Raw genomic sequence first — 72,089 nt, 5'->3', positions numbered from 1 at the left:
ATGAGAAATACATTGCTATTATTTATAAGTGACCTTGCCTATGGTATTCTGTTAGAGAAGCCTGAACTACGACAATGGCAAAAGATGACCTTGGGCCTATATGCTCGTCTTTCACTCCCCTAGAAAGCAGTTGACAAGAAAAAAATTATGGACCAAATATTGGCCTTTACTAGATATGCCGCTTATATTTTTCTATTTTCAAGGGTTGCTAAAAAGGAAATGTGTGCAATTTCCCCTTAGATGTCAAGAATCTTCATGCCACAGATGGAAATACTGTGTTTTCTCTTGGCCTCGTTGTAAGTCATTTGCTAATGTGTGAATCTGAAGTCCTTTGAGGGTCTCAGAAATGCTCAGTATGCCCCCGAGTGACCCATTTCTACATATGGATCTCTGTTTGAGTGAAAATGTACCAGGGATCAGGACAGAAGAAATACACTCAACTAGGGCACGTTGTAGTGATTTCACAGCTGCAGATGCTCAAGAGCACAAATTATTCCAGCTAAGGCTGGCATTAATCTAATCTCAAAATCCTTGCTTCAGTTCAGCCTATTTACAAAAGCATCACAATTCCAAGATTTGCTTTTAGCCAATTTGCCCTACTTAGTGACAAACCATGTCTCTTTTTGGGGGATCTGTTCCACCTGAAATTCAGAAGTCATGCTCATCTGAAGACCTTCTTTTCAGAAGGTTCTAAGCCTAGCTGCAGCTTTGCAAATACATGCAAAGGATTTGGGTGGCTCTTTCAACTAGGTATAAGCTGTATTTTGGAAATAAATGTAGAAGCCGTCATAAATGTGCACTGTCCCTTGATACAAACAAGTGAAAACATGATTGTTCTTTGAAGTCAAGTACTATTTTGATGTAGATTTTCACTCTGACTTGTAAGAAACAGACAGACCCTGGCAATACAAAGGAGGCTGCATTTACATACGGCTTCCAGCAAATTCCTGAGAATGAAAAATCACCACAAGAATATAAAACATGCAGACACAGACCTATCATAAGCACTGCAATCAAATGGACTGTTCAGGAATCCATATAGAAGTAAAATATACATAATGCATTTCAGAGAGAGATCTTTGGTCATGCCTCCAAAGGGCCAAATGAACCCAACTGCTTGACATTTTCCATACATACTCGACTCTGGTGTCTTTTCCAGTGCTTCTTCCTCTAGCTCAATTTTTTTTTTCTTTCCTCCATCTTCTGTAGGAGTCTACATCCCATCCATAATTTAAGGACTATCTCATATTCCACATACTTCCTCTGAGTCTCACTTAAGTGATCACATTATTAAACAACCTTACTTCTCAATAATTGTAACAATGACTGCTATGGTCTGAATGTTTATGTCCCCTAAAAATTCCTGTGTTGAAATCCAAATGACCACTGTGACAGTATTAGGAAGTGGGGCCTCTGGGAGATACTTAGGTCATAAAGTGGAGACTCCAGGAATGGGATTAATGACGTTATAAAAGGAACCCCACAGAGCTCCCTAGCACCTTTTGCCATGTGAGGATACAAGGAAAGTCTGAAACCTGGAAAAGGGATCCCCTCACCCAACCATGCTGGTGTACTGATATTGGACTTCGAGCTTCCAGAAATGTAAAAAAAATGGATTTCTGTGGTGTATAAGCTACCAAGTTTGTAAAATTTTGTTGTAGCAGCCCAAATGGACTAAGTCAATAACTAAAATGACAGCAGTAATAATAGAAGCTTCTTTGTTTTTTGTTTGTTTTTTTGAGCTTCTTGTATGTCTGAATTTTCTATGTCATTTATAGTAATCATCACAATGTATTAGAACAGAGTTTATGACCCTCATGTTTATAGGAAAGGAAAGTGAACCCATGAAAGTCTTGCCTCTGGCCACACAGCAAATATAGAGCAGAATATAGGTCTACCTGACTCCAAAGCCCATAGTCTTTCTCTGGTGCCACACTGACTCTGTATAGAAAATGTCTGAACCAGGAGGCAAGGTCTCAATCTGTACCTGGGTAGGGTCCTTATGAAGTTGGAAACATCAAGCAGGTTTGAACCCTTTAATTTTCTTTTTAAAAAGAAATATTGCAAATTGCACACATTGTTACTGCATTAACCAAATAGTTTAAATTATAACATATTACAAATATAGCTTGCAAGTAGATGCTTCAAGTTGTCCATCATTTCTCAATCATGCAGGAAATTATCTGATCAGTGTTTCAACACTGCTCTGTTCATTGTCTTCTCCAGTTCCTCTCCTAGCCCTTCTTGCCATGTGTGTATACATGTGAATACATGTTTGTGATTTTATTTCCACAATGGCTTAACATCCAATAATTTCACTTTTTATTGGAGATTTGGTTTCCTTTGTGGGATATCCTATAGTATAGAACAAGAATTCTGTTATCCTTTTCCATCAATCTCTCTTTACTGGGTTTACATACTTCCCTCTATTCTCCTACACATTTTTCTACTCATTTTTCTCTGGGAGAAAGAAAGAGGCACTTCTGCTGCTGTTTCCGTGGCTCTCAATATCTCTGATATACCCTTACACCTTCTTCTCCATCTTAAATGGTCTGTGCATGGCACTGGTTCAGCCATGACTGCCCCTCATCAGGTTTCCTCTGGCGACCACTTTTCCCAGTCCTTTTTCAATCCATTAGTTGACTTCAGGGAGCAACACTAAAAGCATTCCCTTGGAGTGCACAGTGGTTCTGAGGCTCACCTTTTAACCAACTCTCTGAACAATGTAATTTTCTATTCATTTTCCCCTCCAGAAATAAAGTTATTTTAGAGAGAAACAACCAGCTTTCTGGCAAAGGACTTCCTTGGTCATTCTCTCCAAAATGAAACAAACTCAGATTCTACTTTGTGTCCTAATGTCCTTACCTTAAAGATTATTATCCCCCACAACGGTTCCTGACTGTCCTTGAAACATGTTGATGAGTCGTTTCTGAGGATGAAACACTTGGTTTTTAATTCTCTGGCACTGAGTCATGTGTCATAGAAAGTCTTAGTAAATGACTGAACTGGTCAGGTTAGATGAACTTCAGATAAGTCACAGCAAAATAATTGTTTTCTGCATTGTGAGGAATTACAGATGCTGATCTAAATACAATGGATTGAATGTAAAGGGGAGCAAATTTTGCCACTCTAGGAATCCCTCTTTGCCATACTGATTATTTTAAGCTGGCTATTTTTAAAAACCACAAACACAGGAGAAGCTCTGAAAACCAAATAAAAACGACCCTTTTGTGAAAGTAATTTATATGGGAATCTCCACTTGTAAGGGTATCTCCCTGGCCATACCAAGAAGAGAAAGATGACTAGAAATTTCTGGAAACTACTATCAGTGAAGAAGGCATGGACTTAATCTGCCTGGACTTAATCTGCATAACAACTTTATTCTTGTTACTGTGCTTTTCTTGGTACCCTCCCATGACCTACTCCCCACTCGGAAGATCTCTTGTCTTTAGCGGTGGATGGTATGCAAGGTGATGGCTTTTGGTCATTTGGGGGAGTTATTCAGTTCTCCTGGGTCTCTCCTAAACATACATGGGCACACATGTTATTAAATTTTTATCTTTTCCCTGTTAATCTGTCTTATAGCAACTTGATTATTAGACTAAAGAAACTAGAAGGAAAGAAAGAAAATTTTTCCATCCCAACACATGTTAAATGTATTTGAAATGTATTATCCTTTAACCATCAATAAGCACCGCCTGGTTTATTATGACATAAACAATATTTTGAATGGAAAATTAGCTTATGTCTTCAGGGACTTGAAAAATAAAGCTGTGATATGATACTAAACAGAATTAAAGAGCAAACTCAATGAAATGAAAGAACATGTTTGACCTCTGATTCAGGCAGTAGATTATTCAAGTATCTGCTGTTAGAATAAACCACACAAAACAAGGTTGGAGGAGATAATAGCAGATCTTATCATTCGGATCTTGGTTAAGCACAGAGCTGCGATTATTACAGACAGATAGACCTTCCATGTTTCAGATGATTAAAAACAATTTTGAAGCTCAATGAACAATGTGAATAACTCCACAAAAGGGAATATTATTTTGAATACAATCAAAGATTCAATGAATTGTTCAATGGTTTTTGACAAAACATCATTTTTGATGATTAGTGAAGCATGAGCTGTGTGTGAAGGAGAAAAAAAACTTTACCTAATTCATCCAAAATATCATGTTCCTTAGACATTTATTGCTTCATATCACTTTAAAGCAAAGCAACTATTGTTTAGAAAACGTTTGTGCTTGAAAATTGCTATTCAACTTGTTAGGATGACCGATGTTATTACTGAGAAAACAACTTTCCTGAAAGCAAGTTCACACTGAGAAGAAAATGATGCAGAATTCTGAAATTGCTTGCTTCAACCCTGGAGATGTTAGTTGAGCAACAGTGTACAGTAAAGGGAAATTTTTTTGTCTCCACTTAGAAATTGTTAATTTTCTTAATGATGACTTAACAATCAACACCTCGTTCTGTGAGTAGCAACTGTTTAATTCAGGGCTCTGTGTGGCTCAGTTTTTCTCAACTGCACTGTATTACACCTGGGTCATTGGAATTGCGGCTGAGAAAGAAGAAATCAGTTGGTTTCCTCAATTAATTTTGCATGTGCATGGCTTCCCAAGGAAAACTAATGCTCTTCCAGCTTATCTAAATAAAGGCCAGTCAACATTGCACATTGTGCCCAACACTGCATGCTGAGAAAAATAGAACTTGTGAGTCTTAACAAATAAGAAACCCTAGCAAAGAGTCTTCTGATAGTTTCAGAGGAATGTTTTTGAGATATTCAAAGGCTCCATGACACAGTCCCACGGACCCACTCACTGTGTCATCACAACAGCGGATCCCACCTCTACTACTGCAATTGTGTGCTCTAAAATTCTTCGTTAAAAATTAGCCTTGTGTTTTAAAAACCCAAGGTCCAGAAAAAATATAAAATAAAATTTGAAAAATTCACAGAGCTGAGGAAGTTTTTTTAAACAAACATCGGGAGGATTTGCTGGAAGAAGGCAACATTTTAAATACCTGGGAAGATGTAATTAAAATTTTAAAATGTGATTAACTGAAATCTCTTGCATTTGTAAACATCAGATGCTACTGTGCAAGTTAGCTACTCTCGAACAGGAAAACTGTCACAATATCTACATCAAAGGAAAAAGCTTTAAATAAATTTTCTCAGTGAAATTACTTGGATTTCAACTTTCTTGCCACTTTTTTCCTATACGTTAAAAAACAAAACTAGCATGTTGCTAATGCTTAGAATCCCTCTACCACAAGGTATTTTTGCAATAAAAGAAAAAAACATTTTCCATTAACATAACTTGTTGAAAAAAATCATTATCTCCCTTTAAAAATAAGAATTCTGTGCAATCTAGATTTTGCATGAATTTTACAAAGTAAACAAGCAAGGTTAGAATTGATGGGAGGGAGGAGAGTTTATAAAAAAAAATATGTATTTTTTTCGGAACAGGTAACCACATTTTTGGTTTTTTGGGTTTTTTTTTTTTTTTTTAGAAAATTTGTCAAATGTTGATGTATTCACATTGTAATAAACTAGTATATAAATGCCCTGGTTCACTTAGTATTTATTTTGTCTCCCTTATTTCTATAATTATATAGTATCATTAAATGATACTAGAGTTTTTTTCTAATATGTTCTTATCTTTGTAAAACTATAAATGATTTCTAAACACAGTAACTATATCCTGTTTAAAATATAATAGTAATATGTAATTTGGTAGAAACAAATGAAGATTCTACCACCTTCTCTTTTGAAATCACAAATGAAAGAAATAGAAAACAACTATTTTTTTAAATGAAGTTTAAATTATTTCTCATGGTTGTTCATCCAGAAAAGCTATTCTTCTTAAGTGTCAAAACTCATAAAATTATCATCTGAATCAAGTAAAATTGTATAAAAACACTTAGCATAGTCCCAGAAAGAGAGCAAATATTTAAGATACTATAATTTCCTTATTCCTCATCTCCCCATGTGCATCTCCCTTTGTATGTTCCTACATCCTGACACTGCACACAGTACATTACATACAAAAAGTACTGAACAAATATTTGTGGAATGGTAACTAGACATCAGGCACTATCTAAAGTTCTAAGGATATAAACAGAGAAGAAAAACAATGTCTGCCTTTAATAAGCCTTGTTTCTTGCCATATGTTAGATGTGGAGACCGTTCAATGATGCTGCAAATCTAAGGGGCAAAGTATTAGTGGATCACATCAGAGTTCGGATCCAACCTTCATCAGTATTAGGATGTGTGTGTGTGTGTGTGTGTGTGTGTGTGTGTGTGTACTGAGGTGGAGGGAGGAGAAAAATTTATTATAAGGAATTGCCTCATGTGGTTATAGAGCTAAGAAGTTCCAAGACCTATTGTCAGCAAGCTAGAGACCCAGGAGAACCAAGGGTTCTGAGCTTTGACAAGAACAAGAACCAAGGAAACCTGATGTTTCAATGTTGAGGCATTGAGGTAGGAGGAGCTCCCTCTTACTCAGTGGAAGGTCAACCTTTTTGTTCTACTGGGGCCTTCAAAGTGACTGGCTGAAGTCACTCACATTAGGGAGGGGAATTTGCTTTACTTAGTCTAATTCAAATGTTGATCTCATCCAGAAACACCCTCACAGACACACTCAGAATAATGTCTGACCATATGTCCAGGCACCCTATTGCCCAGTCAAGTTGACATATAAATGGACCATTATAAACAATCTCTTACTCTCCTTGTCAAGTTCTATTCTTAAGTTCTCCCCCTACACTCTAACTTTTAATAAGCAATTAGGCTATTGAATTTCAAGGATGGGGTCTGAAGCTGGCAGTTTTCAGTGTGACTAGTTGAGTGCATGGGAGACATTAGGAATAGTTTTTTTAACATCATTTCTAGTCTTTGAAATAATTTCGTATGAAATGTGTTAAAATAATTGCCTTCAAGGGCGCCTAGGTGGCTCAGTAGGTTAAGCCTCTGCCTTCGGCTCAGGTCATGATCCCAGGGTCCTGGGATCGAGCCCCACATCGGGCTCTCTGCTCGGTGCAGAGCCTGCTTCCCCCTCTCTCTGCCTGCCTGTCTGCCTACTTGTGATCTCTCTTTTTCTCTGTTGAATAAATAAAGAAATCTTTAAAAAAAATAATAATTTCCCTCAGATACCAACCACTGGACTAAAATACGCTGATGATCTCTTTGCAAAGAACTCCAAGGTTTCATCAATGGATAAGAAAAAAGTTGTGGAAATTTTCAGGGAAGGTCTGGTAGTTGTATACAATGGCGCCCCACCAGTCCTAATCCATTCTCTTACACCCACCCTTCACACACATAACTGCTAAAGAGGCAGACTCGGGGCAGCCAAGGAAGGGAGAGTGAGGAGGTGGTGCAGAGGGCACACATGTGAGGGCACTCTTTCCACAGCAGGCACGAGTGGGGGACAGAGGGAGAGCTTGTGACTGGTACAGTGAAAATAAATGATTGGCTCTTATCAATCAATTGTACCAACCAAAAAGAAAAAAAAAAAGAAAAAGAAAAGGAAGAAAGAAAGAAAGAAGGAAAGAAAGAAAAAGAAAAAAGAGGCAGACCTGCGTACTTGGGTACCCATCTATATTCCACATGAATATTTGTAACTATCCTTTCCCCTGTACTTATGCAATCACATCTGATTGAAACAAGACTCAATCCAGTGGTTTAGCAGTAGCCAATCACATTCTTTCTTGAGAATTTTAACTAAGACAAGGAGAATATAGAAAAGTGCGGTTTTTGAAAAGGAAAAAGACTGGAAACCAAGTGGTTTTTCATGATCAATAGCAAAGGAATGGCAATGTGCCTCCAGGAAAAAGCTAAACCCCTTAACTTGGCTTATAGGACCTTCTAAGGTCTGTTTTCTACCCACCTAATTCTGGTAACCCAGACTAGCACTAATTCCCTATCTATGTGTTCATCTAGTTTATGTGCATATAAATATGTGTAACCTCTTTAGTGAATTAGTGAATCATTTAATATTTTTATTCTTTCTTATTCATAACTTACTCCCCATCTAGTACCCAACTGAGAGCAATAGTGGTGGTCTACAAATATTTAGTAGATAGACAAGTGAATGAATGAGTAAATAATAAATACTCAGCTGACTGACAGATATGAAAAAAGCAGAAATGAGATAAAATGTGGACACATAAGCATCAGTCTTGATTCTTAAGCTTCCTGGTTCTCTGGGCACCAGTTTCTAATAAGCCTAGATGCATCTTATTGAGGTATTATTCTCTATTCATTAAACAACAAAACTTCACTAGTTTGTGTTTGTTTCTATCCTTAAACTAACACACTGTGGCTGAAAGAGTAGGCTATCCAGGAGGCAGGGTTTACAGAAAGTGACCAATTACTACAGATCTTTCATTTTTTCCTTTAGAAGAAATAAATAAGCATTTGGAAAGGACCAAAGGTCAGCTGGCAAATATTTGTCTTTCCACTAGGAAAATGTGATATGTGTCAAAGATTTTTTTTTCCTGCCCCTCAAGTATGAATACTATCTGGATAGTAAAATCTAAACAAATTAAAAAAAGAGAGAGAAGCTCCATCAAATTTATTTATGAACTTCTAATTCAACGGTTGCAAGGCAGCCATGAAACACTCTCTAAATGAGAATCCAGACACAGTGAAGGTTTATTTTAGAAAATTTTAATGCCAAAAATATTCTTTCCTAGATATGGATTTACCCAAAGTGGTCATTTATACAGCTAAATCTCTCCTATTTTATTATGCAGTACATTTTCGTGGAGTCAGAGCCTACAAACATAGAAGGAAAAGCACTGGCATGAGATCAGAACAACTGTAGATTTTTATAAAAACAGGAAAATATGGTCAAACATCAGAATTAAAGGAAGAGGCAAAAAAAAAAAAAAAAAGAAAAAAAGAAAAAACAAGAAAACCCTTCCATACTCTGCTTCTGCATATAGACCTTCAGATGTGATGTAAGAAGGGTGAAAATACCCCACATCAAGGCTTCCTGGAAGCGGATTAAAAATTCCCCAAGACAGGGGCGCCTGGTGGCTCAGTGGGTTAAAGCCTCTGCCTTCGGCTCAGGTCACAATCCCAGGGTCCTGGGATGGAGCCCCACATCGGGCTCTCTGCCTGCCTCTCAGCCTACTTGTGATCACTGTCTGTCAAATAAAAAAAAAAAAAAATCTTAAAAAAAAATTCCCTAAGACTACTCTAATTCAACAGCATATAAGAAAAGCTATAATCCATTGAGAAAATCAGATTTAGTTCAATTTTTCAAATTACTTTAATGAATAGGTTTTTGTTTTTACTTTCAAAGGAAGACAAATATATTTTCTGCTAGCATATGGATACCCTTTTTTTATACAAAAAATTAACTAATTTATTCTTGGAGATCTCTACAAGAAACAAACTATAAAACACCTATTCAAAGAATATCCACTCTCACACCGAACCAAAGATAACAACAATATTTGGCAAAGATAAGCTATGTTTTGCTGGAGTATAATACTAAATATTTTACAGAAAAGTGTGTATTGTGTGTGTATTTATGTGTGTTTACTGTGCTCTATTAGTCTGCATTATGTTGCCTGTAATACTTCAGCATCTTAAAAGCCCATTAAGTAAGTGCCTTAATGCATCAAGCCCATTATTAATTATTTTCATACTTACAAGAAGCATATATGTTTTGTAAAATATTTAGGCTAGCTTCACATAATTTCATTAAAATTAGTTCCCAATAAAACACAGTATATTGAGTTTTAAAAGCTGCTAGAAAAATATTCATAGGCACTAGAGACATTAGATTATTTCTTTCCTTTAGTATTATCCTATATGTAGTTATGAGGAAGAGATATTAGAATTGCTACTCTACCACAGTGTATTAGGTTGAAGTGTTACAGAGAAAATCTGAGGTCTAACACATTCTGGGAAATCCATAAATCCTGCTCTAACAGTAAGGTGGTACATTAGGGAACTATAAATGCATCATTCTATACTATGTGGAATATTCAAATGAGAAATATATCAACCTTAGATAGGTCTATCCTTTGTGAGAAACTCAGCAGACACAGAAATATTTGGAGTTATATTCTCCCAGTGTCTAATATATTCACCAAAGGCCAATAAAGACTTTATAAATTTCATTATCAGTGTGGAATCACTACTATGGCATTCAGTACACTGCAACCATAATATTCCAAGAGGATACTATGAAACAGCACACCTTTCAAAGGTACTTTTGTTTCTGTTTGTTTGTTTTCTTTAAACTAGAAGATATTTTATAAAACAGCAGAATCTGAATAGCTCCTTATCCAAATAACTTTTCCATTATCCAAAGCCACTTCTTGAGTCATTATTAACAACATTCATTTTCTTGTTTCATATTCTTTATTCATTAATTCATTATTTTTTCAATTTCACTTTAACTTTGTCATCACTTTTAGTCTATCACGATGAGTGTTCAACGATTCAGATACGCAGTCCCTATTTTTCTTTGTCTCTAAAATAATGTTAAGACTTAGGACATATCTCTTAAAGCAGTATCATTAAATATTATGCACCCCATACATTAGTGCCTAATTTTAGAAGTCATAGTTAACAGACATACAGTTCTGTAGAATCTGCTTTTTTCTTTAGTACATTTGTAATGAGGAATTTATTTGCCAGCAATGGCATTGGCAGAAGTAAAAATACGAAACTGGGTCTGGCCTACAGTATAACTTAGTGAACGATTCAAGGCTGAAAACCTAATCGAACTAATCAAAATCCCTAAGCTACATAAAGAATAATGGTTAGAGACATTATTCTTGACATTAATGTGGTATTTATTTTTCCCTTGAGAATCTGGTCAGGGATTTTGGTTTTTAGTCAAATTCAACAACAACTGTATGGGCATGACTTTAGATATATTCCAAAAGAGAAAAGCCTTTCTACTGTAATGACTCAATATGTGTGTACACTCACAACTGTCCTCACTTATTAGAAATTGTCAGACTGGATAACAGGTCAATTGAATTTCGCAATGCTTTTCTTTCTACCATGCTCAGGCTTTTTTAGTTGAAGCAACTGGGATTTGAAAAAGAAGCATTTTTGTGGAAATTATAATGAGAAGATAATTTCTAGAGAAAATGTATAAACAGACACAGGTAAACTTTATAAGCACCTCAAAACTCATGAAAATGTTTCTCTTTGCTCTTGGGCATTTTGGAAAGCATTCACTACTCTAATACTAAATTTGATACATAAGATATATTTATCTCAGTTCATTACTGCTTATTGCTGAAAGTCTAATAGAAGATACTAGCAAATTTGCTCTTAACATCTAAAAATGTATTTTAAATTATTTTAAAATTGCATTTTACAAAACAGATTTTGTTTTCTGCAAAGCAGCCTTGAACCTTTATCCAAAGCTTATTTTGCAGCAGTTAAAGACGCAGATTTCATTTCTTAGTTATACACCAAAAATAATGTAGTTAACTTTTTTCCATTTAATGAAGTATAGATTTCTAAGCCAAATATAACATTCAGAAATACATTCTTTCACTAATTTTCATAATTTTTGGAAATCCAGAAAACTTTTACCAAGCTTGGTCTTATGAAACAATAATGACAAAGTTTTAGAGCTGGAAAATTCTAATAGTCTCAGTTCACATATTTTATATTGATTTTTAAAAATGCTCAAGCTCAGAAAGAATCCATACCCATACTTGATTAATCACATGGGTTGTAGCAAACTTGAGAGTAGATGTCAGATCATCAACTCATTTACCTATCAAATGTGACCATTCATGAATCAGACCCTGTTACAGATGTTTGAGATGTACAAGAATATTGGTCTTATGAACTGTATATTCTTACAAGAGACAGAAAATAAAGAAAAGACAAAATTAAAACAAATTATATCCTATGTTAAGTGGTCATAAGTACTATGGAAAAGAGAAGAAAAAGTGAAACACATTAAAAAGTTCAAAGAATAATAAAGAGATTTGCAATAGAGATTGCAAAAAGAAGATTGCAAAGATTGCCAAAAGAAGATTGCAAAAGAAGAGATTTGCAAATGTTGATCAGTATAGATACCATACTGAAAAAGTGACACTGAGGCAAAGAGTAGAAGGAAATGAGCAGGAGAGTGACGGGATAGGAATTTCATTTTAACAGGATCACTCTGGCAGATCGGTTGAGAAAGGCCTAAAGAGAGGCAAGGGAAGAGGCAGTAAGACCAGTTAAGAGTCAATTGCTGTGGTCCAGGTCAAACCTAATGGCAATTTGAACCACAGCGGTAGCCATGGTGGAGATGGTTAGAAGTGGTTGGGTTCTTCCTGAAGTGGGTGGAGCCAGTACGAACAGAGAAGGTTCAAAATAGCATTTGGGCCATATTCAGATTGATGAGCCTGTTGAATATGTGGCTGCTGGACACAGAGGAAATCTGAGTTGGAGATACAAACCTGGGAGTTGTTAGTGGAGGGGTGGTACTGAAACCCATGAGAGTGGTTAAGTTTCATCAAGAAGTGGTTAAGTTTCATCATATAAAAAAGAGAGAAAACCCAAGGACCAGCTCCATTGCATTTGTTGAAAATACTGAGTGCCCTGAGTCACATTCTCGGCCTGCCTTTTTCCCCAGTCATTGCTGCTCCTGTACAGGGCAGCCCACTCTGAGAGACCTACTCTCAGCAGCACTGTGTGTCTTCTGCTTCTTTCCCTGCCGTATCTTTGTGGCCACTGCCTGAGGGTCTGGGATAGCTCGCTCGGCCCTTTCCACAAGAAAGTTCTGAGGTTCAGTTCAGAGCTGGGAGAAACCCTGACCAGTGGGAGATGTAAATACTGTCTTCATTAGTATGCTGGTTGGACTCTTACTAGGTTCATTTTAGTTTCTCAGAAAGCCCACAAAAAGATCAAGTTTCAGCTGTTCACCACAGTGATGACCAGCTTCATAAATCACCCACCCTTTGACTTCCCCTCCTTCTCTGAGCCCACCTTTCCCTTCTCTTTGGAATCACTTGATAAAAATAACTACTTGCAGCCCAGTCCTTGTTTCAGGCTTTGCTTTGTGGGGGGAGGGACCTAAGTTAAGGCAGCACTCTAACATTAAAGACCTGCATAAAAGAGAAGAAAGGACACAGGAGAGGCAACAAGAGAGGAAGAAGAAAAACCAGCAGAGTGTGTGTCCAGAAAGCAACCTGAGAAGAGGGCTAGGAGGGGGACGAATCATCAAACACTGTCAAATACTACTTCAAGTTCAAGTAAGATGAGAAATGAAGATGGACCACTGGATTTAGCAACACAGAAGACACTGGACTTGCTGACACATGCAATTCTGGTGAAAAAAAATGGAGGCAAAATCCTGAATAGTGAGGGCTAAGAGAAGTGCAGAGGGCGGGTGACATCAGCTCACACAGGGAGCAAGGGATGGGAAGGGAGCTGGCAGGTTCAGTGGATTTGAGATTTGTTTCTTTGTTTGTTTAAAGAGAGAAGAAATAAGAGCAGGTTCATGTGCTGTTAGGAATGATCCAGAGTGAAAAGCTGATGATGGAGGAGGGAGAGGGGCAAGCAAGCGGGCTACAGTGGGATTATCTGATTTCCAGGATGATAATTGATGAGAGAGGAGAGGGTGTGGGCCAGATGTCATTTAGTGGGGAGATGTGATGGTGGACAATCACGGAAGTTTTCTTTTGACTGACTTCATTTCCTCAGTGAATTAAGAGGAAACATGGTCAGCTGAAAATGAAAGCAGTATGGAGGAGAGTTTGAGATATGAGAAAGAAGATATTTGAGAAATAAGATATAAAATGGACAGCAATGAGAAAAAGAGATGGTGAATAGGCTGTTCTTTTAATTTATAGTGAGGGATTTCTTTGCATCAAGCCAGGTGTCTCCCAGATGGAGAGATTCCATGTTTTCACTGATGAGTAAAATTCTCTCCAACATCATTGCTAACATTACACACTAATAGAATAGTGCAACGGTAAATGTAATAAGGCATCTTAGAATTTAAACTGGACAATACATGAAATGTTGTTTAGACATTAAGACTACTTTTTAAAGTAAGTAACTCTAGGAACATCATCAGAAAATCTCTGATAGTCATTTGTTTCAAAAGTCCTCTGCCTGTTTCTCTGATATGCCCAACTGAATATACTCTGTAGATGAAGATAGCAGTCCTGGGTTAGAATATTTCACATGCAGGTCCAGGCAGGCCACCTAAAAAGGTGGAGTTTGCCTCCAGTACCCTTCACTGCTGACCCTCAGCCTTTCTTCCTTCTTTAAGAGGAGTGTTTCCATCCTTATAGTGAGCTCCATGTCGGCATGTCTACACATGATTATAGAAATGTCTGCATGATTATAGAAATGCCTACACATCATTATAGAAATTCATTTTGCTCCTTTATCCACACTGCAGTATGAATGACTAATAAAACTTATGCCACCATTTACAGGTTTATCAGCTTTATAATCAAATGATGGTAGAACAACTGAGGCTTTTCTGGATCTCTAAATATTACACTATGCAAAGAATCATTCAGTTGGATCACCGGCCTAAGGGAAATGCCTAAGGGAAATGAAATTCATTCATCCTTAAACAGAATCAGTCATCCATTATATTTATATTCAATGTCTATGATCTGTAGATTTTTCCTCCTGAGATATACATCTCCTCATTGCTAAAGTCCCTTTAAGAAATATGTATATTGGTATCAGAATCCAGATGTGGTCTATGACAGCAACCCAGTTCTTGAGGTATATATGTTGTTACACTGATGAGGAACTCTTGCTTTTGGAAAGAAAACCATTTTCACAATGTGGTTAACTATGACATTAGTTAAAGTGACTGCAGGTGAGCCATTAAGACTCTGATGTGAAACAGGTGGTTTCGGTTCTTTGCCTTTCATAGACACAATCAGGTTGGCATGGGAAACAGAAAAGGAGATCATTTCTTTCCTGTAAATGTTTATGGAATTAGAATCCTTTATGCAGTTTTAAAATAATGTTAGTTATAAGCTTCTGGTTTAATATGGAAAACTGGGCATAAAAGTTTAATTCTCAAATTTTTGAAGACCTTCTGAAATAAAAGAAAAAAATAAGTTCATGCATCAATATATAAATACTTAGGGAAATTCACCTGTAACTGCTAAGAAAACAGAAGGGGTATGATCACTAATTAAGGAGAGATTTCTATAAATTTCCACATATTTGGGGGAAATGTGGGCAGATGAAAATGATAAAAAATACTGTAGCCCTTAATATAGCAAGACCACCACCAAGAATATGGGCATAAACCTTGTTAGCCAGAATCCTGCTGGTGGGAAATTAAGCTCAGGGTCAACAGGTAAGGTTAAGTTCTGAAGTAACAAATGGAGCCTAAAAGAGTGGTTGGGCAGGGGTTCACTGAAAGTCTGTATATGGTACATACGGCACAGCTATATCAATTAGCACCCTCAGTCTCCTTTCCCTTACCAGCCCACAGAACAAAGATGGCCTTTATTTATTCTCTCATATCAGAGGTTCACTCTAATGCAATGGAATTGAAAGTAATATCTGAAGAAACTTAAGGCATACAATTTGAGTTCTGGAGCTTCAGAAAGCCATGACCATCTGACACTTGGAGGTTCAATGGTCTGACAGCCAACACCTATTTGTTCCCCTTAAATGGCAGTTGGCTAGTTGATACCACATCTCTCTTGTCACATGTAGCTCCAAGGCAGAATTTCTGCTCAAAAGAGCAATTTCATTGGAAAGACTATCTGCTGATGTAATAACAGAAAGAACTCTACTCATTTAAAAATATATATGGATATCCAAAGATCAGCAGGTCTTTGAGCAAAGCAAGTAGTGTAAGAAAGACCAAATGAATGGGGCAGGGCAGAAGGAAAGGGAGAGGAGACATAATCTAAAGCTAAACAGATAGATTTCAAGGAACAAAACTCAAAAAAAATGCAATTTTGTTTTCTAAAGAATATTTGAAAAGTTGTAACTGTAAAATAAGAATGCGATGCTATGAAAAAGGAAGAACTAGAGAAGGAGAAAGAAATCTTCGAGATTTTAGAAATTTTGCAGAAGTTTTAGAGAATTTTTGACATTTTAGAGATTTCCCAATAGGAGAGAGAAATGAAAAGTATGAGAGAAAAGCCAAGACATATTCTGACTCAATTTTTTAAAAAGATTTATTTATTTATTTTAGAGAGAGAGAAAGAGAGGGAGGGAGCAAGTAGGGGCATGGGGGCAGAGGAAGAGAATCTTCAATCAACTCCCTACTAAGTGCAAAGATTCATGTGGGGCTCGATCTCAGGACCCTGAGATCACGACCTAAGCCGAAACCAAGAGATGGAGGCTTAACTAACTGAGCCATCCAGGCACCCCTAAAGATTCATGTATTTGAGAGACAGAGAACACAAGCAAAGTGAGGAACAGAGGGGAGGGAAAGGGAAAAAATTCTAAACTGACTCTGCTCCAAGTCCAGAGCCTATGTGGGGCTCAGTCTCATGTCCCTGAGATCATGGCCTGAGAGAAAGCAAGAGCTAGTCACTTAACTGACAAGCCACCCCTGGCTCAAGTTCTAATTATGGGGTATCCTGTATGTAGAAGAGAAGAATGAGTAAGAGAAAATTCACCGAAAATGCTACAGAAGACTTTCTAGAACTAAGGGATACCAGCCTTCATACTGAAAAGCCCCTTTACATGACACAAACAATAAAACAAATATACATCTAGATACTTTTAAAAAAAAAAGATTTTATTTACTTATTTGACAGAGAGAGAGAGAGAGCACAAGTAGGCAGAGCGGCAGGCAGAGGGTGAGAGGGAAGCAGGCTCTTCACTGAGTGGGGAGCTGGATGCGGGGCAGAATCCCAGGACTCTGGGATCAAGACCTGAGCCAAAGGAGCTGCTTAACTGACTGAAGCACGAAGGTGCTCCTACATCTATATACTTCTTTATGGAAGTGAATAAACCAAGAATAGAAATAAATTCTAAAAGATAAATACATATGTTCCAATTGGGGGGAATATTCAAGAAAATTGAGACAAAGAATGTTAATCAGATGAACATCAGCATTCTCTTCACCAGCACTAGATTCTAGAAAACAATATAAAAATTCCTTTAAAATTATGAGAAGAAACTCATTTTTAACCTGTTATCTATCCAAGCAAACTATTAAGTGTTATGAGGAAAGTGGACATTTTCATTCAGATAAGGACTCAGAAAATTCACCACATTGGTAACTTTTTTAAAAGATGAAATTCAAAAGAAGAAGAAGAAGAAGAAGAAACCAAGAATATGGAAGTGTAGATGGCTCCAATGCAGGAAAACAGAAAATAAGAATGTCAATGTGACATTCTAGAGATAACTTGTCCAAATTGGCATGCACACAACACAAAAAATTAAATTAAAAAAAAAGAGAGAGAAACAAAACAAAACAAAACAAAGAAAAGAACAACAATAAAAAAGAATTCTAGGAGAAAGGCATCCAGTAAAAAAAGAAAAAGATCAGTGATTAGAAGGTATTACTGAGATACCAGTAGAAAAAAATTAAAGGAGAAATTCAAGACAAATTGTGACAATTTGCAATTGCAAAAAAATGCAATTAGAAACTAAGAGAGCTATGCAAGAAATTCATGCTGCAAATATAAAATGCAGAGCAAAATAAGATGTAACATTATTTTAAGCATCTGATGAAGTAAAAGAAAGGACAATCCAATGGAATCTTTTACTGTGGCCAGTGGTTTGGATACTAGACATGCAGAGAATGAAAGGAAATAAGGCCATGTGACAGTTTTAAAAACTATTTGTGGAGAAAGGAGTCAAGGCTGAGACTACATCAGGTTTCAGGAGATCAGCTAGATAGCTAAAGATTGCAAACACCTACAAATCCAACAGGAGATCGAAGAGAAGAGGAACAGAAATTCTAGAAACAGAAAATCAACCACTTTCTGAAAGGTAGGACTGGCGGAGAAGTGAATCCAAAGCGACGGGAAGATAGACCCCGGGGGGAGGGGCTGGCTCCAGGCAAGCAGCAGAGTAACGGAACACAAAATCAGAACTTTTAAAAGTCTGTTCCGCTGAGGGACATGCTGCAGAGGCTAAACCGGGGTGAAGCCCACCCAGGGTCAGCGTGGCCTCAGGTCCCATAGGGTCACAGAAGAATCAAGGGTGTCTGAGTGTCACAGAGCTTGCAGGTATTAGAACAGGGAAGCCAGCTACAGAGAAAGAGCTGAGGAGTGAGCTCCCAGCTCGGGGTTACCTTGAACCGGTCGCAGGCTCGGTGAGCTTGGAGCACGGAGGGAGGCCAGGGAGACTGGAGTAACTGGGCGCTGTTCTCTGAGAGCGCACTGAGGAGTGGGGCCCTGAGCTCTCCGCTCCTCCAGGCCGGAGACTGGGAGGCCACCATTTTCATTCCCGTCCTCCAGAACTCTACGGAAAGCACTCAGGGAACAAAAGCTCCCGAAAGCAAGCCTGAGTGGATTACTCAGCCCGGCCCTTGGTAAGGGCAATGCAATTCCGCCTGGGGCAAAGACACTTGAGAATCACTACAACAGGCCCCTCCCCCAGAAGATCAACAAGGAATCCAGCCAGGACCAAGTTCACCTACCAAGGAGTGCAGTTTCAATACCCAAGGAGAGCAGCGGAATTTCAGAGGAGGAGAAAGCAAATCACGGAACTCATGGCTTTCTCCCCATGATTCTTTAGTCTTGCACTTAATGTTTTTTTCAATTTTTTTTTCTTCTTCTGCTGAATTTTTTTTAACTTTTACCCTTTTCTAACATTTTTTAACTAGTGTAGCTAATATATATATATATATATATTTTCTTTTTTATATATTTTTCTTTATTCATTTTCTTTTTTTAATTGTTTCTTTTTTCTGAACCTCTTTTTATCCCCTTTCTCCCCCCCTCCCCACGATTTGGGATCTCTTCTGATTTGGTTAAAGCATATTTTCCTGGGGTCTTTGCCACCCTTTTAGTATTTTACTTGCTCCTTCATATACTCTTATCTGGACAAAATGACAAGGGGGGAAAAACTCACCACAAAAAAAAACACAAGAGGCAGTACCGAAGGCTAGGGACCCAGTCAATACAGACATTGGTAAGTAAGATCTAGAGTTCAGGGCGCCTGGGTGGCTCAGTGGGTTAAGCCTCTGCCTTCGGCTCAGGTCATGATCTCAGAGTCCTGGGAACGAGGCCCGCATCGGGCTCCCTGCTCAGCGGGGAGTCTGCTCCCTCCTCTCTTCTCTGCCTGCCTCTCTGCCTGCTTGTGATCTCTCTCTCTATTTCAATAAATAAATAAAATCTTTAAAAAAAAAAAAAAAGATCTAGAGTTCAGAATGACAATTCTCAAGGTTCTAGCCAGGCTCGAAAAAGGCATGGAAGATATTAGAGAAACACTCTTGGGAGATATAAAAGCCCTTTCTGGAGAAACAAAAGAACTAAAATCTAACCAAGTTGAAATCAAAAAAGCTATTAATGAGGTGGAATAAAAAATGGAGGCTCTCACTGCTAGGATAAATGAGGCAGAAGAAAGAATTAGCGATATAGAAGACCAAATGACAGAGAATAAAGAAGCTGAGCAAAAGAGGGACAAACAGCTACTGGACCACGAGGGGAGAATTCGAGAGATAAGTGACACCATAAGACGAAACAACATTAGAATAATTGGGATTCCAGAAGAAGAAGAAAGAGAGAGGGGAGCAGAAGGTATACTGGAGATAATTATTGGAGAGAATTTCCCTAACATGGCAAAGGAAACAAGCATCAAAATCCAGGAGGTGCAGAGAACCCCCTTCAAAATCAACAAGAATAGGTCCACACCCCGTCACCTAATAGTAAAATTTACAAGTCTTAGCAACAAAGAGAAAATCCTGGAAGCAGCCCAAGAAAAGAAGTCTGTAACATACAATGGTAAAAATATGAGATTGGCAGCAGACCTATCCACAGAGACCTGGCAGGCCAGAAAGAGCAGGCATGATATATTCAGAACACTAAATAAGGAAAAACATGCTGCCAAGAATACTATATCCAGCTAGGGTATCATTGAAAATAGAAGGAGAGATAAAAAGCTTCCAGGACAAACAAAATTGAAAGAATTTGCAAACACCAAACCAGCTCTACAGGAAATATTGAAAGGGGTCCTCTAAGCAAAGAGAGAGCCTAAAAGTAGTAGATCAGAAAGGAATAGAGACAATATACAATAACAGTCACCTTACAGGCAATACAATAGCACTAAATTCATATCTCTCAGTAGTTACCCTGAGTGTTAATGGGCTAAATGCCCCAATCAAAAGACACAGGGTATCAGAATGGATAAAAAAACAAAACCCATCTATATGTTGCCTACAAGAAACTCATTTTAGACCCAAAGACACCTCCAGATTTAAAGTGAGGGGGTGGAAAACAATTTACCATGCTAATGGACATCAGAAGAAAGCAGGAGTGGCAATCCTTATATCAGATCAATTAGATTTTAAGCCAAAGACTATAATAAGAGATGAGGAAGGACACTATATCATACTCAAAAGATCTGTCCAACAAGAAGATCTAACAATTTTAAATATCTATGCCCCTAACGTGGGAGCAACCAACTATGTAAACCAATTAATAACAAAATCAAAGAAACACATCAACAATAATAGTAGGGGACTTTAACTCTCCCCTCACTGAAATAGACTGATCATCCAAGTAAAGGATCAACAGGGAAATAAAGGCCTTAAATGACACACTGGACCAGATGGACATCACAGATATATTCAGAACATTTCATCCCAAAGCAATAGAATACACATTCTTCTCTAGTGCACATGGAGCATTCTCCACAATAGATCACATCCTGGGTCTTAAATCAGGTCTCAACTGGTATCAAAAGATTGGGATCATTCCCTGTAAGCAATGGTCCCTTCAGACCATGACACTCTGAAGCTAGAACTCAATCACAAGAGGAAATCTGGAAAGAACCCAAATACATGGAGACTAAACAGCATCCTTTTAAAGAATGAATGGGTCAACCAGGAAATTAAAGAAGAATTGAAAAAATTCATGGAAACAAATGATAATGAAAACACAATGGTTTAAAATCTGTGGGACACAGCAAAGGCAGTCCTGAGAGGAAAATATATAGTGGTACAAGCCTTTCTCAAGAAACAAGAAAGGTCTCAAGTACACAACCTAACCCTACACCTAAAGGAGCTGGAGAAAGAACAAGAAAGAAACCCTAAACTCAGCAGGAGAAGAGAAATCATAAGGATTAGAGCAGAAATCAATGAAATAGAAACCAAAAAAACAATAGAGCAAATCAACGAAACTAGGAGCTGGTTCTTTGAAAGAATTAATAAGATTGATAAACCCCTGGCTAGACTTATCAAAAAGAAAAGAGAAAGGACCCAAATAAATAAAATCATGAATGAAAGAGGAGAGATCACAACTAACACCAAAGAAATACAAACAATTATAAGAACATACTATGAACAACTCTATGCCAACAAATTTGACAATCTGTAAGAAATGGATGCATTCCTAGAGACATATAAACTACCACAACTGAACCAGGAATAAATAGAAAACCTGAACAGACCCATAACCAGTAAGGAGATTGAAACAGTCCTCAAAAATCTCCAAACAAACAAAAGCCCAGGGCCAGATGGCTTCCTAGGGGAAGTCTACCAAACATTTAAAGAAGAACTAATTCCAATTCTCCTGAAACTGTTCCAAAAAATAGAAATGGAAGGAAAATTTCCAAACTCATTTTATGAGGCCAGCATCACCTTGATCCCAAAACCAGACAAGGATCCCATCAAAAAAGAGAACTATAGACCGATGTCCTTGATGAACACAGATGCAAAAATTCTCACCAAAATACTAGCCAATAGGATTCAACAGTACATTAAAAGGATTATTCACCATGACCAAGTGAGATTTATTCCAGGGCTGCAAGGTTGGTTCAACATCTGCAAATCAATCAATGTGATACAACACATTAATAAAAGAAAGAAAAAGAACCATGTGATACTCTCAATGGATGCTGAAAAGCATTTGACAAAGTACAGCATCCCTTCCTGATCAAAACCCTTCAAAGTGTAGGGATAGAGGGCACATACCTCAATATTATCAAAGCCATCTATGAAAAACCCACCACAAATATCCTTCTCAATGGAGAAAAACTGAAAGCTTTTCCGCTAAGGTCAGGAACATGGCAGGGATGTCCATTATCACCACTGCTATTCAACATAGTACTAGAAGTCCTAGCCTCAGCAATCAGACAACAAAAGGAAATTAAAGGCATTCAAATCGGCAAAGAAGAAGTCAAACTATCACTCTTTGCAGATGATATGATACTATATGTGGAAAAGCCAAAAGACTTCACTCCAAAACTGCTAGAACTTGTATAGGAATTCAGTAAAGTGTCAGGATAAAAAAGTCAATGCACAGAAATCAGTTGCATTTCTCTACACCAACAACAAGACAGAAGAAAGAGAAATTAAGTAGTCAATCCCATTTACAATTGCACCCAAAACTGTAAGATACCTAGGAATAAACCTATGCAAAGAAGCTAAGAATCTATACTCAGAAAACTATAAAGTACTCATGAAAGAAATTGAGGAAGACACAAAGAAATGGAAAAATGTTCCATGCTCCTGGATTGGAAGAACAAATATTGTGAAAATGTCTATGCTACCTAAAGCAATCTACAGATTTAATGCAATTCCTATCAAAATACCATCCATTTTTTTCAAAGAAATGGAACAAATAATCCTAAAATTTATATGGAACAAGAAAAGACCTCAAATAGCCAGAGGAATATTGAAAAAGAAAGCCAAAGTTGGTGGCATCACAATTCCGGACTTCAAGCTCTATTACAAAGCTGTCATCATCAAGACAGCATGGTACTGGCACAAAAACAGACACATAGATCAATGGAACAGAATAGAGAGCCCAGAAATAGACCCTCAACTCTAGGGTCAACTAATCTTCGACAAAGTAGGAAAGAATGTCCAATGGAAAAAAGCCTCTTCAATAAATGGTGTTGGGAAAATTGGACGGCCACATGCAGAAAAATGAAATTGGACCATTTCCTTACACCACACATGAAAATAGACTCAAAATGGATGAAGGACCTCAATGTGAGAAAGGCATCCATCAAAATCCTTGAGGAGAACACAGGCAGCAACCTCGTTGACCTCAGCCGCAGAAACATCTTCCTAAGAACATCGCCAAAGGCAAGGGAAGCAAGGGCAAAAATGAACTGTTGGGATTTCATCAATATCAAAAGCTTTTGCACAACAAAGAAAACAGTTAACAAAACCAAAAGACAACTGACAGAATGGGAGAAGATATTTGCAAACGACATATCAGATAAAGGGCTAGTGTCCAAAATCTATAATGAACTTAGCAAAGTCAACACCCAAAGAACAAATAATCCAATCAAGAAATGGGCAGAAGACATGAACAGACATTTCTGCAAAGAAGACATTCAGATGGCCAACAGACACATGAAAAAGTGCTCCACATCACTCGGCATCAGGAAAATACAAATCAAAACCACAATGAGATATCACCTCACACCAGTCAGAATGGCTAAAATTAACAAGTCAGGAAATGGCGAGGATGTGGAGAAAGGGGAACCCTCCTACACTGTTGGTGGGAATGCAAGCTGGTGCAACCACTCTGGAAAACAGCATGGAGGTTCCTCAAAATGTTGAAAATAGAACTACCCTATGACCCAGCAATTGCACTACTGGGTAATTACCCTAAAGATACAAACGTAGTGATCTGAAGGGGCACGTGCACCCGAATGTTTATAGCAGCAATGTCCACAATAGCCAAAATATGGAAAGAACCCAGATGTCCATCAACAGATGAATGGATAAAGAAGATGTGGTATATATACACAATGGAATACTATGCAGCCATCAAAAGAAATGACATCTTGTCATTTGTGAGAACGTGGATGGCACCAGAGGGTATCATCCTTAGCGAAATAAGTCAATCGGAGAAAGACAACTATCATATGATCACCCTGATATAAGGAAGTGGAGATGCAACATGGGAGGTTAAGGGGGTAGGAGAAGAAGAAATGAAACAAGATGGGATTGGGAGGGAGACAAACCATAAGTGACTCTTTATCTCACAAAACAAACTGAGGGTTGCTGGGGGGAGGGGAGTGGGGAGAGGGTGTTTGGGTTATGGACATTGGGGAGGGTATGTGCTATGGTGAGTGCTGTGAAGTGTATAAACCTGGTGATTCACAGACCTGTACCCCTGGGGATAAAAATATATGTTTTAAAAAAATAAATTGTAAACCATTTGACATTTCTTATATCAAGAGGCAAGAACTATGTCCTTTCTCCTATCCTTGATTCTGGGTCATCCACAGTGACATCCATAGTGACTATGTAGTAACTCTGTAGTGACTTAACCAAGAGAACAAGGCAGAAGAGGCACTGAGCAATTGCCAAGACAATGGAGAAGAGGGCACACAGCTTTCTCCTCGTTCTCTTTGGACACTAACATTTGGACCCCTGAGCCATCATGTAACAAGTCCAAGTGTTCTGAAGTTGTCATTGCCCAAGCCACATGGAAAGACTATGTCCAGATGCTCTGGCTCATAGTCCAAGCGGAGGTCCCGGCACCAACTAGCATCAACCCCCAAAGATGTGCATGGTGAAGCCTTTGAAGTGACTCCAGCTTTATCCACTTTATTCCCGCAATCACCAGAGAGGGCTCAAGTAAAATCACCTACCCTACTGAGACTGTCCAGTGGTTGAGTCTTTTCACCCAGACATTGTTGGAGAAGGAACAAGTTGCCCTGTCTGAAATTCTAACAGTAGAGTCTGTGAGATTAACAAAATTATTATTTTATGCTATTGTATTTTTGGATGGTTTTTATGTAGTAATAGATAAGTGGAACACTGTCCGTGGCCCTTTGGAGAAGAAAGAATGCCTTGTGCTGATTAAGTGCACTTACAAAACCAAACCAAAGAATAATAGCAAAATGTAAAATATCACATATTGGAAAAAGGAGAGAGGAGGATACACCAGTGCAAGTGAACTGAATCCTTACTTTATATATCTGGGAATTACTAGATAAAGTTGATAAATCAATGAGTGAAGATTGAGGAGATGGGAGTTGAGGGAAGTTGGGGGGGGGGTGAACCATGAGAGACTATGGACTCTGAAAAACAATCTGAGGGTTTTGAAGGGGCGGGAGGTAGGAGGTTGGGGGAGCCAGGTGGTGGGTATTAAGGAGGGCACGGATTGCATGGAGCACTGGGTGTGGTGCAAAAACAATGAATTCTATTATGTTGAAAAGAAATTTTTTTAAAAATGTGAGCTATGGAAATGACCTAAAGAAATCTAAAACAGAAGCAATTTTAAAGAGAAGCTTCTTCTGAAGAATTATAACTAAGTTGGAATGTAAGGTAAGGTTCAAGAAATAGCTCATGTTCATCATAAAATCAATTGTATTATTTGGTCACCGGGCATATGTATTACTTGAATAAAAAGTTACTTGAAAAGTTGGAAATTCTTATTATGGTCTCTAATTTTTATTCATGATCTCCAAATGCAAAGAAAAATTAAAAGTTTAATGTAGCAAGATGATGTATGTTCCTTTATCAAATTATCAAACTAGAAAAAAGTTAGTATTGTGAAAGGAGCAATTAGGCCAATGTCCTCATGTGTTGTTGATGCAAATGTGACTTGTTAAAAAAAAAAAAAAACACTGTGTCTCAGAAATACGGGCTGAGAGAATAGCCACCATCTGTGCCAGAAGGAGAGACAGCTCTGTGGGATCCAGGATCACACATCAGCAATCAAATGTCCTAGCCCAGAAGTAACACACTTAACTTCCACTCAGAATTCATTCCCCAAACCAGTCACATAATCCCACCTAACCTATGGAAGCCAGGATGTACAACCCCTACCTTGTCTCCAGAAAGCTGAGAACTAATGGCTACCTCAGATTTTTACATTGATATGCAATAGCTTCCAAATATTACTTTATATACAGAAAATAAAAAGGAAAATTTTCATCTAAGTAAACTTTCAAGAACCTTACCATTGGATTCACTTGATACATTCATTTCCCCTCTTCTCCTCCCTTTCCTGACTTTTCTTTCCCCCCTCCCTCCCCCCTCCCATTCCTTCCCTTTCTTTTTTTCTTTCCCTCCCTCTCTCCCTCCTTCCCTTTCCTCCACTTTCTCTACTCTTATTATTACTGGTAACATAAAACCAGAAGATATTATGATAGTGCAAATTCAGAAGCTTTTGCCTTCTTAATTAATTCAATTTCATGTTGACCCTGGTTTGTGATTCTTCTCACTATTAGCTAAAGCTGACTTCTGTCATTTATCAGCAGAGAAAATGGGAAGTGAATGTCACTACTGATGGTGGAATCACATCCTCAAAGTGTAAAGTTCTCATGGTTGCTATGTGACATTTTCTTTAAAAAATGAATCTAAAAGACATATTATCAGAAATGACAAAAGTATCTCTCTCTCATGTCTTTTGTCTTTTCCATTCTACAAAGCACCATAAAATTCATCTTCTTAAGGTACAGTTCTGATCATGTCATCATTGTACTGAAAATGTTTCACACAATCCACATCCCCTGCAGAATAAATCAGATTTCTCAGTCTGACATTCACTGTCCACAATAACCTGCCCTTAACTCAGCTGTCCAGCCCACCTTTCTACCATCTGCCTGTTAACATTCCAAATTCATAATAACTGACTGCCCCAAATATGGCTGACATTTTCCCCCTCTTTCAGTGGCTCTATTTATGCAATTCTCTCTGCCCAAATTCCCTTATCTCCAAGATCATATTTATTCCTGAAGACTCAACTTGAAGTCTGCCACCCCATAAAACCTCCTGGTAACTCCAGGAAAAAAAAAATCATTTTCACCTCCCAAGACTGCACAAAAGTGCATCTATATTTAAAACTATATAATTCAAGGGGAAAAAAATTAAATCTCAGAATGTCTGTAAAAATTTATTATTTATATTACTCTCAGGTAGCCCCAGAATTTCTTTATAAGAGAGAATTAGGGAAATGAAGAATGACCATAAATGTTCTAGGAAAACTCCTAAAAATTTTACATGGTAAGAACATGTATGTTTGGATGGGAAAGCATTACAGGGAAAATAACACTTAAGTCACACAAGGTTCACCTCTGTGGCATCGTGGCCTCTATTACAGTGAGAGAAAAGGCTTTGTTTTATTTATGTCTTACATCCTCAAAGTAAGTGAATACACACATGCAACCCCATCAATACAAGCAGAAAACATATTTAACAAAAGCCAACACTCATTCATGGTGAACACTGTCATTATGCAATAAATAAATGGAAACTTTAGACGCGGTAAAGACTATCTACAAAACCCTATAGCTAACATGCTTAATGGAGAGAAACTCCAAGCTTTGCCACTAAGAGCAGAGATGATAAAAGGGTGTTCCCTCTCACTACTTCTTTCAACCTCATACTGGAAGTTCTTGCTAATAGAGTAATGCAAGAAAAGGAAATAAAAGGTATACTGACTCAGAAGAAAGACATGAAACTGGTTTTATTCATAGATGTCATAATCTTCTATGAATAAATTTCAAAGAATTGACCCAAAAAAAAGAAACCAAACAATTCCTGAAACTAATAAATGATTATAGCAATGTTTCAGGATACTACTCAAAATACAAACTGCTTTTTTATATACAAACAATGAACAAATGTAATTTGAAATTTAAAACAATACCATTTACATTAACATCCCCCAAACTGAAGTAGTTAGATCCAACAAAAAATGTACAAAATATGTATGCAGAAAATGACAAAACTAATGGATGAAATCAAAGAACAAATAGAAAGATATTCCATATTCATTGATAAGAAGACTCAATATTGTTAAGACATCAGTTCTTCCCAGTTTAATCTGTAGACTCAATGCAATCCTAACCAAAATTTCGGCAAGTTATTTTAGGGAATCACAAAATTGATCTCAAGTTTACAGAGAGAGATAAAAGTCCTAGAAAATCCAAGAAAATATTGAGGGAGAAGAACCACATTGGAGGGCTGAAACTACCTAACTTCAGGACTTATAAACCTCTAGAAATCAAGGCAGTATGCTACTGGTGAAAGAATAGACAAATAAATCAACGAAATAGAATAGATAGCCCAGAAATAGACCCTATAAATATAATCAGCTGATCCCTGATGGAGTTAAGGCAATATAGTTGAAAAAGATAGTGTCTTTAACAAATGGTGCTACCAACAACTGGACATCCATCCACTGTGCAAAAAAAGAAAACAATAATCTAAACACAGAACTTGCCTGCCTCACAAACATTAACTCAAAATTATAGACCTAAATGTAAAATGCAGAGCTGTCAATTTCTATAAGTTAGCATAGGAGAAAACCTACATGACCTTTAGAATGGTGATGACTTTTTGATACAATACCAAAGATAAGATCCATGAAAGAAATAGGGTGCCTGGGTGGCTCAGTGGGTTAAACCTCTGCTTTCGGCTCAGGTAATGATCTCAGGGTCCTGGGATTGAGGCCCACATCGGGCTCCCTGCTCTGCGGGAAGCCGGCTTCTCCCTCTCTCTCTGCCTGCCTCTCTGCCTACTTGTGACCTCTCTCGCTTTGTCAAATAAATAAATAAAATCTTTAAAAAAAAAAAGAAGAAACAATTGATAAGCTGGACATCTTTAAAATTGAAAACTTCTGTTCTGCATAAAATAATGTCAAGAGAATGAGAAGACAAGCCACAGACTGGAAGAAAATATTTGCAAAAGACATCTGATAAAGGACTATTAAAGGTTATTTGAAATATACAAAGAACACTTAGAACTCAACAGTAAGAAAATAAACTGCCCAATTAAAAAATGAGACAAAGACCAAACAGAGACCTCCCCAAAGAAGATACACAGATGGAAAGTAATCATGAAAAGAATTTCCACCTCATGTATCATCATATCAATGCATATTAAAACAACAGTGAGATACCACTACACACCTATTAGAATGAACAAAATCCTGAAAATGACAAAATCAAGTGATAGTGAGGATGTGAAGCAACAGGAACTCCCACACATTGTTGCTCTGAATACAAAATGGTATGGCCACTGGAAGTCACTTTAGCAGTTTCTCATCAAGCTAAAGGTATTTGCACCAAACAATCCAGAAAACATGTTGCTTATTATTTAAATACCCAAAGGACTTGAAAACTTTAAAACATAAAAACCTGCACAGGTTTATAGCAGCTTTACTCATAATTGCCCAAACTAAGAAGCATGTAGGTGTTCTTCAGTAGGTGAATGAATAAATAAACTGAGGAATACCCAGACAATGGAATATCCTTCAGCACTTAAAAAAATCAGCTATCAAGTCCTGAGAAAACATGCAGGAATCTTAAATGCAAATGAATAAGTGAAAGCAGTCTGAAAAGGATACATATTGTATAATTCCAACTCTGCCACATTCTAGAAAAGGCAAAAATACAAAGACAATAAATAGATTAGTGGTTGGCAGGGTTGGTGGTGGACAGACACAAACAGTCAGAACACAGAGAATTTTTAGGGTAGTGAAAATACTCTGTGATATAATAATGACAGTTATATGTTATTATGTATTTTCCCAAACCTACATAATATACAATACATAATGTACAATAATGTATAGCCCCATGTAAACTATGAACTTTGGGTGATTTTGATGTGTCAACGTAGGCTTATCCTCCATAACAAATGTACCATTCTGGTTGAGGAATGTTGACAGTGGGGGAAATTATGCATGTACAGGCAGGAGGTATAGAAGGAATTTCTGTATCTTCTTCTCAATTTTGTTGTAAACCTAAATCTTTATTATGCACACACACACATTTAAATATATAATGCTAACAGTATCTAGCATTAGTTTGTGACAAACAAAACAAAACAAAAAACCTTCAACGTAGGGGTACCTGTGTGGCTCAGCTGGTTAAGCGACCAACTCTTGATTTTGGCTAGGGTCATGATCTCAGCTCACGGTCGTGAGATCGAGGCCCATGTGGAACTCCACGGTTAGCAGGGACACTGCTTGAGAATCTCTGCCTTTCCCTTTGTCCCTCCCCCCCGCTCTTTCTAATAAATAAATAAAATCTTAAAAAAAAACACAAAACACCCTTCAATCTACTCTGGCAAAAAGCAGAAGGATGATATGGGCTCAGATATTTAGGAAACACAATGAATGTAGTGCTCAAGAAATCAAATCAAATTGTACCACTGGATTTCTATTTTTTGACATTTCTTTCCTGTATGGAGTTCTTCATTCTTTTTTTTTTTTTTTAAAGATTTTATTTATTTATTAGACAAGGGAGACACAGCGAGAGAGGGAACACAAGCAGGGAGAGTGGGAGAGGGAGAAGCAGGATCCCCACAGAACTGGGAGCCCGATGCAGGGCTCCATCCCAGGACCCTGGAATCATGACCTGAGCCAAAGGCAGATGCCTAATGACTGAGCCACCCAGGCACCCCTGGGGTTCTTCATTCTTAAAAGTAGCACCCCTTTACATGTAGCAGAGATCCTTAAATGGCGATCAGCAATCCCAAGTATGTCTCTTGTTCTCGTAGTAACTCTAGATAAAAAGAGAGATTTTTCCTTAATAGCTCTAGCAGGCAAATCTCAGGGAGGACTTTGGTCTAGGTTGGTCAGGTAAACCAGTCATTCTATTCTGGAAGACAGGGCCTCAGGGAGGACTCTGATTAACCAAGGCTGCGTCATGTCACTACCCTGGGAGTGGGAGGTAGATGGGTACAGAATGTGTAACCATGAGGAAGGAGGAATTCTGTTATCAGAGAAAAATGGGGAAGTGATTTGGGGCAAGCAAAAATGATAATTACAAAAAAATATCTATATGCTAGCATATATGTAAACTTATATGCAATATTTGTTTTATCTTGTGTGTATGCACACACGCAAGTGTGTGTGTGTGTGTGTGTCTGTGTGTGTATTTCATTTACCTTATTTTTATAAGTGCTTTAGTTTTATTTACAACCTTAGGTAGTTACCCAGAGTTAGCCAAATTACAACATCTAAGGAAATAGCCTCCACAAATCTGCTTTCATCTCTTATACCAATTACAAGTTTGAGGGTTTCTGAAAACCATCCTCAAACTTCGTGATTCACTAAAAGAACTCCCAAAAGTGATTGAAGTCTGTTTTGGTCATGATTACAGTTTATTTCAGGGAAAAAATACTAGTTGAAAACAACAAGGGAAAAGACATGTCAGACAGAGTCCTGGATGGATCCACATGAGGCCTTGTGAGCTACCCCCTTCCCAGGGAGTCAAGGACAGCATTCCTTCCTCCCAGCTGTGATGAGTGACAATACACACATGGAATACCACTGGCCAGAAAAGCCAACTCAGCCTTTGGTGTCCAGACACAATACTGATCACACACTGCCTACATGGCAGACCTTGAGTCTCCAGTTCCTCTGGACATCAGAACTGATGTGACATGGCCCAAAGCCCCCATCATAAATCACACTGTTAGTCTGTGCAGTGACCACAGTCCCCAGCCAAGAACAATTCTTCTATCAGGCAGGGCATTTCAAGAACCTGGAGATCACCTTCTAGGAGTTGAGGGAAAAGGCTCTTGGGGTCAGGTTCCTTCTTTACAGTATTTTCAGTATTTCAGTAACAGTATTTTCAGTTCTAAATCCAGGCAATGCCAATTCACTGAAATAACAGTTTCATTTAATCTCTTAAATTATTAATAAAAAATGGTATTTTAAAAACATATCTACCACAAGTCCCTGGTTATTCTACAATGAATACTTCTTTCTCCACTCCACTTTCACTGGTGTATAAAGAATTAATGAGGCACAGCTCACAGATTGATGTTCATATTTATTACTTTTTGTTCTTTTGCTAAACAGGCCCTGTGTAATCTTTGATAATCACTCAAGTTATTGAAAAGGAATTTGCACAGCCTTAATACTATTTGCTTATTAGTCTGTGACAAACCACAAAATTTGATATTTTCACCATGACTACCTCATGAAATTTGCTCACTTTGTCTCTGATTAAAGTACCAATGCACTTATAATGCCAACACCTTTAAGAAGCATTTTTTAGGAGCCAAATGAATACCCTTTGTTTTCATCTGCGATGTCCAAAAGAAACTGAGAATATTCTTCAACAACACAGTCACGTACATGAGCTTTGCCTTGAGGAACTATGTCTGAAACCTCTTCAATCTCATCCTGCTAAGTGAACCACCAACAGATCTGACACCTCCCAGTGAGAAGCTTCTTAAGATAATGTCTATGCTGGAGATCCAAATTATGTGTTCAGCTGATGCTAAAACTTCCATTAAAATTTAGAATTTAGCAATGGCTTGAGCGTGTAAAGCCCCAATTTAACCAAGTCTGGCTATACTTTGGCAACTATGAATTTGAAATAAAAGAGAGATAAGTAAGCATCTACCTAGAATATCAGACCCATAGGTGGCCTTGGAGATTATCCCCTACAGCCTTTTTTTTTTAATGATTTTTTTAAAGATTTACCTATTTATTTGAGGGGGGAGGGAGAAAGGAGAGAGTCCTAAGTAGACTCCACACTGAGTGCAGAGCCCAACGGCAGGTGGGGGGGCTTGATCTCACCACCCTGATATTATGATCCGAGCCCAAACCAACAATCAGACACTCAACCAACAGAGCCCCCAGCTGTCCCTCCATGCTTCATTTTTATAGGGAATTGCACAAGTTAGCTTTTGGCCAAACACAGAGCCAAGAAATAAGCCCAATGTTTTTGACTCAAGTTTTGTGCAGATATAAAAGCTATGGAACTCTGTTCTTTCCCTTTCCTGTATAAAAGGAAAGTAACTGACGTCTGGCAATATTTACCAACCAGATAACTTTTTTTAAAGCCCTGATGCTAAGGATGAAGTCTCAGTCTGCTTTATTCAGGGACTATACATAATGTACAGTCAGGCCTTAAAACGCCACTTTCAGAGGGTCTTTTTGCAATGCTGGAAGGAGCTGCTACAGAGAAAGATCTATCTTTGCAACACTTTCCAGTCCAGTGGTCCCACATGCTTAAGAAATGAGAGATTAAATTGCTACATCTTTATTGCATAGGAAAAGGCATTTTTCCTTCTCTTGCTTCTTTCACTAAACACAGGATTTCTCTCAGCAACGGCTGTCATAGTCTGGGTGAACACATCTGTGCTTCACAGCTTACGACACCCCAGGGTGTGTTTCTCCCCACTCTGCTTTTACGGCTCACGGCACTCCGGGGGGCCGCAAGTTCTTAATGGCTCTAGAAAGCACTGACAGTAATTTTTTACCACTTAAGACAGTTACTATCCCAGACGATGATTGCAAGTTAGGTGATATTCTGTTCTTCTTCTACCTGCCTTATCCCAAATCATTTAATAATGCGTGGAGTATTACAGTCCTGAAAGATGCACCTTCTGACCAGAGAGATGCCAATTTTCATAAAAGCGAATGTACCTAAATGTTCATATATCATATTCAAATGTCATCGTTTGCTCAGTGTAGGTCAGGAGCCAAGCTAGAAGATTATGTAAGATACAAAAGTTAATGAAAAGTAGTACTTCCCCTTAAGATCTCGGTGGACATGACAATGATGCTTAAGCATAAAAACAGAAACACATTCTTAGGAGGGAAAGAAAGCACCTGTTCGAATTACTGTTTGAGACTGACAGCACGACAAATTAGTTTTTGTATGTTTCCATTTTATTATGTAATTCTGTGGGGGCAACTTCAATGATCACTCCTTCAGAGCCGTTACATAAAATTGTATTTTTATGTGTCCAGATGCATGAATAAATGTTATTTGCATGAATATGTATGTATACCTGTGCATTTATATGTGGTACATGTTACTTAAATGCCCTGTGCGCATCTTTACTCTCATTTATAAGTATACACTGATGACCAATAAATGTAAGTTTTATGTCAATGGGCATATTTTGAAAATATTGAAACCCTCCAATTTAAAAAGCCATTGATCCTAAATGCTTAGTTATTCCAGTCACTTTCTTTTTCCTCATACCACACACTATAGTAACATGAATAGGTCTGATAGTTGTGAATCTCTACCATGACACACCGAATTTGCAGAGAATCAACTCTATGGCCAGGTTAGAATTGAATATGGTAACGTACCCATCAAATCCAGAACAATGTGGGACTTTTCTGAAATTCACTGTAGTGCCTAGTATCAGACATGTATTAATAGTAAATAAATAATTTTTAATCTGATTGGTTGAGTAATTAGTTGAATAATGTAAATTGACTGAGGATAAGGAAAGGTTGGCAAATAAAGGAACACCAACAGATAAGGAGTGAATTTAATGGTTTCAAACCATTATATTGGGATGGCTGAAAAGAAAAGTGTCTTTGGAATCCATACTATTTCTAGAGACTTGTAAAAGAAACAAAAGTAGCAAAATAAGAGAACAGTGAATTACCAAGAGAGACCAGAAATCATAATTAATTCATGTTTGGAAATATGTCATGGATGGATCCCAGAAAAATAATATCCAACCTCATACTCACCAAAGTATGTCCTTTATCTAATTCAGGAATTAAATAAGAATTAACAAAGTAAACACCTTTTCAACAACAACAACAAAAAACAAAATAAAAAAGCGGACCACTTATCTCCTTGTTGGCAATCAAATAAAACAGAAGTTCTTGAGTGTTTTTAGCCATTTCGGAATTTGAAGCAAATATTGAGATGACCTATTTAAATCCCATATACAGGTGACCAGCTCTCAGTCTGAATTTATATATAATTCTTAGTCTGTCTCCATGAGCTTTGATCCTTTTTCTCTCTCTTCTATCCCTTTTTATTCTTCTTCACTGAACTTAGATGCCAGCGCTCCCTTACTTGACATGCATTACATTTCAAGAAAAAAAAAAAAAGAAACAAACCCAACTACTGCACAGTGCTTGAACTCACAGACTAGTCCTACAAGGAAAAATGTAACAGCTATTGCTAGAAAGAAAAAAAAAATACAAATTTTGTCAGACAACTGGTAGGACTGCTCTGTTTTCCACTTCGTTGACATATAATCTTACTGGTGGTCCCATCGACCTGTGGCTTGTGCCTGGTGGGAACAGAGCCCGGGTGTGAGAGGAGGGGCTTGGCACTAGGGCTTCACGTAGATCACAGTAGCACAGGCAGACTGAGACCCCAAGCAGAGCTTAGTCCTTTCCCCTGGGGACTAATATCCCTGGGCATACAGCCAAGTGGCTATCTGCAAGTGATATAAGAATGGGTAAAGTGCTCATTAAGAATTTCTCCATACTGGTTTTTCCCAGAGAGCACACAAGAGAGTTTCTCAATAGTACCGAGCCATATACGTGCTCTCTATCAATACAGCCCTGGTCACTTAGCGGCACTTTTGCAAGAATACTTCCCCTTTATGATCAATAAATTTCATAGAACTGGGTATTTTTACTTAAGGGACTTTCCCCAGTGAGAGAAATTCTATTCTTATCAGCTCCTTTTATGTATGTACATAAAGAGAGATGTTTGTGAATCTATAAAAAGTACCCTTGATCTTGCTTGATAGACTCTATCCTCCTCAGACTGAATAGGCTTTCAAGTGGGTGACTTTGCATTTGCAAATGAATGACAATATGTGTGCCAAATCATCTCCCCAGCCACAAAAGTAATAGGATGAGAGTTTTATTTCTGGAAGAGGATTTCAAAACAGGTCAGTTCTCATTTATTCCTCAGCAGGTGCTGCTAAAAAAACCAGAAAAAGTAAGACGTGGCCATTAAACACAGCAGACAAAACAATATGTACATCAATCAAAGCCTAGAAATAGGCTTTGAAATGTTATTTATTACCCATTGTCATCAAATATGCATTACTCTAATGATCGGCATATTATGAAGACAGGCATTTTAGAGATAAATTATAAGACGGACTAAAAGATTGCTATCATCTTGGCAAAGAAAGGTAGTTTAATTTTTTAAAATCATATAATTGTTATGGAAAGAATCTGTATAAATCAAACATTTTAGAGAGATAAGGATTTTTATCAGTTATGGAAACCCTCTCCACCTTTCCACACAAAATCAGATAAAGATGCATGAGAAAGTTAAATTTTAAACTGTTAGTAGTCAAAAGCATGCTTTGTTCCCAAAGTTCTGCTCTATTTACTAGGTTGATATTGGTGTGAATAGATTAAAAGAACCAATATGAAAGAGACTCCCAAACCTGTTTTCAAAAGTATTTATAGGTTGGCACCTGGAGGTTTGTATAGCTCTTGAAAAGTCAATACAGAAATCTAGTGTATGTTCTTCTCTTCCTTCATTAGAGAAATTGACAGCTGAGAGGAGCCCTCTGGTTGTCTGACGCCAGTACAAGCCATGTTAACAAACAGTTCTCATCAGAGGCAGCCACCGGCACCACAGCCTGAAATTCTCAACACTGCTTACAAGTAATGCTACACTGTTGCTACTCCTCTGTCCATTTAAAATGTTAAATTAAACATCACAACTTGCCCAGTGCTTTCCCTTCTACATCCACCTCCGTGCTCAACATTCTGTGTGGCAAATTACATCCTTCGGCACATGCCAAGTATATGATCTTATCCAGAGTCTGAAAATTGATGTGCATTTTGTTTCCATCAGCTAATGGCTAGAACTGATAATTAATTAATTAATTAATTAATTGTTAAGAATTAACAGACTTTTTTGCCTTGGATTTCAATCTTTACATCTTGCTCGGTAATGGGGTTTCTTACCTCTGAGTGAGCGGACAGTATCCAGACGTAGGATAGGAAGATGTTTAAGAGGGGATACAATGGAGCAGTTATCAAGAGTCCCAATGGGACACTTTTGGTAAAGGAGGGAAGATGGGGGAAACTTCAAGACTGGACCAAAACCAAGAAAAGCAATTAAGGGCATCAGCACTGAAACGTCCAGTAACCAAAAAGGAACCAGAAAGAGAGAAAGAATGGGAGAAAAAAATAAATAAACAAGGGGCTCACTGAGAAGGCACTAGGCTTTAAAAATGGCCATGTTTTGCATATGTGCAATAAGGAAGAGCAGGACTTTTGCAAAAATAAAGTCAGTAGTTTTTCTTCTTGTTATCATTATTTACTACACTTGTCTTACTTTGCAGTTCTAGATACTTTGAGTCTAAGTGTCTTGCTGATCCAAGTAAGAATCAGATATTGATGAATAATCTGTAGCCTAGTCTAAAACCCATTTGCTCATTCCCCAATGTCCCCTGTGTTATATTTTCATCATAGTTTCCTTGTTACTTAATAAAGTCTTCCATGAAGCCAAATGTAAATTGGAAGGAGCGCTGAAATTGGGTCATTAAGGTAACTTCTACGTAGAAGCAGTCTGCCAGAGTTGTAAAGGAAAAGCCAAAATACAAGATAAAAATAAAAAGGAGAAGGAAATTCATGCTTACTTTTTGGGACAAGAGAGTCCCTTTCCCCTAATAGGAAAGAAAAATTGAGAAAGTAAGGTTAAGTAAGACATCTAGCTACTTAGAAGACTGAAGGAGAATTAATATAAAATCAACAGAACTATTCATAAATTAGCCACAGAGCTCAGAGTGTTCAAGGCAATTATATGAACATACATTGCCAGATTCCAGGCACCCTTATGACACATAGGATAATTGAGTATGCATCTAAGGAATGGCATGGGTAAGTTTATATTGTGATATAGTTATATTTACAGTGCAATAATTAATGAGTTATATACGAGGCAACTTGAGTAGTCAAGACTCCCATCTTACTCCCCATCCCATAAAGTCAAATGCAGACTGTAAGCAACCAGCATTATCACCCCAGGCTAAACTCCAAAGGCTACTCTAAAGGAAGCAAAATCAGTGTTGGACAAAGGTCATGTTCATGGCAAACATCATTTCCCCTATTTCTTTTCTTGCTCAACAAAATGCTACTGCTGTTGACTTTAGGTTCTGGAATGGGGTCTGTAGTCTATTTCCTAGATCATGTAGCTCTACCTACCAAAGGAACCCTACAGAGAGCTCCTTAGAGAAAATACCTACAGAATCATCTTATTCTCCTGGTAGCTTAGAAAACCTTATCTTTTTTAAGTGTGAATTTTGAAATAGGAACGAAATGCCAGGTATGTGATGAAAACCAGAAGCATACAAGAGAAAGGACAACATAAACAAAAATTTTCAGTGGCATTTTGAAAGGTTAAGAAAATGGGAAAAGCCTTTGAGAACACTGAATGTAACCACAGTGATCAGAGGAAGTATTATATTTATAAAACAAAAACATAAAGCTATGAACAAAGAACCATCTGAAATGATGATCTCAAAGATTAAACATATTATGATACAACTGGAGAGTGACTGGAAAGTAAGGATGAGGACATCTCCCAGAATATAGAGCATAAAAGGACAGTCGGGAAACATGAGAGAGATAAGGAATAAAACCATCTAGGTTTTCCATTGTGTAGAAGGAAAGAGCAAGAGAGTCCAGAGGGATATACATCAAAATAATAACAGAAAATAATTTCCTAGAGCTAAAGGAGGACACATCATCAGATTGAAGATAAATAAGAAAAATAGAGGAGAAGGGAGTTGGGGGAAATTGGAAGGGGAGGTGAACCATGAGAGACTATGGACTCTGAAAAACAATCTGAGGGGTTTGAAGCGATGGGGGCGGTGGGAGGTTGGGGTACCAGGTGGTGGGTATTATAGAGGGCACGGCTTGCATGGAGCACTGGGTGTGGTGAAAAAATAATGAATACTGTTTTTCTGAAAATAAATAAATTGGAAAAAAAATAAAAAATAAAAAAAAATAAAACAACTATCAAAAATGAAAAAAAAAATGAATACTGTTATGCTGAAAATAAATAATAAATAAATAAATAAATAAGTCACCAAACAAATCCAAAAGGAACCACAACTGGTACATGAAACTGCAAAACTCTAAGAATAAAAAAGAGATCCTAAAAGCTTCTTTATAGAATAAACTAACTGCCTTCAGAGGACAATGAGGCAATCTGACATCAGATGTTTGGTCAGTTCACTGGCCACAAAATACCACTGGTGCAGCAATGCCTGGAAAACAATATGGAGGTTCCTCAAAAAAGTAAAAATAGATCTACCACACAATCCAACAATTCCACTTTTGGGTATAAACCAAAGGAAATGAAAACAGGATATCAAAGAGAGATCTGCCCTGCGATGTTTGTGGCAGCATTATTCACAATGGCTAAAGTAAGGAACCAACCTAAGTGTCCATCAATAGATGAATGGGTGAAGAAGGTGTGATATAGATACACAATGGAATGGTATTCAGCCATGAGAAAGAAGGAAATCCAGCCATTTGCCAAAACATGGATGGACCTTGCAGACATTACACTAAATGAAATAAGTCAGATGGATATGTATGATATCACTTACATATGGAGTCTAAAAAAGCCAAACTCATAAAAACAGAGTAAAATAGTAATTACAGGGGCTCAGGAGTAGGGGAATAAGAAAGATATTTTTTAATGGTACAAACGTGTAAACAGTAGTGACTAACTTCTAGAGATCCAATGCAAAGTACAGTGATTATAGACAATACTGTATAATATTCAAACTTGCTTAAAGACTATATCTTAATTATTCCCACCTCAAAAAAGAAGTGATAATTACATGATGTGACAGAGGTGCTATCTATCTTTACAAAGGCAACCACATCATAATATATTACTATATCAAATCAACATGTGCAACTTAATTAGCATCATGTTGTATGTCAAATATATCTCCGTAAAGAGTTCAAAAGACATTAATACACAAGATGCTTGGGTCAGTTAAGTCAGCTAATTGTTTGCCTTCAGCTCAGATCATGATCCCAGGGTCCTGGGATCAAGTCCCATATCAGGCTCCCTGCTCAGCGGGGAGCTGGTTTCTCCCTCTTCCCCTCCTGCCTGCTAGTGCTCGCTCTCTCTCTCTCTTTCTCTCTCTCTGACAAATAAATAAATAAATGAAATTTTTTAAAAAGACATTAATGCAGCTCAGCAAAATAAAGAAATAAAAATGGCCTTTAAAATCTGAAATGATGCTCAATTTCATTCATAGTAATAAAAATGTATCATAACTAAAATTAGATGTCATTTTTTATATTTCAAATTGGCAGAACTGCAAAATCAGAGCAAAAAATGTTAGCAATGGTAGGAGAAAGTAGAAGTCCACATACAAATGGTATAGGGAAAAAATTTAGCAAAATTTATCAAAATTACACTTCTAGGAATACATTCTGAAGACAGCATTTTTTGTATTAGATTAATATTTGTGAAAATATGAATATTTCATTATCTTTATCCAAAATTGGTAATTTCATATATTTCAACCTTATAATAACAAAAGACTAGAAAATTTAAATGTTTATATATATGGCACTTATGAAATAGCCATTCAATAAAATACTATGCAGTTGTAATTAAGAATCTGGAAGTCCTCCAAGATACAAGTGAAAATTTAAAAATATATATATGGGGGAGGAGTCAAGATGGCGGAGAAGTAGCAGGCTGAGACTACCTCAGCTAGCAGGAGATCAGCTAGAGAGCTTATCTAAAGATTGCAAACACCTGCAAATCCATCGGCAGATCGAAGAGAAGAAGAACAGCAATTCTAGAAACCGAAAAACAACCACTTTCTGAAAGGTAGGACTGGCAGAGAAGTGAATCCAAAGCGACGGGAAGATAGACCCCGGGGGGAGGGGCCGGCTCCCGGCAAGCGGCAGAGCAACGGAGCACAAAATCAGGACTTTTAAAAGTCTGTTCTGCTGAGGGACATCGCTCCGGAGGCTAAACCGGGGCGAAGCCCACACGGGGTCGGCGTGACCTCAGGTCCCGCGGGGTCACAGAAGGATCGGGGGTGTCTGAGTGTCGCAGAGCTTGCGGATATTGGAACGGGAAAGTGGGCTGCAGAGACAGAGCCAACAGTAAGCTCGCAGCTCGGAGTTGCCTTGAACCGGCCGCAAGCTCGGTGAGCTCGGAGCGCGGCTGGAGGTTAGGGAGACGCGAGTTACTGGGAGCTGTTCACTGAGGGCGCACTGGGGAGCGGGCCCGGGCTCTCGGCTCCTCCGGGCCGGAGACCAGGAGGCCGCCATTTGTATTCCCGTCCTCCGGAACTCTACGGAAAGCGCTCAGGGAACAAAAGCTCCTGAAAGCAAAGCCGAGCAGATCACTCAGCCCCGGCCCCTGGTAAGGGCGGTGTAATTCCGCCTGGGGCAAAGACACTTGAGAATCACTACACCAGGCCCCTCCCCCAGAAGATCAACAAGAAATCCAGGCAAGACCAAGTTCACCTACCAAGGAGTGCAGTTTCAATACCAAGGAGAGAGCAGCAGAATACCAGAGGAGGAGAAAACAAACCACGGAACTCATGGCTTTCTGCCTGTGATTTTTTAGTCTTGCAGTTAATTTAATTTTTTTCTTTTTCATTTTTTTTCTCTTCTTCTGCTAAAATTTTTTATAACTTTTAGCCTTTTCTTTTTTAACGTTTTTTAACTAGATTATCTAATATATATATATTTTTCTTTTTTATACTTTTCTCTATTCATTTTCTTTTTTTTAATTCTTTTTTTTTCTTTTTTTTCTTTCTTTCTTTTTGAACCTCTTTTTATCCCCAAATAAGAAGAGATCCTAATCTCTTCAATCTTTTTTTTTTCTTAATTCTTTTTTAAATTCTTGATTGAATTTTTAATTCAATCTCTTTTTTTTAATTCTTTTTTTCTTTTTTTTTTTCTTTCTTTTTGAACCTCTTTTTATCCCCAAATCAGAAGAGATCCCAATCAGAAGAGATTGGGAGATCCCAATCAAAGGAGATCCCAATCAGAGGAGATCCCTCACCCAATCGTGAGGGGGGAGAAATCCCCCCTCACGATTTGGGATCTCTTCTGATTTGGTTAAAGCATATTTTCCTGGGATTGTTCCCACCCTTTTAGTATTTTACTTGCTCCTTCATATACTCTTAGCTGGACAAAATGACAAGGTGGAAAAATTCACAACAAAAAAAAGAACAAGAGGCAGGTACCTAATCAATACAGACATTGGTAATATGTCAGATCTAGAGTTCAAAATGACAATTCTCAAGGTTATAGCCGGGCTTGAAAAAGGCATGGAAGATATTAGAGAAACCCTCTCCAGAGATATAAAAGCCCTTTCTGGAGAAATAAAAGAACTAAAATCTAACCAAGCTGAAATCAAAAAAGCTATTAATGAAGTTCAATCAAAAATGGAGGCTCTCACTGCTAGGATAAATGAGGCAGAAGAAAGAATTAGCGATATAGAAGACCAAATGACAGCGAATAAAGAAGCTGAGCAAAAGAGGGACAAACAGCTACTGGACCATGAGGAGAGAATTCGAGAGATAAGTGACACCATAAGACGAAACAACATTAGAATAACTGGGATTCCAGAAGAAGAAGAAAGAGAGAGGGGAGCAGAAGGTATACTGGAGAGAAATTTTGGGGAGAATTTCCCCAATATGGCAAAGGGAACAAGCATCAAAATTCAGGAGGTTCAGAGAACGCCCCTCAAAATCAATAAGAATAGGCCCACACCCCGTCACCTAATAGTAAAATTTACAAGCCTTAGTGACAAAGAGAAAATCCTGAAAGCAGCCCGGGAAAAGAAGTCTGTAACATACAATGGTAAAAGTATTAGATTGGCAGCTGACTTATCCACAGAGACCTGGCAGGCCAGAAAGAGCTAGCATGATATTTTCAGAGCACTAAACGAGAAAAACATGCAGCCAAGAATACTATATCCAGCTAGGCTATCATTGAAAATAGAAGGAGAGATTAAAAGCTTCCAGGACAAACAAAAACTGAGAAAAATTTGCAAACACCAAACCAGCTCTACAGGAAATACTGAAAGGGGTCCTCTAAGCAAAGAGAGAGCCTACAAGTGGTAGATCAGAAAGGAACAGAGACAATATACAGTAACAGTCACCTTACAGGCAATACAATGGCACTAAAATCATATCTCTCAATAGTTACCCTGAATGTTAATGGGCTAAATGCCCCAATCAAAAGACACAGGGTATCAGAATGGATAAAAAAACAAAACCCATCTATATGTTGCCTCCAAGAAACTCATTTTAAACCCAAAGACACCTCCAGACTTAAAGTGAGGGGGTGGAAAACAATTTACCATGCTAATGGACATCAGAAAATAGCAGGAGTGGCAATCCTTATATCAGATCAATTAGATTTTAAGCCAAAGACTATAATAAGAGATGAAGAAGGACACTATATCATACTCAAAGGGTCTGTCCAACAAGAAGATCTAACAATTTTAAATATCTATGCCCCCAACGTGGGCGCAGCAAACTATATAAACCAATTAATAACAATATCAAAGAAACACATCAACAATAATACAATAATAGTAGGGGACTTTAACACTCCCCTCACTGAAATGGACAGATCATACAAGCAAAAGATCAACAGGGAAATAAAGGCCTTAAATGATACACTGGATGAGATGGACATCACAGATATATTCAGAATATTTCATCCCAAAGCAACAGAATACACATTCTTCTCTAGTGCACGTGGAACATTCTCCAGAATAGATCACATCCTCGGTCCTAAATCAGGACTCAACCAGTATCAAAAGATTGGGATCATTCCCTGCATATTTTCAGACCACAATGCTCTGAAGCTAGAACTCGACCACAAGAGGAAGTTTGGAAAGAACACAAGTACATGGAGACTAAACAGCATCCTTCTAAAGAATGAATGGGTCAACCGGGAAATTAAAGAAGAATTGAAAAAAATCATGGAAACAAATGATAACGAAAATACAACAGTTCAAAATCTGTGGGACACAACAAAGGCAGTCCTGAGAGGAAAATATATAGCGATACAAGCTTTTCTCAAGAAACAAGAAAGGTCTCAGGTACACAACCTAACCCTACACCTAAAGGAGCTGGAGAAAGAACAAGAAAGAAACCCTAAGCCCAGCAGGAGAAGAGAAATAAAGATCAGAGCAGAAATCAATGAAATAGAAACCAAAAAAACAACAGAACAAATCAACCAAACTAGGAGCTGGTTCTTTGAAAGAATTAATAAAATTGATAAACCCTTGGCCAGACTTATCAAAAAGAAAAGAGAAAGGACCCAAATAAATAAAATCATGAATGAAAGAGGCGAGATCACAACTAACACCAAAGAAATACAAACTATTATAAGAACATACTATGAGCAACTCTACGCCAACAAATTTGACAATCTGGAAGAAATGGATGCATTCCTAGAAACATATAAACTACCAAAATTGAACCAGGAAGAAATAGAAAGCCTGAACAGACCCATAACCAGTAAGGAGATTGAAACAGTCATTAAAAATCTCCAAACAAACAAAAGCCCAGGGCCAGACGGCTTCCTGGGGGAATTCTACCAAACATTTAAAGAAGAACTAATTCCTATTCTCCTGAAACTGTTCCAAAAAATAGAAATGGAAGGAAAACTCCCAAACTCATTTTATGAGGCCAGCATCACCTTGATCCCAAAACCAGACAAGGATCCCATCAAAAAAGAGAGCTATAGACCAATATCCTTGATGAACACAGATGCAAAAATTCTCACCAAAATACTAGCCAATAGGATTCAACAGTACATTAAAAGGATTATTCACCACGACCAAGTGGGATTTATCCCAGGGCTGCAAGGTTGGTTCAACATCTGCAAATCAATCAATGTGATACAACACATCAATAAAAGAAAGAACAAGAACCATATGATACTCTCAATAGATGCTGAAAAAGCATTTGACAAAGTACAGCATCCCTTCCTGATCAAAACCCTTCAAAGTGTAGGGATAGAGGACACATACCTCAATATCATCAAAGCCATCTATGAAAAACCCACTGCAAATATCATTCTCAATGGAGAAAAACTGAAAGCTTTTCCACTAAGGTCAGGAACACGGCAGGGATGTCCATTATCACCACTGCTATTCAACATAGTACTAGAAGTCCTAGCCTCAGCAATCAGACAACAAAAGGAAATTAAAGGCATCCAAATCGGCAAAGAAGAAGTCAAATTATCACTCTTCGCAGATGATATGATACTCTATGTGGAAAACCCAAAAGACTCCACTCCAAAACTGCTAGAACTTATACAGGAATTCAGTAAAGTGTCAGGATATAAGAGCAATGCACAGAAATCAGTTGCATTTCTCTACACCAACAACAAGACAGAAGAAAGAGAAATTAAGGAGTCAATCCCATTTACAATTGCACCCCAAACCATAAGATACCTAGGAATAAACCTAACCAAAGAGGCTAAGAATCTATACTCAGAAAACTATAAAGTACTCATGAAAGAAATTGAGGAAGACACAAAGAAATGGAAAAATGTTCCATGCTCCTGGATTGGAAGAACAAATATTATGAAAATGTCTATGCTACCTAAAGCAATCTACACATTTAATGCAATTCCTATCAAAGTACCATCCATCTTTTTCAAAGAAATGGAACAAATAATTTTAAAATTTATATGGAACCAGAAAAGACCTCGAATAGCCAAAGGGATATTGAAAAACAAAGCCAAAGTTGGTGGCATCACAATTCCGGACTTCAAGCTTTATTACAAAGCTGTCATCATCAAGACAGCATGATACTGGCACAAAAACAGACACATAGACCAATGGAACAGAATAGAGAGCCCAGAAATAGACCCTCAACTCTATGGTCAACTAATCTTCGACAAAGCAGGAAAGAATGTCCAATGGAAAAAAGACAGCCTCTTCAATAAATGGTGTTGGGAAAATTGGACAGCCACGTGCAGAAAAATGAAATTGGACCATTTCCTTACACCACACACAAAAATAGATTCAAAATGGATTAAGGACCTCAATGTGAGAAAGGAATCCATCAAAATCCTTGAGGAGAACACAGGCAGCAACCTCTTGGACCTCAGCCGCAGCAACATCTTCCTAGGAACATCGCCAAAGGCAAGGGAAACAAAGGCAAAAATGAACTTTTGGGATTTCATCAAAATCAAAAGCTTTTGCACAGCAAAGGAAACAGTTAACAAAACCAAAAGACAACTGACAGAATGGGAGAAGATATTTGCAAACGACATATCAGATAAAGGACTAGTGTCCAAAATCTATAAAGAACTTAAGAAACTCAACACCCAAAGAACAAATAATCCAATCAAGAAATGGGCAGAGGACATGAACAGACGTTTCTGCAAAGAAGACATCCAGATGGCCAACAGACACATGAAAAAGTGCTCCATATCACTCGGCATCAGGGAAATACAAATCAAAACCACAATGAGATATCACCTCACACCAGTCAGAATGGCTAAAATCAACAAGTCAGGAAACGACAGATGCTGGCGAGGATGCGGAGAAAGGGGAACCCTCCTACACTGTTGGTGGGAATGCAAGCTGGTGCAACCCCTCTGGAAAACAGCATGGAGGTTCCTCAAAATGTTGAAAATAGAACTGCCCTATGACCCAGCAATTGCAATACTGGGAATTTACCCTAAAGATACAAACGTAGTGATCCAAAGGGGCACGTGCACCCGAATGTTTATAGCAGCAATGTCCACAATAGCCAAACTATGGAAAGAACCTAGATGTCCATCAACAGATGAATGGATCAAGAAGATGTGGTATATATACACAATGGAATACTATGCAGCCATCAAAAGAAACGAAATCTTGCCATTTGCGACAACATGGATGGAACTAGAGCGTATCATGCTTAGCGAAATAAGTCAAGCGGAGAAAGACAACTATCATATGATCTCCCTGATATGAGGAAGTGGTGATGCAACATGGGGGCTTAAGTGGGTAGGAGAAGAATCCATGAAACAAGATGGGATAGGGAGGGAGACAAACCATAAGTGACTCTTAATCTCACGAAACAAACTGTGGGTTGCTGGGGGGAGGGGGGTTGGGAGAAGGGAGGTAGGGTTATGGACATTGGGGAGGGTATGTGCTTTTGGGTAAATTGGAAGGGGAGATTAACCATGAGAGACTATGGACTCTGAAAAACAATCTGAGGGGTTTGAAGTGGCGGGGGGGTGGGAGGTTGGGGTACCAGGTGGTGGGTATTATAGAGGGCACAGCTTGCATGGAGCACTGGGTGTGGTGAAAAAATAATGAATACTGTTTTTCTGAAAATAAATAAATTGGGAAAAAATATATATATATATGAATAAAACAATCTGAGTGGTTTGAAGTGGTGGGGGGGTGGGAGGTAGGGGTACCAGGTGGTGGGTATTATAGAGGGCACGGCTTGCATGGAGCACTGGGTGTGGTAAAAAAATAATACTGTTTTTCTGAAAATAAATAAATTGGAAAAAAATATGAAACAAATGAAATGTGGCAGAGTTTTAAAAATTCAAGTGTAGGAAAAATAAAACTCATTTCATGTTGACATAACACAAAAATGGTGAAGAAAAGGAGAAGAGATAATCTCTTCATGGTGCAAAATAAGATCATATTTTTAAAATTTGATGCATCAAAAAATACAGACTTAAGTCATCTTAAGTACACTTATTTGTGGAGCATAACAAATGACATGGAGGACATAGGGAGATGGAGAGGAGAAGGGAGTTGAGGAAAATTGGAAGGGAAGATGAACCATGAGAGACTATGGACTCCAAAAAACAATCTGAAGGTTTTGAAGAGATGGGGGCTAGGAGGTTGGAGAAGCCAGGTGGTGGGTATTATGGAGGGCATGTATGGCATGGAGCACTGGGTGTGGTGCATAAACAATGAATTCTGTTATGCTGAAAAGAAATTTTTAAAAAAGCACTTAAAAAGTTACAAAAAAAAACTAATAGAAAACTAAAAGTACTATAAATATGAAACCTAGAGAACGAGGAAAGAAGGCAATACAAATGATTTACATCTTTACCTTCCACATCAATGGTTACTAAATATTGTCTAGTGCTTCTAAATGAAGGGAGGAGAAAAACACACGTTTTCTTGAACTACAGAACTAAGCACCAGAAGAAGCTGCCTTTTAAGAATGGGTCTCGGAACAAAGAGGCAAGTAGAACTAGTATTTCTATTTTACCTGATTTTTACCAAATCCATGGACTACTTTGATTAAAAAAAAAAAAAAACCTTTGACCAAAGTTAATGAATGTAGGCAAAATTTCATATGACTCTTAATGTTTAAGATTCAAGCAGCAGAAACTGTACATGATCTTGTCCACCGCAGTTTCAATCAGTCAGTGTGTGGCAGGTGGTTGATGTTAATAAGTAAGACATAAAGAGCTCTTACAAATCTGTAAGAAGAGGACAGCATTCAAATAGGAAAAAAAAAAAACCAGTAAAGTAGATGAACAGATAGTTCAGAAAGTATTTACATGTAGTTAATAAATGTGTTTAATGTTTAAACTCATTAGTAGTGCAAGTTAAACCTACAGTGAATTATCACTTTTCCCATGTGAAACTAGAGATCGTTTACAATAATGCATGCATGTACAGAAGTTGTAGTAAGGCAGAACTCTCATACATAACCAACTGAAGCATAAATTAGTTAAAACAACTCTCTCAAAAACATCAAATACAAGCAAGAAATCCTTAAATATTTATACTTTTGATGGACTACCCTTATTTCTGGAAATCAATCTTAATAAAATAATCCAAGATACTATAAAACATTGATGCACGTGTTTCACAGACCTATTTAACAGAATGAAAATCGGCATCAATCTAAGTGAGCAACACTAATATTTAAATAAATGAGGTACATCCATACTAGAGGATATTATTTAATAATTAAAATGTCATTATAAAATGTATGTAATCAAACAGAAATGTCCATGATGTGATAAATGAAAAAATCAGGATACAAAGTGGTAGATATATACCAATTTTGAGTGTGTGAGTATATGGGTATGAGAAAACAGGAGAGATAAAACTATAATAATGTATTTCAAAATGTTAATAATGGTTATTTCTGGGTAAATGTATTACGAATAGTTTTTTTTCTTTTTTTCCATATTGTCCAATTTTTCTACAAGGAAAGTTTACTTTGGAATTAGAAGAAAACAACAAATATTACTTCATTAAAAGTTAATGGAGTTATGCTTCCAGGGATGAAGAGTAGCTTGTAATGGATGAAAACTGCAGATAAAATTATAAACACTGGACATAACTGAGAAAAAAAGTGGTCAAAAGCAGAAAGAAACTGGAAGGGTCAACCTCTGAAATAGGAAAATGGTAGGTTTGCATTATGCAACTTTTCATGGGAGGCATGTCCTCATGCTACACAGTGTGGGATGTCTGGACCTTGGGCAAAAGCCTGAGTCTTACTGACTTAGCTTTGGGGCTGCCATATTACGTAGATTATGTTAAACTGTGGAAAGGACAGAGTATGGGAAAGTCCAAAATTCTGCATTTTTAAAAATCTGCCCAAACCCTTGGCTGGCCCCTGATATATAAAAAGCTGACTCCTAACTGTCTAAGAGAAAGTGACAGACTATCAGAGATTTTAGCTGCTGCCAACCATAAGGGACCTAGCACACAGAGTTTGAGTCTAGCCAGATTAATTCTTGATAGGACAACCATAAACACCCTCTGGAGGATGGCAGCAGAATTTAGGAGTGGTTAAAAGAAAACACCAAAAAATCTGATTCTGAGGGAAGTACTGCGCTATCAGTCATCAGAAATCAACTGAAAAATACAGGTGTCATAATATAAAGAGGTTATTTTATTTTATTTTACTATAAATATATTCAAAACAAAAAGATGGAGAATTTCAGCAGAGAGAGAAATCTACCAAACAATGGAGACTTAACAGTACCATATTTGAAATTTTAAAAGAAAAGAGACTGGGACCAAAACTTTTATATATCTAAACATATATACATATATTTATTTATATATTTATATATACATATATGTATATATTTTTATATTTATTATTATTATTATTACATAGTTTGAAAAAATCATTATTACACAGTTTGAGAAAACTGGTAAAGCACCAGCAAAATAAATACAAAGAAAACCATACTAGGGCTTATCATAGTCAACTGCAGACATCCAAAAAAGAGATGATACATTATACACAGAATAACAATAATAGAAAGAATGGCTGACTTGCCCTCAGAAAGAACAAGGGGTATTTATTTGTACGTTCATTAAAATGTTATTGAATTGTGCACTTGAGATGTGAGCATTTCACTCTAAAACACTATAAATGGATATTGATTCTAGTTTGTAGGTTTGCTTTTTTTCAAAGTGGTATGAATTAGCAATTTTCATACTGTGTACCATATACTCTAGCTTGAGCAGAAGTGTAACTATATTGACAATATGGGAAGCTGGGTTTCTCCTAGCTTTGGAGAAGAAAGTTACAAATACGGAAAGAGGAAAGACTAGAATGCACTCTGCATGCTGGACTGGAATTAGAAATATGAGCATGAACATGTAAATATAGTTACAGAAATAAGTAAAATCTATACATATATGTTTGTGCACATACATATATATATGCGTGTTTATGCAGATATAGTTTTCTATGTTATATGTCCATGTATGTGTGAATTTGTGTGGAGGTGTGCATGTACAAATCCCCACACATATACTTCCTAGGCTACTTGATAAAAGAACCTAGAAAAAATGACCCATCAGTAGTCCTGAACATACCTAATACCCAAAGTCTAGTCTCTAAAGACCATTACCCACTAAAAGAGCAGATGTTTTTGCAGAAAAGCCTAGGATATCGTGTTCATCATAAAGAAAGGAAGAACTAAAGTAATGCTAGTGACATACCAAAAGAATACAGGTCAGTTTGAAAGAGATCCCACTGGCCAAATTTTGAACAATTTGAATGTTAAAATAAATTCTGATGGAAATGGCTTATATCCAATTGGATCAAATAAAAACCATTAGTTTATTTGATATAAATATATCAGAGTACATAAGTAGATGGGGAATGACAGGGAAGTTCTTCCTCACAGTAGAACTCATAAATATAGAAGGATGCTTAAACTAGTGGACAAAAAATTCATGGAAAGCAGTGTATTTGTATCAGTCTCAAAATATGTCCCTCTCATACTGCTCATTCATTTCAAAGGAAAAAATGGTAAACTTGGCAGAGACCACCTTAACCATGTGATAGACCCAAGAGCACACAACTGCTATGATACATTAAGAAGACACAAGACGCTTTTGGTAGTCCTACTAAACACACATCACATAGGGGTGCCTGTGTGGCTCAGTCGGTTAAGTGTCTGCGATCGGCTCAGGTCATGATCCCGGGGTCCTGGGATTGAGCCACATGTCAGGCTCCCTCCTCAGTGGGGAGCCTGCTTCTCCCTCTCCCTCTGCCTGCTGCTCTGCCTACTTGTGCTTTCTTTCTCTCTCTCTCTCTCTGCCAAGTAAATAAGTAAATAAATAAATAAAGTCTTTAAAAAATGCATCACATCAATCTCATTATAAAGAAACACCAGACAAATCCCAAACTGAGAAACATTCTACAAAATAATTTGTCAGTGCTATTTAGAAATATCAAGGTCAGAAGAGACAAGGAAACAATAAGGAACTGCTCCACATAAAGACTAGAGATACAAGAAGTGAAGGAAATGCATGATCCTGTACTGAATTCTAGACCAGCAGGAAACAGGAAATAACTATAAAGGACTTTATTGGGGAAGTTGATGAGATTTAATATGGAATATAGATTATATTACATTGCTATTGTATTTCCCAAGTTTTATCATTGTACTGTGGTTATGAAAGAGAATGTCTTTGCTCCTAGGAAAAATCATACTTATTTATGGTTAGGCAGCTACATATCCAGTTTGGAAAGTGCTGTGTTTACATATATACATGGGTCAAATATATATGCACCCAATAATCTGTATTTGTGAATTCCCCTACTCATTAAATGTATTTATAACCTTAAAATCAATACAGTGCTTTAGTGATCATTTGCAGACAGAGACAAGGCAGCACAAAATTTGAGTCTCTTGACTTGCATGTTCCCAGCTGAGGCAGAAACAGACACCCTGGGCCTTCTTCAGCTCTCATCTTGTAAACAAGTGTCCTTTCTCCGGTCTATTTTATTGGCATGGTTTTTTTGCACTTTTATGTGTTTAGTGATTTTGATATTTAAAATGAGCCTCCACTGTACAGCAGAAGTGCTGTCTAGTGTTCTTAAGCTCAAGAAAACTGTAATGTGTCTTCCAGAAAAATACATGCATTAAATAAGCTTCCTTCAGGCATGAGTGATAGAACTGTTGGTCACAGATTCAACATTAATGAATCGACATTGTCAATTACATTATCTTGTTAATAAATGAAATGTCTTAATAATATTATTTATTACTTATATGTTAAACAAGGTGTCTTTAAACAAAAGCACACATAAAACAAAGTTATCTATGATCACTTCCTAAAAAAAAAAAAGCTTGTGACCCAATATTCACAGGAACCTAATCCCATATTTCCTCTAAAAGCAATGGTTCCAGATTCACTCACTCAGTGTTCACAGTGACTTTATAGAACATAACGACTACAAATAACGGCAATTCACTATACATAAATGATAGCTGGATAGATGTAAATATAGATACATAATTGGCTATATATCTACATATAGATACAGAACAAAAAATAACAGTTGCTGCTGAATCTGGGGTAAAGGTATATGGCAATTCCTCTTAGTATTCTTGCAACTTTTCTGCAAGTGTAAAATGTTATCAAAATAAAAATTTCCCAAAATGCATAACAGATGATAAATTATTATAAGATACTTTTCCCTACAAGACACGCTAATTGGTTTCTCTCTGCCTAGAAATTTGAAATCATATGGGAATGCAGTCTTCTGTGTGGTATTTTTGGACAACCAGAGAGAGACAGAGAAAGAGAGGCTGGTTTAATAAAATACAGGCATTAGTGGATATATGTTGTTCATGCAGTAAAGATGAAGTAACTGAAAGACACACAAGAGAAGCAAGGACTTTTTTAGAAGCTCATGGAATGCGCAGTCTGCACAAGACCTAGTAGGTAGCAGCACAGAAAATGACACTGGCCTTCAAGAGACTATGGTTCTTTGAGGATCTACCAAAAAAAAAAAAAAAAAAAAAAAGTGTGTGTGGGGGGGGTAGAAAGTCACAGGAAAAAGACCCAGGTCTTCGGGATGACAGGCAGTTTGGGGTTCTCTTTAAAGTACACGTAAAATTAGCTTTTCCCTATTGAAGTAAACTGGCTAAGAATGGAAAAGTTCTGTTTTGCCAAAAGGGCCTCTCTTCACTCATTCCTCCTTTCATTCCTGGTTGGCAACCATTAAAGTACCCATCACAAAGAGTCTGCGGATTTTACTTTTAATTAAAATATGTCCCTTATATTATGGAGCCATTAGCTTCTGACATTAGATTTTAGCACTCGTTTCTAATATTAATGGATCTGGGCTCTTAGCACTTTGAGTAATAATTTTAACATTAAGACTCATCTTTTTCAAAATGAAATACCTTTCCTTAAAAAACTCAGTTTTATAGTTGCACACATACATATGTATAAAGTTTCTATAATGCCAGACATGGGACTTTAAAAAACCAAACCCAATACTTCTGTTGTTTTCAATGTTTTTATTCATTGTTTTCCCTTTAACTGATTATTTTAATATATAAAGCTCAGATAAATTTCACACATACTGATTTTCCCAACCAAGCCTTGGAGGAAACAAAATAATAAAGAAAAATAATAAAAAATTAATAAAGTCACTCAACTTATACATTTAAATGAAAAGATAACGATTTTCTTGAGACCATGGTGTTAATAATGCAATTAAATGAAAGACACAGGACTTAGGACTATTCTGTTCAACAGGTGTTTATTAACACTTACTACGTACTAGAAGGCCCCTGTCTTTAAGGAGCTCCACAACATACACACACATACACACACATACACACAATCATATATCCAATCCTGATCAATTATATCCTAGCTGGCAGAGATTTTAGTGCATATTGGGGGGAAAAACTATTTGTTGATCACCTACAATACACTAGCCTATGATAGCTCACTTCATCTTTATAAAAACCTCATGATGTCATATCTTATAGATAAGTTTTGAGATTCAGAGACGTGAAATCACCTGCTCATGGTAAGCAGCAGAGCTGAGATTCAAACCTCTTCCTACTTCCAATACCTGTTTATATCTTTGTTTTATTTTTTTAAAAAATATGCCATTAAAGTACAGATAAAGGAGTAATCCATTCTGCCTTGATGACCTAGGAAGGTTTTCAAAAAGAAGAGGCATGGAGTCCGTCTTTAAAAATTATTGTAACAAGCAGGCTCCCGGCAAGGTGAATGATTATGGGATGTCGGATCTGCATTCCTGAGGAAGACTCGACCTGCCGGTGTAATCTGGTGGACCGTGGATAATTCGAACTTGATCTGGAGGCTCTAGCTTTAGTAATATCATTCACTAGAGTATGAACCACAAACTGAAAACAAGTCTGTAGCACGATAACTCACTGACATGAGTAACTCAACCAATTACTATATCAAGACATTATCTTTACCTGACATTAAGGGTAAGTGAGATAATAATTGGGCACAAGAGAAAAATAGGAAAATTATGTTTTTATAGGCCAAAATATGTGGAAACCCTTGGGATTATTTGAAAACTCTATAATGAAATGCTTTATCTGTAAAGGTGAAAAAAAGTATTTTTCAACACGATTTTTTTAGCCAAAATTGTTTGTTCATTTATTCCTACTGCATGCTGGGAAAACTGTCAGCAATTAACTAATGTCTTTTGAAGTTGCAGTCTTTCTGAACTACAAGAAAATATAATGGGAAACATTTTGAGCCAAATAGCACATTAATGTGCCCCTAGATTTCAAACCCATGATTGTTTAAGATGCCTGAAGATGTCCCACTGGGGTGTTCAAATTCTTCTAGATGCTCCCCAAATAATCCCTTCTGACCCCAAGTTAATTGTCAATCTTCAGAGTCTGGCTCTTGCCAAGAAGAGCTGGGGGTGACATGGGCAGGCGAGAATTCTACCACTGAACCACCCATGCTGGGGGTGACATGGGAACAGAGACTCCCAACTGAGGACTAATACACCAGCGTCTGTTAAGCTGGGATCCAATCCCCCAGGTGTCTTTCCACCTCCCGTTGCTCGGACAACTTCCCATTTGATAGAGTAGAACCAAGGGGGAGAAATTTAAAAAAAAAAGAAAACATGAAACGTACTTAGGCAAAAATAGTATAAAATGACTATTCTAAATCAGTCTCATATTTTATTTAAAGTGTCATTCTTTAACGTAGAGAAGTAACAAGTAGTGTTTGGGAGTACAGGAGATATATTATTGCCTTCCCCGCAAAGAGTAATCTTACATGATTAGGTGAAGAATCCCAGATATCTCTATTCTTTCTTCCTGAAGTCTCTACAGCCTCTTGAAATAATAAATTCTGTGGCTTTTCTGTCTACAGTATAAAGCAGCACTTTCTTGTCATTCTCTAAAATTTACTCTCCTAGGTTTCAAGAGATGCCTCTTAGATTCAATATTCCAAGAACCATGAAAGCCCACATTCACCTGACACTTGGACTTCAGTTACATGATCATGTGAACTTTCAACCTACATCTATTCAGGTTTGAATCTTAATTATTTTGCTTTCAGTAATGACTCCATCATTTACCAGGTATGTGACCTTGGGCTAGCTACAATGATTTGTCCATTTCTCAGTTCCTTCATCTTTAAATACATCTTAATAGGATCTATCTTGGGATTATTACAAAAATTAAATCATTCAATGCATAGAAAGACTTTAGATTAATGCCTGATTTCTATGATAAGTTTTCAATAATTCTTAACTATTATTTTCATTGTGGACATAGGCAATGTTTAGATTTCATTGTCTGAAGTTAACGATGCCTAACTCTAGGGTGAAGAAATAGAAGAAGTGGGAGGGAATATGAGAAGAGTGAACTTGAAATTATATCTAGCTAATAATAACAATAATACCACCTTATACTTACATAGTGCTTACCATTTATTTGGGTACCGTTTAAAGAGTTTTACATATATTAAGTCATTTGGTTTTATAACTTTATCAGGATATACTGCCAGCATCATCACCATTTTACAAATGAGGAAACAGAGGCAGCAGCAATTTGTCTAATATCACACAGCTAGGAAGTGGCAGCGCTGAGATGATCCCAGGAGGTCTGGGGACAGATTCTACATCCTTACCCATCATGTAATACTGCGTCTCATAATGGTTGCTGAATAAATGTTAGTTATTATTTTATTAGTCTTATTACAAATGTTGCTACTTCCATTGTTGTTGACCCTCATCCTTTTATAGAAAAATCCAGCTCAGGATGACAACAGCTGAGAAGATGAGGCAGAGTATACCCTTTCACAGCACCATGAGCGTTGAAAAAGCAGGAAGCCGGGTCTCACCGAACAGAGTCCCGGACGTTGGGAGGGTTAGTTACAGACAGGAAATCCAACCTAGTGTAGCTCTGATCTTGATCGGGTGTATGTGTTCACACACTCACTGGCAAAACAGTCAGAGAAATCCTAACTTTTCAGTAAATGGCTCTGAACTCTCAGGTAAAACTACAGATAAATAAATAAAACTATAGACAAATAAGATGTGGCTGGGGGAGAACACGCAAAGAATATATAGATCAGGGCAGCAGAGTGGTTGAGTAGGAAGCATCAATGGGGAAAAATGACACTTCTATGAACCCCTAAGAAGGTCTAAACTATTTTAAGGTAGTGCATGAAACATACCATTTAAGTTGGATAAAGAGGTGGTGTAGTACAGGGGTCGGCAAACACAGCCTGATGCCTATTTCTGACAGTTCTAGGAGCTAAGAATGATCTTTATCTTTATGAACAGTTAAAAAAAAAAAAAGAAGGAATATAAGAATATGTTTTATAACGCATGAAAATTACATGGAATTCAATTTTCAGTTTCCATAAATAACATTTTATTGGAACACAGCCAACCCATTTGTTTATGTATTGTCTACATCTGCTTTCTCACTACCCAAGCAGAAATGAGTGGTTCCCACAGAGACCATATGGCCCACGGTCTAAATGTTTCCTATCTGGCCCTTTACAGAAAAAAAAAAGTTTGTCAACCGCTGGCATAGTACAATGGAAAATAACTTAGTTTCTGCCAAAAAATAATAATTACTGTCATATGAATAAAATATTGCTACTTTACTCTTACCTCACCTATAAAAGGAGAGAGTTGCCATTGGTCATAGTGGCAGTCAAGCTAATTAATCCCCCAGGAACACTGGAATCATCTAAGGAGCCATTATCAAAGGGCAGGAGAAAGAAGTAGGTCGACAGGGAAGACTTTTGCCCTTCCTATATTTGCCCTTCTTCAATCAGAACCATGACTCTGGGATCTGATTTTCTAAAGAGCAGTTCTGAAAAACAAACTGCAGTGCCAAAAATAAAAACCAGATTTTATCACTTCTGAAAGGGCCTCCAGGTTGTAGATAGGCCCCATTCTGCCCTCCAGCTTTCCTGTCTTGTCCCATGCCCACAACAGGGGCAACTCTCTGGGTTTTCACTTGTCAAGGCCTGTCCTAGATTAGAGAAGGCAGGTTCACTTTCTCCACTGTAAAATCTATAGGTTCATCAGTTAACATTTTTAACCTTTTAATTCACAGCTTTGGGTCTATACTACTTTGGGTAGAACCTTGTGCCTTGAAAATACTGAGAGTAAGCTGTTGTTTAGGTTACCCTAGGCTTTCAAATTTCTAAATACAACAGTAAGAAATAGTGGATAGTCCCTTGAATAGAATGAAAGAGAAGAAAAAAGGACTAGACCACTGAAGAAGTCCCTGAAATTCAACCCTCTTATGCAAAAAGAAGTGAAAGATTCCCTCAACAAAGTTGGGGCAGAGAAATGTTGCATGACATTGAATAACCATTTACCAACCCCTCCACCCCATTTTTTTTTTTTTAACCTTGCATTGATCTTTTGATAGAACCATCAGGTGACTGGTTGTTTGCTTCAATGACATAATAGCCTTTCATAAATTCCATTTGTTTCTGGAGGTTATTCAAGAATGGGGCATCTTCTGGCTCTCTGTAGATGAGTATCATCTTATTGGGTGATAAAAGATACAGTGATACACTTTCTTCCTCCTCTTAGAGATTTTCCATTTAGGAACCCTACTTATGTTATTTTTACAGACTTATTTCCACTTAGAGATGGCAAAAATGCAACTTTATGGTTCAAAGAGAAACACTTAACATGGCTTATAAAAAATGTATAGGACTTCGCCAACATCAAAAAACTCTTCAAATACTACAGCTAGGTAGGCTAAGTGTAAATGAAATGGAAACATGCTCCAAACATACCTGAATTTAAAAATTAAAAGAGAAAAAGACTCCAAGCAAAATGTACCATGATCTTGAAAAGCCCTACTCATTTAGGAATTTATTAGAAACATTTTGCTAAATATACCACAACTAGGACTTCTTGTCCCTTTGGAATTGTTCAGTGGGGGGAAAAAGTCTGAATGTGAAGATAACACACAGTATTCTTGATGCCATGGTTTTAAATTGAAATAGTCTGTTATGCTTCCTTTCTGATGCTCCCATGTGCTCTTGCTCCGAGCTGTTAAACTCTGGCCATGGCAGAAGCAGCTGCATTGCACTGGGGTGTGAAATTATCCTTAAGCATATTTGGTGGAAGAGTTAAGTTTATTCATTGTCATCACAAAAGTAATTGCAAGGACAGTGAAGCAATTGTGCAGGCCTGGTGGTGTTTGGATAAAAGAAGATTTCTTTGTTTTTCTCTCTGTAAACACATATTCTGCAACAATATTTACAAAAATTTTTTTTATTAAAACGTTTTTAGCAAAAATGCAGAGCATTAAGAGAATAAAAAATATTCTTTCTTTTCTTAAGATTTTATTTATTTATTTGAGAGACAGAGAGGAGAGCAGGGGCGGGGGGCAGAGAGACCAAGACTGACTCCCTGCTGAGCGCAGAAACATAGGGCTCCATCCCACAATCCTGAGATCATGACCTGAGCCAAAACCAAGAGTCAGGTGTTTGACCAACTGAGCCACCCAGGAGGCCCTAGAAGAGTCTTTCAATTTCAATTCCTCTCTTCCTCCATCTCCCATTCTTTATTTCTAAAAATTGACCAGGGTGCTCCCATCTCCCAAGGCTTTTCAGAAACACCTCTTTTAAGCATTCTTCAGAGAATGGCATTATAGTCATTTGAATTGTGGCATAATTTAAAAGGAAATGGAAGGAAGGCAGCATGTAGACTGTAACAAATGGTTACGGAACTACCACCATCATTATTCCACCAAGAGGTAGAATTCAGCGGTCCACTGATAGTAGTACAAGTGTGGGGTTGACCAGGAGTTTGATATAGAAATTAAAACAATGGATTAGCCTCTTGAATGAAAATTTTCCTTTTCTACAAAGCAAGAATAATTACACAGAAGTGAACTGATTTCTCTAAGAGAATTGGGAAGCCTTTTCTCTCCCCTTATCTTTCCCCTTAGTGAGAGTTTTCTATTTAATAGCATGCTTTAACAGCACAAGTAGGAGGAAGCCAAGACTGAGGGAAAGGCACCTTCATCCTGATCCAGTCTCAGGTTCCTGGTTTTCTTTTCTCACCTATGGTGACTATAACTGTCCTGGTCCTCTTGATTTTAACCTGCTTTTATTTTGTGTTAGTTTTCTCTTGACACCTTTATTTAAATGTATGTAAATTGACTATTTCAAATCTCTGGGCAAAGCCTCTATGCACCCAACTGCCCCCCACATACACACACACATCCCACGACGGCCCTGAGTTAGAAATGTTATTGGCTCCATTTTGGAGGAAGGAGACCCCACAAGGTTAACCAACTTGCTCAAGTGGCCCAACCAGTGTTGACCAGTCTGACTTGAAAGCCTATAAAGGCTCTTCTAAAACAGTGTGTTTCACAGAACTTGAGGCTATACTGAGGGGCTTCAGAATTCTCTACGATCTTTTCATATTTTTTTATAATAAAAACGTGAACAACGTATGTTCTCCATACACATCCAATAAATTTATGTCCAGCATATCACAGATTACCTGGATGAAAAAGTTAAAATGAAGCATTGCCACAGTTTTAGGATCCACATTATACTCCTTTACAGCTCATGCTCTGTGTGGTAGCCAAATTTTTAAAAAAAGTAATCCTACACAAAACCCTCCAGGGATTTACCACTGCCATTCAAAGAAAGTCAAAACTCCTTGCCTCACTTCATGAGGCTCCACGTGATCTACTTTTCCAGCGTGGCATTTCGCCTCTTCTTCCCCCTTACTCTGGCCCCTCTCCGTAACTTCTAGAGGGGAAGTTTCTCTTCTGATTTTTTTTTTTCTCCTATACCTATAACAGCACTTCAAAACATAGGACAGATACTCACAAAACAAATACCTTTGGACAACAGAGTGCTTACACTGGTAAATAGAAAATACTATTCTAATTGTTGAGAGCATCGAAAAAGAAAAAAAAAAAAAAACCAAAAAAACAAAAAACAGGTAGACCTAATAAGTAAATGATGTCATAAATCATGAAAAGGCCAAATCAGACATATTATACTAACTGAATGAACATTTTTCAGGAGCTTAAATTTAAAAGGATGAAAAATGTGGGTCTTCCCAACACAGTCACTGCAGTATGACATGTTGAAGAAGGATCCTGCCATAGTCACGATGCAAATATCGCTTTAATTTCTTTAAAATAGCACCATTAATCACATTAAGTTAAAGTTGTTCATTTCAATTTGTTCTTATATTTTGAGTTCAACTTGAATTCGAATTATAATTTTATGGTATTATGTACATTTATGCTTGTTTTAGAAGTTATATAATTGACGTATGCATTTATATATTAATATCTACATACTGTTCAAAAGAAACAACAGGCCCAAGGAGTCAACTGTGCTAAGCCCCAGGTCAGCAAACCAAGACTTAGTACCTTACCTAAATGCAGTTTCAGCCCCTCTCAGGGGCTAATCCTAACAGGTCACTCTGGAATTTCCTGGTAAGCATTAGTGAGGTAATCTGCCTGCCAGACCTCTTTCATCCCCTAAAGGACAATGGCCTTGCCTGAAACAACCTGCTCTTTCCTATAAAAGTCGTCCCTTTTTGTACAACTCCTCAGAGCTCCTTTCTATCTGCTAGGTGAGATGCGGCCTGATTCGGGAATCATTGACCGAAGCCAACTAGATCCTCACATTTATTCAGTTGACTTTTATTTTCTAACAATATAGATACAAATTTTAATTTATTTGTAAATTATAAATTTATAAGCTACATAAACACAATGAGCTTCCACCCAGTTTCTTAAAATACAAACTAGCATTATTAAACAAAAAAATGTAAATGGGTCCCTATATTACTCAAGCCTGGGAAAGTGTCTTATTCCATGCTGTCTCCCACTTCACATCTCTAAAATATCCTTTGAAATCTATTGTTTTTTATTAAATATTAAATATGAAGTGTGATTTAAAAGTACAGCACACAAGTTCTTGAAAAGAATGACTTCAATGTGCCTTAAAGAGTTTATCAAAGAGTTTATATTATCCTTCAAAAGCAATTTATGATAAACATCCCAGCAGGGAGAAACTTTGCACAATGGATTCAATCAGTGGTTCTCAAAGCATGGGACTGGCAGCAATAGCACCTCCTGGGAACTTGCCAGAAATGCACATCTTCAGCCTCCATCCCAGACCTAATACACCCAAAAACTTACAGGTGGGACCCACCTAAATGCACCCTAGTATGTCTCCACCTCCTTGTGATTCTAATGCCCCCTAACCTTGACGCCACTATAGGAGATACCGACTCGGATAATATTAAGACTTTAGCTAAACCATAGAGAAATAGCTTCCCCCGAAAAGGGCTTACTTTCAGTGGCTTCCTATTTTCATTTATAAAATGTGTTTCCCTTTAACGTACATTGGATCTTTCTAGTTTTCTTCCTTCCTTCCGTTTTCTTCTAATTCTACTTATAGGCTACAAAGGTCAATGCCAGTCAAACAGTCAAAATATTGTTTGGCTAAAAAGGTTTTGTTTACAAGATTCCAAATCAAGCAGTAAACTGATCATCAAATTCAATTAAACACAAAAATGAAAAATGAAGCTACTCATTTCACCTGTTTGCCTCTGCTCCCAGAATAAGGAGAGAGGAAGCCTCGCTTAGGATTCCATATCCGATAATCCTACTCTACACAACGTCTCAGACATGAGGTCTGGAAAGTGCCCTACAAGCCGCTGTGTGGTTTAGGAATCTGCATTTTGAGCCTCAAACTCTGGCCACCACGCTGCCATCATTTTTATTGGTTATGCCCTCTAGAACTCTGAAGTCGGTAATTCTCGGAGAACAGGCATCCTTAAAGCCAGGAAGCTTCCAGAGGGAATGAGTTGCATTAAACTTGCAAATTCATTTATCTTGAATTAGTCTGGAGGAGAAACAGAAATGCAGTTTCCTTGAGAAACATCAGAAAAAGGCCAATTATCCCTCTTCAAGTTACCATTTAAAATAATAAATTGTTTCTCCACCAATTTCCTCATTGGCCCCGGAGCATGTTTTGGTATTGTTGCAAACAACAACAGAGAGTCTCTTCTCTAAAGAAAGACACTGTACGGAGCCACAAGCTCTCCAGGAGAACAAAACAACCGGACGTTTATCTCAGAGGCTGGGTCCTTCAGCAGCGGGGGGCTTGGCACGGAGCAACGCTTTTCACACCAGGTCTCCAGACAAAATTACCAGCTGGGAGAGGAAAGTGGCCCCTGTTGTGCGCAGGATCACAACACAGCTAGAAAGCTGAAGCAGCCTCTCCGAGGAAACTGCTTTTGTTGGGAAGTCATTGCAGAAGGGGAGGACATTGAAAAGAAGGAAGGAAAATTAGATTCAAAAGAAAATGCATCATGTCTTCCCCAGACACACTCATATTGTGTGATGCGTGTCCCTCTTCTGGGCTCTAACCTCTTTAACTATAAAAAAGGCCCTGTGTCCTCGAATTCCAAGAATTTGTGAATCCAAGAGCTAGAAAGCAGCCTTCTGACTCATCCTTCCTGAGCTGGCAGCAGCTGGAAGAATCAGGGCTTCCTTGTTCATTGAAACTGTGGTTAACGTGTTTGTCTATGTTAGGATCACTCGTCCCTTTCTCCATCCCTAGGACAAGTTATCCAGAAGCCATAAATTCATTTCAGGATTCATGAATTCAAAACATATTATGAGCTCAAAAGGTTTTCTTTGACCCAAAATCTATAAGAAGTTCAATAATGGTGGAAAAACCTATATTCTTTTTCTAAGGAAAAAAGTTGTAACAAACAAGATAATTGGCGGCGGTATTTGTAAGGGGGTAAGATAGAGTTCAAGGCTACCCTATGAGAAATACAAACAAATTAGCCACCTATGTCTTAAAGGGTTGAAATAGTCAACACACATTTTCATAGAGAAGAAAAGTAACTGAAATTTCTGCCCTTTGGTGGTTTAGGAAAGAATGTTTCATAAAGAATCCTTAAAAGCTGAAAACTTATTTTTGGTAGTTATTTTAATGTGACCACATCACAGCCATCCTCCAAAAGTACAAGTGGCATCACTTACAGCATAGATAAAGCACAGGCCTGGGGCCAGCAAAACTTTAATATCTTTGTGGTGGGTATTTGGGTAAGCAACAATGTCTCTCATATCTCTCTCTAGGATTGATTCAGTTGATATTTACTTAGTTAAGTGCTTACTCTGAGCCATTGCTAGGTTCTTGGCCCACAGAGAGGAACAGCAAGGAGGCCGGGACGACTAGAGGCGAATGAATGAGAAAGGGGAGAGAAGGACAGAGATCTAAGGCTGGGCCAGGCCATGTGGTAGGACCCTGATGTCACCATTCAGCTTATTCCTGCCTTGGAGGGATTCCATGAGGGGAGGGACAGAACTGCTCTGCACGCTCTGAGGGGCGGGGAAATCAGTTAGGTGGCAGTTGTGATCTCTGGGCGAGTTGTCAAGAACGTGGGCAAGTGCTCACTAGATGTACTTTGAAGACAGAGCCAGTGTAATGTGCTGAGGGACTCAGTGAGTGAGAGAAAAAGAAGGCAGAGGCCGAGACTTCTGGCCTGAGCACATGGCAAAAATAAAGCAGTCGTGAACTGAGCCTGTGAAAGAAGGAGGTTAGGGTGAGGAAAAAGATGAAATACCAGAAGCCCAGCTTCAAGAGATTAAATTTAAAATTCCTGTGAGACATCTTAAATTGATCTGGTACCTAGAAATACAGGAAAAAGGTGTCTACGGATTATGTCTAGTGGGATTCCATCATTAGAGATCAGGACAGGAGAAGACAGGAAAAAAAGAGAGAGAGAAAGAGAAGGAACAGTTGAAGAATATGAAAAACAAAAAATTCAGAGGGTTTTTTTTGGAAGTCGGGGGAAGGAAGTTTTTCTAGAAGAGAATAATGCAGGGCACCCGGGTGGCTCAGTCAGTTAAGTGTCTGACTTCAGCTCAGGTCATGATTTCAGGGTCCTTGAATTGAGCCTCCCTATATCAGGCTCTGTATGCAGCAGGGAGTCTGCTTGTCCCTCTCCCTCTGCCCCTACCCCATACACACACACACTCTCTTTCAAATAAATAAATAAAATCTTAAAAAAAAAAAAAAAGAAAGAGAGATGGGATGCCTGGGTGACTCAGTCGGTTAAGCTTCTGCTTTCGGCTCAGGTCATGATCCCAGGGTCCTGGGATAGAGTCCCACATCAGGCTCCTTGCTCAGCAGGGAGCCTGCTTCTCTCTCTGCCTCTGCCTGCTTGTGCTCTCTCTCTCTCTCTCTGACAAATAAATAAATAAATAAAATATTTTTTAAAAAGAGAGAGAGAGAATAATGCACTGTGTCAAATGCTTCTGAGGTCAAGTCAGTGGAGACGGAGAACCAAGTACCGGATTTAGCAATGTGAACACCATCCCACACTGATCTTCCAGGGTCAATCCTTGATAAGAGTGCTCTCAGCAAGGTGGGAAAATGACAACCTGATTGGAATGGTTTCAAGAGAAATAGAAAGAAATTAGAGTCAGCCAAGTGTAGAAATCTCATCCAAAGAGTTTTGCCATAAAAGGAAAGAGTGAGGGGCTGGCTCAGTTGGTAGAGTATGTGACTCTTGATTTTGGGGTCATGAGTTCAATTCCCACACTGGGCTTCAAGCTTACTTTAAAAAAAAAAAAAAAAAGGAAACCGTGAAATGGGGTAAGTTGTAAGAGAGGAATGTTAAGGGAAGATGTTAAAATTTGCCTTAAGAATGGGGAAATAACAGCATGTTGTAGGCTGATGGAAATTATTCAATTAGAGGAGAGGAATTCCTGATGTAGGAGAGAGAAATGAGAATTGCTGGACTGATACCTTTGAGTAGCCTGAGCTGGGAACAGGACCAGTTACTCAGAGGATTGGCAGAGAAAGCAGAGTGTGTATACATTGTTACAGAGTGAAAATGGGAGAAAAGAGGGGAAAATAGGACATAGTCATCAGCAGAGTAAAAGAGTGAACACATTGAACAAAACACGGCACTGACACCAGGCAGCATTCAGGCTCACCAAGGCCCATGACGTTCTCCAGTGATGTCCGACCGCTCGTGCGTAGGGGCAGAACAGGGGATGAGTGGTAGCCAAGGAAGTTGGCCAAACAGGTGCAACAAGGTGAGGGTAGGGCAGGGGAGATGAGAGTTTATGCAAGAGAGTGATCAGATTGACTGAGCATTGAGTATGAGCTGGATAAAGAAGGAAGCGGGGACACGAGGTGGTAAAGAACTGCAGAAAGGGGGTCTGAAGGCGGCTGTAGATGTATTAGGGAAGGATAATACATACATTGAGATTAACCCAGGATGTTTGCAGGGAGAACACCTGGTCTGGGGATGTCAATGGGAACCAAGGAGGGCTCCTCCCTCAGCCTCTGACCCAGGGTCAATCTTTCTGAGGGAGAAAATAGCTACCCCTTGACAGGATTTCATGACTAAAGCACCATGGAAGAGCGAGGGTCCCACTAAAATAAGAAGGTGAGGGAAGCAGTCACAGCAGAGACTGAGGATATAGGGGATGTTCAGAGGTCAAATGCGAAAGGGGTTCAGAACGCAGAGACAGATGGGAGATGGGGTCCGGAAAGCTGGTGCTTGGAGACATGCGGCTATTCGATAAGATGCATGACAAATGAACTCAGGGCCCTGACCTCACTGAATGTGAAGCAGCCACGACGAGATCAGTCCATGGGGCCCCCCCAACCACCCACTTTCCTGCTGAGGATGTGAGCGGTGAGAAACACGGGCGGGAGAGGAGCACCACCAGCAGCAGCCCAAGTTAGGGGCCTGCCTGAGTCCAGGGAGGTGATTTTACCCTTGATAGGCATTTGATAATGCTAATAACAAACCCAGTTCTAGTTAGTGTCTGCGCTTGAAAGTAATGAAACACCCCTTATTAAAACTTATTCTAAAAACCAAATTTGCCTGAACTATGAATTATCATTAGTTTAAAACTAACTTTGGCTCCAATTAAGTTAGATCTACCTCTTTTATAGAAAGAATATCCCACTTGCTCCATAATTCTGTAGCCCCATCACCTGCATTTTAAGAATTTATTCTTTTCATAGAGCTGTCGGCATTATCTACTTGATTGGGCATTAGCAATTTATTAACGTGAGGCACAGGCGATGCTCAGGAAAAGCGTTCATGCCACGTTGGTTAAGAGGATGCGGTTTCCTTTGATTTTTTTCCCACCTTATTTTCAATGTTCCTTCTCACTTTCTGGCTCCCTGGAATTCTGCATACACAGGCTGCCAGCCCCTGACTGTCTATTCCTGCAGCTCTCGGCTCACCCCCCAAAGCTCTCTGGCACCACAACAGACTTTCCTCCGTTGGGTGTGAGAAGACGTTAAACCACATTAGAGTAATGAGCTCTAAGCAATGACTGACTTGAAGGTCAAACTGGGTACTTTCATGAAAAGAGAGAAAATGTACTGACTCAACCATACTTTAAGTAGCTAATAATACGTCTATTTGGGGGAAACCTGGGTGGCTCAGTCAGTTAGGCACCCGACTCTTGATTTCGGCTCAGGTTACGATCTTAGGGTCCTGGGATCGAGCCTGGTGTTGGGCTCTGCACACAGCGGGGAGTCTCAGCAGGGAGTCTGCTTGAGGATTCTTTCTCCCTCTCCCCAACACCCCCCCCTTTCTCTCTCTCCCTCTCTTTCTCTAAAATAAAATAAATAAATCTTTTTTTTTAAGATTTTTTTTTTTTTTTTAATGCATGGTTTTTAGTTGGGAGGCTTGTGAAGAACGGCTACTTAACAATGGCCTTCATCGACTCTAAACTAGCACTATTTCCATTCCTTACTGCTGTATGTCCCGTCCCAGCACACACACACACGCACACCCAAAATCAGGAGCTGTGACGGGCCAACACAGTCCTTCCTATACTAGAGCAACCATCAGCTGTTAGCTTTTCCTTTTCACAGCTACTTTGTATTAGTAAGAAGAACACTCTTTTTTTTAAAGCAAGTGCCATCAAACATTTGGCCGTATTAATCTCCCATCTGTATAACACACTTTACTTGGATTACCAGCGGGGTATGTGTCCCCTGAATTTGTTTTCTGGGGAATGGGAATTTATTCAAGTAAATTAATTTGCAAACAGATACAGCTATTGCTGGATGAATGGATTTTCTCTTGGCACTTTGAGGTGTCGCTCTGCGGGTATCTGGGCTATTGGCATTCACTGAAGTCCTGAAGGCAGAAGACTGTCTGCCAGGCCCATTCCTATAACGCTGGAAGAAAATGTATGTGACAATTTCACAGCTCAGAACCCGACTTGGCCATCTAGCTTCCTGCTTTACTATTTGAGTATTTAAATGGATTCTGTAAATCTGCTTTCTTAGATTCCTAGATGGGATCATTCATTCAATTTTCTTTTTTTTTTTTTAATTTAATTTTATTTGTTAACATGACACTTTCACCATTCCCAGGTCTTGCTTTCAATATGCTGAGGGTTCTAGCACATGAAAACAGAACTCCTTGAGATTCAGCAATATACAACAATCCACTTAGAGTTGGGCAATTCTGAAAATTCTTCAAACTCCAGACATTGAGAAAAGACTTTGTTATCATATCCTATTGCTCTGAATGCACTAAAACAAAGAGCACTAAATAGGCTTCCCACAGGCAAGTGATTTGTCTAAATGAATAGTTAGGTAGGACCTTAATCTATTGATTGAGAAAACAAATGGATATGAGCCTTATGTCAGTAATTTGCTTTTTTTTTTTAATTTATTTGTTTGTTTTTAATTGCACTCTTATTGTGTAGCTTAGGAACAAATTTCAGCGAACGGGACTGAGATAGCAAGAAATGAGTATTCAGCATGCACTCAGATAGGAGATAACACTTATGGTGGTTAGTCCACACAGAAGTGTGAAAGTAAAGACCCAACAAGAACGGTCCTCAGTTTACACAATAAAGGCTGAAAATAAGGAATATGGTGCCTGTTTTCTGAAACGGATTTTACAAGCATCCCTTTTTTGCACTAAGCCTTGGGTGCTCCCTGTTTCGAGTTTCAGTTTTAACCATCTGTAAAAGGAGGAGGTTAGACACAAATGAACTTGATGTTCTATTTTTATGGTTCAGAGCTCCTTGATGATATTTGAGTTTTATTTTAACACCTTGTGAGATGTTCTCTTAAAAGCCCTAAATTAAATTTTAAATGTGATAACTAATTCACCAATTATTTTATTTTCCCAAAGTAAATGTGCATGCATCTCAATCAAATATTAAAGACCTACAAAAAGAGTATTTTACCGAAAGAATCTTCTTCTGGTTGGTCTTTCACAGTTCAAGAAGAGGTCATCTTTATGCAAGGAGTTCCCAGAGGGGGAGAAAAGAGGCAGACACCCCTGAACGATCAGAGTAAGTGGAACGAACATGAAAGCCAAGTCGAATACAGAAAGGCCCACTCACAGCAGAAGGCAAATTTGCTTTTCCCATTAGCTGAAAAACCTGTTAGAGATTTTTCAGGCAGGAGGGAAAAGAATGGTAGGGAAAGGAAATTGTTTCTCCTGGTTTTCCATCTGCCGGACTCTTGTTCACAGAGAAGAGAATTGTTGGGAATAAAACGCCAGACTCTGCTTCTTCCCTTTTCCTATGTGTCATATTCCTCCACCCTTTAAGAATATGGATATTCTTGCCTCCTTTTCGGACTTATTAGAAAAGAAACTCCAGGAAACTTAGAACTGGGTTGCTAGTTTGCCCCTTACAAGGCTGAGTCTCAGGTGCCTATGAAGTAGCTGAACAGCAACAGTGACCATGGCGACTCTCTTCTTACCGGTTGGTTCTAACATAATATATTCCAAATGGCCCCGTGTGAGGGAAAGGAAGCTGAAGGAGGGCGTCAATCAATAGGGCCAGCAACTCTTTAATAGTCAGAGCTTTCGCAGTACTTAATGTTCCCGTCCTCACGGGAGGGTGGCTCTTCAGATTCCTGTTAAAGGAGAAGCTGTAATGCGCTCCACAAAACGGATTGATTAGTCAATAACCAGATGATCTGTCTGTGTTTACCTGGGTCGTGTTATATTCCTTCCCCAACTGAGGTTTTTCTTAGGATTCTAAATTATTATTCCTTCATTATCAAATTTTTGAGAGTAAAGATAAGTTTCTTGTTGTTCTATAAACTATGTATGAGGTTTGGGTGAGTTGATCTACCCATTTCTGTCTTATGGGGGAAAAAATCTTCATTTGTGTTTTCTTTTCTTTATTCTTAAAACATTTTGTCAATGGCTGTCAAAGTTGGCCTGGTGTTGTGTGTACTTACCCAGTAAGAAATAAGGCTCAAGAAGAAATTACATGTATTTTACATGTTTTTTTCCCCCAGTTCATGCAGCAGACTCAACAGGCAGGTAAGCTCTATACCTGTGCTGTGCAGGTCAGTGGCCCCTAGTCACAGGAAACTCTTTTGATGTAAATTAATAGGAATTAAATAAATTTAAATGTTTAGTTCTGCAGTTGCCCTGGCCACATTTCCACTGTTCAGTGGGCACATGTGGTCAGTGGCAAATGAAGCTGCATGGCACAGACACAGAACATTTCCATCTTTGCAGAAAGTTCTATTGGACAGTGTGGGTCTACACAACTCAAATTTCTACGTATAGCAATGCCTAGGTGGGGGGGGGGGTGATAAACCAAGCCTTCCTAAAAGTGATAAAGTATCTTGAAGAAAATTACTGATTCCATTCTCTGCACTACAATTAATATATGATTTATTTTAGAAGTAGCCCTTGTTGTTGAGTAAAGTCGCAATTTAATACCTTTTTAAGATTTACTTTTTTAACAAAGCAGTTTATTTATTTATTTGACAAACAGAGATCACAAGGAGGCAGAGAGGCAGGCAGGGCGATGAGGGGGAACAGACTCGCCGCCAAGCAGAGAGCCCAATGCAGGGCTCAATCCTTGGACCCTGGGATCATGACCTGAGCCGAAGGCAGAGGCTTTAACCCACTGAGCCACCCAGGCGCCCCTAGATTTATTTATTTTAGAGAAGGAAAGAGAAGGAGAGAGCGAGAGCATGAGCAGGGGAGGGGCAGAGCGAGAGGGAGAGAAAGAATCTCAAGCAGACTTCTTGCTCAGAGAGGAGCCCAACCCCGGGCTCAACCCCAGGACCCTGAGATCATGACTTGAGCCGAAATCAAGAGTCAGAGGCTCAATCGGCTAAGCCACCAGGTGTGCCACAATTTGCCATCTTATACAATGATAGCTTTTAAGTGCCTTTCATGGGGTAAAATGTCTGTTGCAGTGATTTTTCATTTATCCTTCCTTGCCAGCCAACAACTTGGGCTGCATTCTGTCTCAGTAGTGGTTTGAACAATCACTCCAAAATTCTACTAATTTTCGCTCTACTATTTTATTAAAATAAGGAGAAAATGAAAATGAAAACGATAATATTCATCCAAAGATGTGCATGTTTTATCATTGTAATACAACCAGAACAGCAAGGAAGTTAGATGTACCCAAAGTGGTAAACCCTTAGCTCAAATTGTATATTTTCAGCAGGATAAAAAGACGTAATTGGGTATGTCCAGGCAGGCAGCGGTAACTAGCTTCAATTGGATGGTGTATGTGTTCACACAGGGCACTCTCAGTGGCTTAACACCGTAAGGTTTCCTCTGGAATTCTGGCAGTGACTGTGACTCCCTCCCTCCATCTCACAACATCACTAACCGCTGCGGCTGCACGAGAAAAGCTAGAGGGTGTCTGAAGCTCATTTCATTATGCAGAACTCAGTCTCCTGCCTCTTAACTACGTGCAAGACAACTTGGCAATCATTTTTCTCACTGCCCATGAAGAGGAAATGTGTGCTGACATATCAAATTGTTCCTGTCACCATCTACCCATACAGAAAATTCCCATTTCCTTCTGATTTCGCACTCAGAGAACTCACTCACCACCTCCCAAAGGGAGAAAACCCATCTAGTCATTGCATCTAGCTTAGAGTCCAGGATGTTAGGACAATTTGTATGGTCCTCCATGTGGTCTAGGTGTGGCTTGTCTAGATCTGGCAATCACTGGGTTAAAAATGGAAAGTTTAGGCTCTCTCCGTATTCTCACAGTATAAAATCCTGGAGCAAGGACAGAATTCATCTAAAGGAGAAGAATGTGAATACAGAGCAATCACTTCGCAATTTGCTTCATAGCAATTTTTATATCTCTCTGGCAGAATCTGACATCTCAGCATCTCAACCAGGGAACAGAGAGGTTCCTAATACAGGTAAGTGTGGATTCTGCTTTCTAGAAGGAGCATCCTAGGCCATTGTTCTTAGTGGCTTCTGGCTCATCTTCTGAGAGGCTCCTCCTTATTCATTACCCTACTTGGCAACACTTCAAGTATGGGGGAAATGGGGACAGGAACATGCCCTACTTGAGGCCTATTTATAGCCTTTGAAATCTGTCTCCTGTTCATGGAAAGCTGGCAGCACAACAGGTGTTTTAAGTGTTAAAGACCTTGGGTTTTGAGTATTAAAGACAAAGGTCTTACTAGTAAAGACTTACGGATTCTTTGTCAAAATAGTTGTAATTAACAAGAGGCTTCTAATCCTTTTGCTTCTAGCCAA

This window comes from Neovison vison, chromosome 3 (genome assembly GCF_020171115.1).
Source record: "Neovison vison isolate M4711 chromosome 3, ASM_NN_V1, whole genome shotgun sequence".
Taxonomy (NCBI): domain Eukaryota; kingdom Metazoa; phylum Chordata; class Mammalia; order Carnivora; family Mustelidae; genus Neogale; species Neogale vison.
The sequence above is the reverse complement of the archived record's forward strand: the minus strand, read 5'-3'. Positions refer to the sequence as shown.